The sequence below is a fragment of the Sparus aurata genome, unplaced genomic scaffold, assembly GCF_900880675.1.
Source record: "Sparus aurata unplaced genomic scaffold, fSpaAur1.1, whole genome shotgun sequence".
In the NCBI taxonomy this organism is placed as follows: Eukaryota; Metazoa; Chordata; class Actinopteri; order Spariformes; family Sparidae; genus Sparus; species Sparus aurata.
Window position 1 is genome coordinate 279,088 of NW_022045101.1, and position 72,089 is coordinate 351,176.

At 40.8% G+C, this 72,089-nt stretch overlaps 4 protein-coding genes and 1 long non-coding RNA gene across 5 annotated transcripts in view; all 5 read left to right on the forward strand.

Moving 5' to 3' along the window:
• Positions 1 to 450: 450 nt before the first annotated feature.
• LOC115577550 (major histocompatibility complex class I-related gene protein-like) lies at positions 451 to 13,436 on the forward strand. Its single transcript, XM_030410434.1, has 7 exons — positions 451 to 626; positions 10,485 to 10,745; positions 11,069 to 11,356; positions 11,684 to 11,986; positions 12,074 to 12,175; positions 12,388 to 12,405; positions 12,944 to 13,436. Exons 1-7 carry the CDS (start codon positions 578 to 580, stop codon positions 12,997 to 12,999), a joined length of 1,077 nt encoding a protein of 358 aa, XP_030266294.1. The 5' UTR covers positions 451 to 577; the 3' UTR covers positions 13,000 to 13,436.
• A 1,326-nt stretch (positions 13,437 to 14,762) lies between these two features.
• LOC115577552 (major histocompatibility complex class I-related gene protein-like) lies at positions 14,763 to 26,512 on the forward strand. Its single transcript, XM_030410436.1, has 5 exons — positions 14,763 to 14,963; positions 19,069 to 19,335; positions 19,732 to 20,010; positions 25,899 to 26,201; positions 26,289 to 26,512. Exons 1-5 carry the CDS (start codon positions 14,915 to 14,917, stop codon positions 26,423 to 26,425), a joined length of 1,035 nt encoding a protein of 344 aa, XP_030266296.1. The 5' UTR covers positions 14,763 to 14,914; the 3' UTR covers positions 26,426 to 26,512.
• Positions 20,250 to 22,600, forward strand: LOC115577557 (uncharacterized). Its single transcript, XR_003983194.1, has 4 exons — positions 20,250 to 20,350; positions 20,901 to 20,945; positions 21,219 to 21,287; positions 22,125 to 22,600. It is a non-coding gene; the product is annotated as an uncharacterized LOC115577557 (long non-coding RNA).
• Positions 26,513 to 32,957: 6,445 nt separating the features above from the next.
• Positions 32,958 to 48,111, forward strand: LOC115577554 (major histocompatibility complex class I-related gene protein-like; the record flags this gene model as incomplete). The annotated part of the gene is made up of 5 exons (XM_030410438.1): positions 32,958 to 32,982; positions 45,006 to 45,272; positions 45,632 to 45,910; positions 47,628 to 47,930; positions 48,017 to 48,111. Coding segments are annotated over exons 2-5 (933 nt in total), but the record flags the coding sequence as incomplete, so codon positions are not given.
• An 18,433-nt stretch (positions 48,112 to 66,544) lies between these two features.
• The window catches only part of LOC115577551 (major histocompatibility complex class I-related gene protein-like), a 16,455-nt gene continuing 10,910 nt past the window's right edge, over positions 66,545 to 72,089 (forward strand). Inside the window, exon 1 of the mRNA XM_030410435.1 lies at positions 66,545 to 66,707. Within this exon, the coding sequence (XP_030266295.1) occupies positions 66,659 to 66,707 (49 nt within the window). The 5' untranslated portion in view covers positions 66,545 to 66,658. The remainder of the gene's footprint in view (positions 66,708 to 72,089) is intronic.

The following is a 72,089-nucleotide window of genomic DNA, read 5'->3' on the forward strand; positions in this document are numbered from 1 at the left end:
TGGAGGAGCTTCACTTGACACGAGCTTCTCTAAAATGATTAGTGCGAAACTGAAGAGTCTCTAAAATATTGACAGTATAATGTTTTTCTGTATCTTCATCATCGTGGTTAATGTGTAAAATTAGACAGTTATTGATGTACGTTCATCAAGATACCAGCATGAATGCAAGTCTTACCATCAGGTGTCACTCACTTGAACTCAAAGACAGGCTCAGAAAAAAAAACCCTCTTCAGTCTGACCCAATCTCTGACTCAAAGCTGTTTTGACATGTTTGTTTCAAATCACCATAGTTATGTGAAAAGGGAAGGAAGTGAGGGAGTTCACTGGAAAAGCTTATCCCCCGGTTCTGTGGTCTGGTCTGCTTTAAGGTAAGCATGTTGCTGAACAAACTGTATTATTCACTGTTAACACTTTCCTATAAGTGAGGGGTGTTGGTGAGGACTGGATCACTTGGAGGCGATCTGGATTATTTTACTTCTCAGGACAGAAACTCTCCCTCCTCCCTCTGCCAGGATAAAAGAACAGTAAACAGCTGATCCAGCTCGATCCTTCACTCACTCGTCTTCATCAAATCAAGATGAGAACGTTATTGTTGTTGCTTCTCTTCTGTCACGTTTCATCACCAGGTAAGATCACATTTTAAATCTTTAAACTCTTTAAACTTCACAGTCCACTCGATTATTTACTCAAAGTTTAGTTTCCCTTCCAGTGGAGAAGCAGAAACTGTACTTTGGGTGGGTCAGTGCAAAGTTTGGTTGGCCATCTTTTCCCAGAACCAAAAAAAACTTACAAGTAGCAAAGAGGACAAACTGCAACAATTTAACTTTGCAACATTCTGCATCACAAAGACAATGAGAGCAAAACATTCCCTATAAATCATGATACAACCAAAAGAGCTCAGTTCTGAGCACAGTGTCATGGATGGAGCTCTTTTTGCACGTCCACAAACCTCCATGTCTGCTGCTTTCTCTCATAAAACTATTACATATTGTTTCAGAGTCACATGCACACCTCTATTTTTACCTGACATAACAGAGGCACCATCAAACCTAAAGCCAACGCACAGAGATGGGTCCAGTCACCTTGATTTTCCATTCTTGACAGTGTCTGTGCCACAGTCGAGTGTCCAGCTCCTCCCCCACAACATCACCAGCCCTTCTGATCAGTTTGTGTAGTCTGTTGTTATCTGTGACCTTCAGCCCACTGCCCCAGCATGTGACAGCAAAGAAGATCGCACTGGCCACAACAGACTCGTAGAACATCCTCAGCATTGTCCGGCAGATGTTAAAAGACCTCAGCCTCCTGAGGAAAAAGAGTCGACTTTGGCCTTTTTTATAGACCGCCTCGGTGTTTCTAGACCAGTCCAGCTTATTATTAATGTACACCCCCAGGTACTTGTACTCCTCAACAGTGTCCACAGGGACCCCATGGATGAAAACAGGGGTCACTGGTGTTTTCGCCCTCCTCAGATCCATTATGAGCTCCTTTGTCTTTGTCACGTTGAGCTGCAAATGATTCCGTTCACTCCAAGTGACAAAGTTACCCACAACAGTCCTGTATTCATTCTCATCACCCTTCTCGATGCAGCCAACTATTGCTGAATCATCAGAAAACTGAAGGTGGCAGGACTCAGTGCAATAGTTGAAGTCAGAGGTGAATAGTGTGAAGAGGAAGGGAGAGAGGACAGTCCCCTGGGGGGCCCCAGTGTTGCTGACCACTCTGTCAGACACACAGTTCTGTAGGCGTACGTACTGTGGTCTGCCCATCAGGTAATCCACAATCCAGGACACGATGGGGGCATCAAGCTGCATGGCAGCCATCTTCTCACCCAGTAGAGCTGGACGGATGGTGTTGAAAGCACTGGAGAAGTCAAAGAACATGACTCTCACAGTGCTCGCCGGCTTGTCCAGATGAGTGTAGACTCTGTTCAGCAAGTAGATGATGCCGTCCTCAACTCCCAGGCGGGGCTGGTAGGCGAATTGTAGTGGATCAGTGGAGGGCCTGACCATGGGCCTTAGCTGCTCCAGGACGAGCCTCTCCAGGGTCTTCATGATATGAGATGTCAGGGCCACCGATGAGTGTGTTACAGTTGAGGTTATAATTAAGGGCCCAACTGCAGACCATACACAGGAGGCAGAATGGGGGAAACAAAAGGCGAGCTTTAATTTACAAAAACAAGTACAAAAACAAAGGGAGCTTGACACAAAAACTAGTCAAAAGGGACAAAAAGCAAAGTAGCAACAAAAGCAAAGTACAAATCAACAGAAAAAAACAGAAGCCAAAATGAAATGTGAAACCGGAGGGACACTAGAGCAGAACATGAGACGAACGGAGGCTGACGGATGACGGTGGGTACAACACGGAGGACATCACAAAACAAACTGACGAAGACAAGAGGGAGGACCAGGCCTTTGAGGTTTTTGAAGGCGAGTCCTTCAGAGAGACCTTGTTAATCTCGTCAGCCGTTGTTAAATGGTACGGTCTAGCCTTTGTAGCATTTCCTGGTTGCATCACCAGATGTTTTACCCTTACGTCACGATTTCTGCCGGCCAGGCCCGCGAAAGTGATGATCTACGCCACGCGATGTCGCCATTTTCTCTCTCTCTTTCTTTCTTTTTGGGGCACTCAAAGAATCTTGGGATATGTGTGACCACGAAGGATAGTAGTGGTGCATCCTCAATAAAGAGGGAAAAGAAGGAGCATTTGTGGGCTGCCTGTGTGCTGACAATTGCTGATGTGATTGATTTCCACTGCCTTAGGATTACAAATATCCAGGGACGGAAGAGGGGACCAGTGGGAGGACCGGCGCTGCTACTGGTCCTGGTTTGTCCACATGGATAAGGTGTTACAGAGGCCTTTCATTGGCCCCCCTGTCCTAATTGCCTCTATCCCTGAGGACACACCAGGGCCAAGTGCCGCAGTGGATGACAGGGAGGAGGAAGAGGAAGAGGATGACGATGACGATTAGGAGGAGGAGAGCCAGCCAGGGCCGAGGAGAAAGAGGAGGAGGGAGGATGAACTCAGGGAGGACATGCAGCTGCAGAGAGAGGCTGAGGCGAGAAGGGAAAGAGAGAGCAGAGAATGCGTGGACAGGCTGTTGTCTCTCCTTGAGCGGATGTCTGACCGTTAAATTATTTTGTTTGTTATTTTGTGTACTGCTATATTATTTAGTTAACTTATGAGTTCTATTTATTCTAAATTATTAATTGTTCAGAAGATTTCATTTTGTTCATGAACAAAAATATTATTCAATTGTAACACATTGTCTGTTCAATGTAATATTTACAACTTAAATACATTTATGATAGGGTTAGCAAATGGCTTCAAGTGCTACTAGTCAGGGAATACAAGGGATTGAATTTTTGCTTTTTTTTTAATCAAAATTACACATGATGTACAATAACAGGCTGAGCAGGAGTCCCTGGCAATGTTTGGGGGTCCAGTCTCCTCTGTCCACCACATTGTCCATCTACTGGGTTTGCAGGGCTGAGTCGACAAAGGCTGCCATTTCACTATGAATTTTTTAAGAAAGAGGCAAGAATTATAATTTCATAATATTATTAGCATAATAATAAATCATAACAGACAGAGCTATCTACCAAACACTTTAATTAGGAATAATGCCTTTAAAATGATGTTACGTGCCGACTACAGATGGTCATGGTTTTGGTTAATCTTCAGGGCCGACACCATGGAGCACCACTGGCGGCCTCCAAGCTATACCCTCCCTCATCCTCCGGCTTGTCGTCCTGCAGCTCATCCTCTGGGAACATGATGTCACCTGCCCCCAGGCAGATGTTGTTCAGGATGGCACATGCTGTTATGACCTGAAATGAAAAACAGTAAATATTTATTAATTTTGATTTACTCTGCTTCAATACTCAAAAAAAAAAGAATACTGTTGAGTGATGACGTACCTGGGGCACAAAAGGTGTGATACACCTCCAGCGCTTTCAGGAAGATGGACTTGAACCTGGTCTTCATCATCCCAAAGGCACACTCAATGATAACGCGTGCCTTGGAATGATGGCCGTTGAAGCGCTGGGCTGCCACATCTTGCAGCGGCTGCTTGTAGGGAGTGATGAGGGGGAGTGGATGTTGGAGGCATGGGTACCCGCTGTCTACGAGGATGAAGTGCCCTGGAGGTGGGTAGATAGCCCGCATGTACAGTGGGCTGTGCCGGAGTAATCTGGAGTCGTGCACCGACCCTGGCCAAAAAAAAAGCTCTGTGTCCTGCCAGCCCTGCAAACCCACGAGTTACTGCCACCAGGTCTTCAGCGGTCTTTAGGACGTAGATGGCTATGTGGCAAATGGCCTCCACCTCCACAGTAACTCGGTGGACAATACAGTGGACAGTGGAGCGCGGCATCCAAAACACCCTTGACCACCCTGTATGCTGCCCCACTCGTCACCCATAAAAGGAACACCAAGGTCTCTATTGTGGCACCCCATCCATGTCTCCGATCCTGTCGGAGATGGTTCAGCAGTGACTCTCTGCTCAGCCTGAAATTCTGCCTGGTGTCTCCATCATTAAAAGAACCTGACCAGGACAGGGACGGCCATATTGTTGGTCATAAATATGGCAGACAATATGGCCATCCATGGCAATCGGATGCAAGAGGACGCCGGTGTGAATATCAACACTTCTCCATCCACAACAAAACTATTTTTTATGCTGAAATATGAAAGCCAAACTGTCTTTACAAGCTCTAGAGCTATGCTACAAACTTTGAAGACTGCACACCTGAACGTCTGGCTCTGGTGTACTCACCTTTCTCTGCTGGTCATCTTCTCCCCAAACTCCATAACTAGGATTCAATCTCTTGGTCTCCTTCGTCGCCCCCACTATATGCACAGGGCCTCCAGACGGAAGTTTATGACGGACAATGCTTTTCCCTGCAGCGCTGACAGCGGTGCTGCTATTCCCTCCATGCTGACTTACAGGCGCTCCATTGCACCAGCTCAACGTCATCTAAACCATCCACAGGTGTGCACACTAAGCTATCTGAGACCCTTGGCTTGTGTGAATGGTGCTGTTTCCTCCACATTCACTGCATCAGCATCTGTGAACAACACTAGCCGCTTTCATGCTGCTAAATCCACGTTCACTAAACAACAAAGGAATACTCATCCATGACATCATCACAGACAGGCAAATTGACCTTCTCTGCCTAACTGAGACATGGCAGCATCAACAGGACTTCTTTACTCTGAATCAAGCCCCGCTCTGAGGGCCGTGGTGGTGGGCCGGCAGTCATACATCGAGCCGACATCCTGGTTAAACAACTTCCAGTGCTGAATGTCACCTCATTTGAATGTGCAGCCTTCTCTCTGGCTGGGCATACACAGCTGCAGGTTGTCCTCATCTACCGCCCTCCAAAAGCCTCCTCCACCTTCCTGTCTGAGATGTCTGAACTACTCACCTCCATCTGCTCTATATCTACATCTACACTCCTGCTTGGTGATTTCAACACCCATGTGGACTCCACCAGCTGCCCCTTTGCCTCTGAATTCCTGTCACTCCTGGATTGTTTCAGCATCACTCAGCATGTTAAAGGTCCCACTCATGTCAAAGGCCACACACTGGATCTGGTGTGCTCCACTGGCACAGCTCCCTCCCATCTACAATGCCTGGACCTCGCCGTTTCTGACCACTATGCTGTCCTCTTCACTGTTCCTGTCCCTGTGCCCAAGCAGTGCATAAGTCGAAACATCACATACAGGAACATCCAGACAGTGAACACTCTGGCCTTGACCAACATCCTGGAAACCCACCTGGCCTATGATCCCCTCGACTCCTCACTGGATGGACATGTGGCCCACTATAATGCTTCTGTCTCCTGGGGTCTTGACTCCTTTGCCCCTCTTAAAACCCGGACTGTGTCTTTTACCCATTCTGCCCCCTGGTTCACAATTGAACTCCGCACCCTTAAGACTACTGGTCACCGCCTGGAGAGGCTCTATAAAAGATCTGGCCTCACCGTCCACCATGAAGCCTAAAACGACCACGTTAGGTCTTATAAAGAAGCTCTCTCCAAGGTTAAAACAAACTACTACACCACTCTCATTGGAGACCGGCAAAATAACCCCAGAATGTTATTCTCCACCATTAACCGGCTCCTTAGCCCTCTCTATGTCCCCCAGCTTTCTGGTGCCCCTGACCTCTGTTTGAAGTGCCTTGACTTCTTCCAGGAAAAGGTGGCTACCATTCACCAGCAACTCCTGGCATCTGCCACCACCCTACCATATACACCTCTGACACAGATAGCTGATCCTCCCACTGTTCGCCTGCCCCAGTGCTCTCTCTCCTCCTTCTCTCCTGTGGACTCTATTTCTGTAGCTAAGTTGGTCTCCCAGGCAAAAGTCTCCACCTGCTCTCTGAACCCCATGCCAACAACTCTGGTGAATACTTTACTGCCTGCCCTATGCCCCCTCATAATGGAAATTATCAACTCATCCCTAAAATCTGGCATTGTACCATCCACCTTTAATACAGCTTCAGTTACCCCCATCCTCAAGAAGCCAGGTCTGGACCCAAATGACTAACACAACTATCGGCCAATCTCCAACCTTCCTTTCCTTAGCAAAATCCTGGAAGAGCAGTTGCCTCCCAACTCCAGCAGAAGATGTCCAACCATGAGCTCTTTGAACCCCTTCAGTCTGGCTTCAGGGCGCGCCATAGCACAGAAACTACCCTCATCAAGCTCACCAACGACCTCCTCATTGCTGCAGATTCTGGCCACATCAGTATTCTGATCCTTCAACACAATCTCCCACACCATCCTCCTCACCTGCCTATCTGCCTACCTTGGCCTCACCAATACAGCACTCTCCTGGTTCCAGTCTTTTTTACCAAACAGTAAACAGTTTGTCACCATTGGAGACTCCAGTTCCATCCCGGCCCCAGTCAACCAGGGCGTGCCTCAAGGCTCTGTGTTTGGACCCCTCCTCTTCACGATCTACATGCTTCCCGTTGGTCATATAATTCGCAAAAATGGTCTCAACTTCCATTCTTATGCTGATGATACTCAATTATATCTCTACACCAAACCATCCACCCAGCTACCCCCACAGTCACTCGTCAACTGCCCAAATGATTTAAAACTCCAGATGACATCAAATCTACTTAAACTAAACACCAATAAAACAGAGCTCATGGTTGTGGCCTCCAGGGCCCTGCTCCAGAAGGTTGGAGATCTTCTCCTGGACGTGGACGGCTGCACTATGTCCCCACGGAAGTCCGCAACCTGGGTGTCATCCTTGATTCCACGATATCTTTCCAATCATAAAATCCATTTCAAAATCAGCTTTTTACCATCTCAAAAATGTCTCCAGACTCTGGCCCACTCTCTCTTAACCTGTACCTAAGACCCTTATCCATGCCTTCATCACCTCCTGCCTGGACTACTGCAATGGAGTCCTGTCCGGGCTCCCTTCCAAAACCCTGGATAGGCTCCAGTATGTGCAGAACTCTTCTGCCAGGGTCCTCACCTGCACCAAGCCCTGGCAAGACATCACCCCCACTCTCATCCGCCTTCACTGGCTCCCGGTTAAATCACGCATCACCTACAAATTCTCCTCCTGACCTATAAATCTCTCCATTCCCTCGCCCCCCAAAATCTGTCTGACCTCCTCCACCCCTACACCCAGTCCCGGATGCTGCGCTCATCAGGCACACACCAGCTCTCCATCCCTCACACCAAACTACAAACCTTTGGTGACAGAGCCTTCTGTGTGACAGCCCCCACTCTCTGGAACACTCTCCCAGCTGAAATCCGCAAACAGACTTCTCTGGAGACTTTCAAAAGAGACTTAAAAACCCATCTTTTTAATAAGGCCTATCAGCTCTAGATCCAGCCAAATCAATCAACTTTTCTATCTTTATCTTTTATGTATTTTTTGTTCATCCATTTATTCTTTGTTTTGTTTGTTCCATTTTGTTAAGTGTCCCTGGGTACCCTGAAAGGCACTATAAAAATTAAATGTATTATTATTATTGTATTATTATATTGATCCTGCAGTACATGGGTCTGGTCTGGATTGGGAAAGGAGGGGAAGAACAGGAGAAGAAGAATGGTTAATTAAACAATAGCTACTTAATTGTAGTTAATAAGATAATTTGAGTTCATTTTAGAGCTTTGATAGATGATGCTAGATATGTTTATCGATCCACTTATCAGTTTATCTAGGCTTCTCAATCTGGTTTGACTCATGGCTAAATATTTTAATGTTGAACTGAGGTCATGGTTCTTTAACTATTAATCAATTGCCAAGGTTATATGGCAGCCGATCAACTGTTTATATGTCTAGCATTAACGCCATGTATCGGTATGTTGATTACCCTTGACTGTTAGCTAGTTGATAATGATAAATGCTAACATTACTCTGGGTTCAAATAACAGGTTAACCTCTCCACTGTCCTCTCTTAATCGGAGATATAACAGTTGCCGGTGGGGCCGATGGAGCCGCTTCACCTCTTCCTCCAAAAAAAGAAAGTTTAAAAAGAAAATCAGGATTTTCTTTATGTCTGACATCATCACAAACTTACTTTTACTCTTCTTGTCACTTTCGCGGGACTGGCCTGCATCCACTGCCTTGCCAAAGTATTCATCCCTCTTGAAGTTTTCCACATTTTGTCACATTTTAACCACAAATGTAAATGTATTCTATTGGGATTTTATGTGATAGACCAACACAAAGTGGTGCATAATTAAGTGGAAGGAAAATGATACATGGTTTTAATTCTTTTTGTAAATAACAAACAGAAAAGTGTTTTGTAAGTATTCCCCCCCTTTACTTTGATACCCTTCAGTAAAATCCAGTGCAACCAGTTGCCTTTAGAATTCACCTAATTAGTAAATGGGGTCCACCTGTGTGTAATCTAATCTCAGTGTAAATACAGCTGTTCTGTTAAGGCCTCAGAGGTTTGCTAGAGAACATTAGTGAACAAACAGCATCATGAAGTCCAAGAACACACCAGACAGGTCAGATAAAGGTGTAGAGAAGTTAAAGCATGGTAAGGATATGGAAAAAATATCCCAAGCTTGTAACATCTCACAGAGCACAGTTCAATCCTCATCCGAAAATTTAAAGAGAATGGCACAACTGTAAACCTACCAAAACATGGCCGTCCACCTAAACTGACAGGCTTGGCAAGGAGAGCGTAGATCAGAGAAGCAGCCAAGAGGCCCATGATTACTCTGGAGGAGTACAAATCGGGCCTTTATGGAAGAGTGGCATGAAGAGAGCCATTGTTGAAACAAGGCCATGCAGTTTGCCACAAGCCATGTGGGGGGCACAACAAACATGTGGAGGAAGGTGCTCTGGTCAGATGAGACCAAAATTTAAGAGTTTGGCCTAAATGCAAAACACTATGTGTAGCAGAAAACAGTGGACATCACCCTGAACACACCATCCCCACCGTGAAACATGGTGGTGGCAGCATCATGCTGTGGGGATGCTTTTCTTCAGCAGGGACAGGGAAGCTGGTCTGAGTTGATGGGAAGATGGATGGAGCCAAAGGACAATGTTGGAAGTAAACCTGTTAGAGTCTGCAAAAGACTTGAGACTGGGGTGGAGGTTCACCTTCCAGCAGGACAACGAAGCTAAACATCCAGCCAGAGCTACAATTGAATGGTTTGGATCAAAGCATATTCATGTGTTAGAACGGCCCAGTCAAAATCCAGACCTAAATCAACTTGAGAACCTCTGGTAAGACTTGAAAGTGCTGTTCAGAGACACACTCCATCCAATCAGACTAAGTTTGACATATTTTGCAAAGAAGAATGGGCAAATATTTCAGTCTCTATATGTGCATCGCTGGTAGAGACTTACCCAAAAGACTTGCAGCTGTCATTGCAGCGGAAGGTGGTTCTTCAAAGTATTGACTCAGGGGGGTGAATACTTAAGCACACCACACTTTTCCATGTATCATTTTCATTCCACTTCACAATAATGCACCACTTTGTGTTGGTCTATCACATAAAATCCCAATACATCACATTTTGTGGTTTAAACGTGACAAAATGGAAAAGTTCAAGGGGGGTGTATACTTTTGCAAGGCACTGTAAATAGTGACATACAGGTAGGGGCGGAAACATCTGGTGTTGCAACCAGGAAATGCTCTGAAGGCTACACCATCCCATTTAACAACGGCTGATGCAGCCATCGCAGGACTCTCTGAAGGACTCTCCTTCAGCGACCGCAAAGGCCGGGTCCTTGAAGGGTGCAAACCCGGAATTGAGACACATCAACTGAAAAGACAGAAGACTATCAAAGGGGCATGGAGTCAAAATGAAACAAAAAAAAGACATTACAAAAAGACACTGAATCATAACAGAGTGTGTATTCATTCTGAATGGAGGCTGTTTATTCTGCACATTACATTTAACATTTTTGCATTTTGATCCTTTGCAGCAAACACACACACTTCATATCATATTCATGATAAGTGTTGTTTATAAGCTCCTTCGTTTGTCCTGCAGTGCTACACTCCATGAAGCATTTCATAACTGCATCAACTGGAATCCCAAACAGCCAAGAACTTGTGGCGACACTAGAAGTTGATGAACTTCTGATGGGGTTATGTGACAGCAACAAAGGGCTGGATGTAAAGGACGTTGCGAAATCATTCTTCACAAAGTATCCTGAGCGGTTGGAGTGGTACAAACAAGGATGTCTCAATGTGTTGCCAATCTTTAAACCCCGCATAAACCGTTTGATGCGTCTCTACAACCAAAGTGAAGGTACAGTATGTGACATGTTATAGCCTGTTTAACTTTTTACTGTTCTGCATCTTAGTTGTAAAGTGACCCAGGGCCTCAAGATACCAATCAGTTCAAACTCTAACATCATTTTACACATAACCTGAAATAGAGATTCATGTAAAGTAAACCATCATATCAGTTTGTCTTCAGTGGTCCAGCCACTACCTGTCATTCATCATGTCAACATTAATCAGCTGATAGTTAGACTTGTCGTCACACAATGTACAATATTTTTAAGATCATCTTTACTGAATGTTTCATCTGTGAATCAGTGTTAATTACAGTCTCTGTCTCTGTCTCAGGTGTCCATGTTTTACAAGAGGTGAATGGCTGTGAGTGGGATGATGAGACTGAAGAGGTCAAAGGTTTCGTTCAGTTTGGTTATGATGGAAAAGACTTCTTGGAATTGGATCTGAAAACATTTACATGGATGGCTCTAAGACCTGAGGCTGTCATCGCCAAACCGATATGGGATGCCAGTAAAGTAGGAGTAGGAGTAGTGGACTACTATAAGACTGCTTTTACTCTGATTTATCCAGAGTTGCTAAAGAAGTATGTGGAATACGGGAGGAGCTTTCTGCTGAGAACAGGTAGGATCACCTGACCTGATGTAGTTTATTAGACACAGTGATCTTCATATAGGCTGCTCAGACTGAACTGTCATTGTATTATTAATCCAACCTGTCTGACATCAGCTTTTTTGTAGTGGTTACATTTGTTTTAGTCCTGACCAATCACAGACATCTTTGGGTGACATCACTCACCATCAAAGCTCAGACTGTGATGTCACAGTTAGTTTAAGGAAAGTGATTTTACAGTTTCAGTGTTTCACGATAGAAATAGTTCCACTGAACATTGACACTGTGATTGACGACTGTGAATCATAAGAACAGAATATCTCTCTCTTTACTCTCCAGAGCTCCCCTCAGTGTCTCTCCTCCAGAAGACTCCCTCCTCTCCAGTCAGCTGCCTCGCTACAGGTTTCTACCCTCACAGAGCCTCACTCGTCTGGAGGAAAGATGGAGAGGAGCTTCATGAGGAGGTGGACCACGGAGAGATCCTCCCCAACCACGATGGAACCTTCCAGATGAGTGTTGACCTGAACCTTTCATCCGTCACACCTGAAGACTGGACGAGGTACGACTGTGTGTTTCAGCTCTATGGTGTGAACGAGGACATCATCACCAAACTGGAGAAAGATCGGATCAGAACCAACGAAGGTAAGAGTGAGATCAGAGGGTGCTGAAGGGGAGTGCATGGGAACAACAACAAAAACAGTAATAATAAACTATTATTGTGTTCAACAGTGAAGTCCAGTAACATGACCGTCCTCGTCACTGCTGCAGTGGTTGTTCTTGCTCTCATTCTCATCGGTGCTGCTGGATTCATCGTTTACAAAAAGAAGAAAGGTGAGAGAGAAAAAGGAAAGATTTCACTACTTTGATTTCAGTCTTTTAGTTGATTTCTTTTATTCAGGTTGCAAAATTAAAACAATCATCAGAGAAAGTAAATACAGTCAGCACTAAACAGACTGAGTGAGTAGAAGAGAGGAATAAAGTGACTAAAGATAATCTGGCATTTACAACTGTGACTGAAATTATTTGTATTGTTCTGATTTCAGCCATCAGCCCTCCATCTTGTAAGTAAAACTTACTTTGGTTCTATTTCAGCTGATCTGACTCACACTTCATGTTTTAGATTAAAACATGTTTCACATTATTGTGCAGCTCCTGACAACAACACAGAGCTCTCTGAGCAGCTGAATCCAGAGACCTGAATGACAAACACACTCAGTGACTCTCCTGGTGACACTTTATTTAGTTTTGATGAACTAAAAGACAGTAATGCTTCTTGCATTATAAGTAATATTTTATAAAATGACTGTTCTATGACTCTGATTGGTTGTTTTATTGATTGTTGTTTTCTGTCTAATTCATTCTCAAAACAATCAGGAGAGAGCGTGTGACCAGACTGTAGTTACAAACTTTCCTAACTCTAACTTTACAACTTTTACATTGATCAGTTTATATAAAACGTAAATATTAAATTTGCAGTAAGACATTAAGCGGTGGTGACGTTTAAGTCATGTGATCATGATGTCATCTGTTTACAGCCTAACATTTTACCAATCAAGATTTAATTTACACTTAAAAAATGGTGTGTTTTCATCTGTGAAGATTATCTTGATGAACAACCCTTAGACTTCTTGTGGAGGGAACCAGGGCGATGCTAACTTCAGGATCAGACTCCAAAAACATGTTATTGCTGCACCACTCTATAGATGGAGAATATGGAGTTTGGTCTGTCATGGAGCCAGTGTGTCTCTCAAATGAGCGGTGAGCAGAGTGGGAGATGTATATCAACAAATGTGTAATTATGAACTTATGAGACTAAACATGAAATTCCTTTACACTGATGAACATGAATGAATGTTAAACTCAAATGTGTTGTTCTTTGTTTTTGTGCTGATGTTTGTCTTTTCAATAAAATCCTCACATTTTAACAAGTTTGGTCCACATGCTCATTTGTGACGACACTTCAATATATTACCTGAACATTCAGTATTCTCACAGAGGATTTGAATGAGGAGATTGATATCAATGTGAACTCTGAGCAGAGTTAGCTCCCAGACAAGGTTAGCTTACCTTAGCATGAACACCGAAGTTAGAGATTAAACAGAGAGCCAGTATCTCTGTTAAAGGAGCCTTCTGACAACTAAACAGCTGACTGACTGACGTCCTGTAACGCTTCACCTGTGAGGAGGTCATAAGATACGTTTAGAAAGAAAGAGAAACAAACTGAGACTGAGAGACTCAGAGTGAGATACATGTTGAAACATGTTTATTCACAGTAGTGATCTGAGCTGATGGTTAACACAAATTAAATATACAAGCAAAATACAACAATAATATAAATAACTTAAACACAGAGGAACCCTGAGAGAAAATGATTAAATGTTACTATATAATACTCTAAATTATCAATATCACCTGTTTCTGTGTGATTCCTGACTGTTTGCTGCTCATCCTTCACTAACATCTACATGGTAATACTTAGAAATCTGTCAGCTTCATCTTAATCAATGCTTATTAATAATGCTTATTGATATTGTTAATTGATAGCAGCACATTATATGCTTGACAGCAACCAAGCAACCCAAAACCTGTAGCCTGTTCCTGATTGGTGCATATGTGATGTCACATGTTTTTTTCCCATTAGAGCTCTGCCCACTTCAAACATGCAGCACGTGATTCTGGAGAAACATAGTTGATTGTTGAGTCTCATTCCCAACTCATTGGATGTCTAGAGCATGATATAACAAACATTTCTTTCGGTAATGTAATGTTGTTTTATGATACGTAGAAATGTTTTCCAAAATGTAAATTTGTCTCAAGCTCCGTAAAAGTGTTTCACATTTTGTAATTTTGGTTTGCACCTCCCGGCCACCGTAGAATCATCCACCAACCTGCAGTCAGACAGACATCAAGTGTCGCACACTTGAACTCAGAGATAAAACAAATGCTTCAGTCAGATCCAGTATCTGACTCTGAATCTGTTTAGTCGTGTTTTTTGTTGTTGTTTTCTTTATCACCATAGTTATATGAAAAACGAAGTAACGGAGTTCACTGGAAAAGCTGATCCTGGCTCTGTGGTCTGTTTTAAGATAATGACTTTGCCGAACTAACTGTATTGTTCACTGTTAACACTTCTCTGTATGTGAGGGGTGTTGGTGAGGACTGGATCACTTGGAGGCGGTCTGAACTTTTTTTGTCCTTATAAAGGTTCGGACTTCATCAGTCATGTTGTCCACGAAACTTGGAACAGAAACTCTCTCTCCTCCCTCTGTCAGGATAAACAACAGTGAACATTTGAAAAAACAAAGTGAGTTCACTGGAGAAGCTGATCTTGGGCTCTGTGGTGTTTTTGAAGATAAGGCATTTTTTCACAGTTAGTATTTATTCCTTTCTAATACGTTACTGTACGTGAGGGGTGTTGGTGAGGACTGGATCACTTGGAGGTGGTCTGGACTATTCTTCTTCTCAGGACAGAAATACTTTCACTTCCCTTACCTTCCCTCTGTCAGGACAAACAACAGTGAACAGCTGATCCAGCTCGGTCCTTCACTCACTCGTCTTCATCAAATCAAGATGAGAACATTATTGTTGTTGCTTCTCTTCTGTCACGTTTCATCACCAGGTAAGATCACATTTTAAACCTTTAAACTCTTTAAACTTCACAGTCCACTCGACTCTTTCCTCTGAGTTTAGTTTCACTTTCAGTGGAGCAGCAGAAACTGGACTTTGTGTTGGTCAGTGCAGAATGATGTGGAACATCTTTTCCCAGAACAAAGAAGTACTTATAAAACATTGAAGTAGCAAAAAAGGACAAACAGAGACAATTTAACTTTGCAACATTCTGCATCATAATAAGAACAAAACATTGCCTGTACAACATGAAACAACCAGAAGAGCTCAGTCTATAAAGGCTGACACAACTAAAACCTGTCTGTTACATCCTGATTCAGACTAAAACATATTTGCACCCACAGAAAGAGCAGCACATCGTCTCTACAGCACACAACACTGTTCATTAACCACTTTACTGCACAAAGTGATGAAGACAAAACCAAACAGCAGAGAAGGTGTTAACATGCTGCATGACAGAGCAAACATCAGACAGAAGTCACACATGGAACACATCCCTTTGTAGTCATTACAGTTACTGTAGCTGGAGCAGTAAAATAAATCAAAGAATGAAAACAGCCAGCAGAGCAATGTTTGAAATAAGAGAGAACAACACTGTATTACTGCTATTAACCACATACTGTACAATCAACTCTAGATGAAACGTATTGATCAATCTGTACAGAGAACAACTTCCTCTGTCCTCAGACCCTCGAATCAAAAACCATAAAACCATAAACAGTGTGAATTTTATGTTTTTAATCTTCTTTCTGTCATTGTTGTTTTGTGATGAAATCACTAATGATAGTATTATTATATTGAACTATTTCCTGATTGTATTAATGTCTATTGATTATATATGGATGTTGTATTGATAATATTCCATCAGAATTGTCTAAAATAATTGTCAGCTGTCTTATACATAAAAAGTCGTCACACAAACAGCCTCTTCATACATCTGAGAAAAATATATTTAGTAAAACATAATTTATTTTTAACAAATTAACTGTTAATTCATTAGTGCTGAAGGATGCAGTTCTTCAGAGTGATGAATCATTATTTAATAACTATGATAGTCGTGTGTTTTCCTCACATTCAGGGCAATGCATTTATATTGATTCATATTTAAATCAATCAGTGTTTATGCATCATATAGCCTTCTATTGAGGCCAGTCCACATGAGGACACGCCCACCTCAGAGACTGACATTTAACCAGGAAATCAGTCAATTGTATGTTGTGTGAATCATTTATTTGCTAATAAATTCTGAATCTGAATCTGTAATCTGAACGACATGTCCCTGCCTCTCATGAAACTGTGCATATTGAATCTGTGTGATATCTGAAATATTTGTGTCCATATACCCGATTGTCTATTCCTTTATGTTCCCTGTGGGAACATATCTCACACTAACAGCTAAGAGTTCACGCTTAGACGCATCCTTATATCCGTCTGCCATCAGGGGAAAATAATAGCTGCCTGGTTCAAGGACTTCAGCTTTGATCTTGCACAACAGTAAACAGGCTGCTGATTCCAGCAGTTGATTTTGAACTTCGGAGCTCATCAAAGTTCTGTTTCTGGGCAGCTGCTCCAGATGATTTTGGGTCCTTGGATGATATTTGCACATCAACTGGAACCAGGGCTGTAAACTAGCGGTCGCCACTCACCAAATGCGACTAAAATATTCCCCTGGCGACTTAATTTTGGAGGGATAAGAGCCACGGTGCGGGTAAATGTTTGTCCCGATGGTCGTGCTCTTGCAATAAATTATGCATGATATAGCAAAGCATTGTAGTAGCTGTAAAGTGATAAATTATGACGGTAGCAAACGTTAGTGCTAAACCGGCTATTTGTTGTGTGTTGCACTGAAGTAGCTCCCCCGACGTCACCGCTGTAGAAAATAGTTGCCCTCAGAAGCAACGTAGCGTGCGCGTCACCGCTCTTTAAAAGTTTGGCGCAGAATGGCAAGCCGTTTTAAAATTTAATCAATCCACACTCCTATCTGTAATTACATTTTAGATAGCCATAATAGCATTTCTCCTAGTCAAAATTGTATTCTTACTAGTCAGAATGGTAATTAAAGATATTTTCGCAATAACATTCTTACTAGTAGAAATGTTAGTTAAATATATCTACAACTTTGATTGTACTAGTCAAAACTGAATTTAAGATATCTAAAAATCTTTAAAAAGTATAAGTGGCCGTTTTAACATTTAATAGCTAGACTGGATATGTATTGCAGATATCTGTAATTCAATTCTTCCTAGTCAGAAAGAACATTTCAGATATCCACAATGACATATTTCCTGTCCACAATTGTCATTTCAGCTATCCACAAAAACATTCTTCCTAGGACAAATGACGTCACTTCTGCCATTCATTTCAGATATCCACAATGACATATTTCCTGTCCACAATTGTCATTTCAGCTATCCACAAAAACATTCTTCCTAGGACAAATGACGTCACTTCTGCCATTCATTTCAGATATCCACAATGACATTCTGGATATCTAGAATGAACATTCTGGATATCTGCAATTGAATTCTTACTAGGAAAAACTGCCATTTCAGATATCTTCAATCCAATTGTTACTAGTCATAATTTTCATTTCAGATATCCAAAATGAAAAACTATGTTTTAGTAAAAATTCAATTGTGGACATCTGTATATATATTGTGGATATCCATAATGACATTTTTACTAGTCACAATGTATTTTTGGATATTTAAAATTACATTCTGGATATCTGGAATAGTTTTTCATTTTGGATATCTAAAATAAAAATTATGACTAGTAACAATTGGATTGAAGACATCTGAAATGGGAGTTTTTCCTAGTAAGAATTCAACTGCAGATATCCAGAATGTTCATTCTAGATATCCAGAATGTCATTGTGGATATCTGAAATTGAAAGCCCAATACACATGAATGGCAAAAGTGACGTCATTTGTCCTAGGAAGAATGTTATTGTGGATATCTGAAATGTTCTTTTTGATTAGGAAGAATTGAATTACAGATATCTGCAATACATATCCAGTCTAGCTATTAAATGTTAAAACGGCTTGCCATAGGCGCAGTGACTGTGATTCCAGCGCAGCAATGACGACAGCTCTAACTCATGAGCTGAGGGAAGTTGTACTTAAGTTGCGCATCATTTCTAAACGACTTCCTTCAGTTAGGTTTCAGTATGATAATCAAGTGGCTTGATATGAGAACAGTTGTCACGTCACAAAACGTGTGAAACCATGGGTCTATCAAATCCAGTTTAATGTTATTATGGTACAGTCGCCACTGACAAGTCTATTACAGAGCCTGATAGTTGATTAATGAGTGTTTCCTTTGTCAAAGTTTTGCACTGTTAAAATTTTCAATTTGCAATGTTATGACATTTAATTAATGATATTAAAATGTATTTCTAAATAATACTTTGGCCTCTTTTCTAAGCATGTATTGTTATATAATACTGTTATCTCCATGAAAAGTAATGAAACAGATGTATATGCAACAAAAAGAGGCAATTTATTATTTGGCCAGTAAAAAATTTACTTGGCCAGTAGATTCTTTCATCAACCGGTCCCCTTGGCAGGGAGCCAAAAAGTTAGTTTACAGCCCTGACTGGAACTGTTTGAGAAAGTCTCCTTTATTGAGAGCGTCTGCAATTCTCCTGTGTCTATGTAGGGGGAAGTCCTGCTTGGCCCAAAACAGTACAATATCCAAAAGAACTCTTAGATGGTCCTGATTCCTCTGGATAAATGAATAGTTGATGGCATCACGGTTCATTGTTGTGACACTAACGTTACATCAACTGTAAAGCCCTGTGTTTATTAAACTCATTTTTGTAATTTCAGTGACAAAATGTAATTTAACTGAACTTGGACCATTACTGACTACACACCTGCTTCAACTTGATCAGACTGTTTTAACTGAATCACACTGACTTCATATTTCTGTGTGTTCATACTGAATGGAGGCTGTTTGTTCTGCACATTACATTTAAAACCTTTACATTTTGATCCTTAGAAGCAAACTCACACACTTCATATCATATTTATATTTTCACCAAACATCATATTTATAATTTGTGTTATTAATAAGCTCCTTTGTTTGTCCTGCAGTGCTACACTCTCTGAAGTATTTCATAACTTCATCAACTGGAATCCCAAACATCCCAGAATTTGTGCTGACAGTAGAAGCTGATGAACTTCTGACGAAGTATTGTGACACCAACAAAATGCTGGAAGTGAAACATGACATTGCAAAATCGTTCTTCATAAAGTATCCTGAGTGGTTGGAATGGTACAGACAACAGTGTTTCCATTTTTTTCCAAACACCTTCAAAAACTTGACAAACAGTTTGATGAGTGTCTTCAACCAAAGTGGAGGTACAGTATGTAACATGTTATAGCCTGTTTAACTTTTTACTGTTCTGCATCTTAGTTGTAAAGTGACCCAGGGCCTCAAGATACCAATCAGTTCAAACTCTAACATCATTTTACACATAACCTGAAATAGAGATTCATGTAAAGTAAACCATCATATCAGTTTGTCTTCAGTGGTCCAGCCACTACCTGTCATTCATCATGTCAACATTAATCAGCTGCTGGTTAGACTTGTTGCTGAAGCTGTTAAACTCAAACTAATGATAATAATCTGATTCATGATCACACACAGCTAAAAACAGCAGTCATCACACAATGTACAATGTTTTTAAGATCATCTTTCCACTGAATGTTTCATCTGTGAATCAGTGTTAATTACAGTCTCTGTCTCTGTCTCAGGTGTTCATGTTTTACAAGAGACGGGAGGCTGTGAGTGGGATGATGAGACTGATGAGGTGAAAGGTTTTGCTCAGATTGGTTATGATGGAAAAGACTTCTTGGAATTGGATCCAAAAACATTTACATGGGTCGCTCTAAGACCTGAGGCTGTCATCGCCAAAATCAGATGGGATGCTGATGAAGTTTTGAGAAAATTCTATAAGGCTTCTTTGACTGAGTTCTATCCAGAAGACCTGAAGCAGTATGTGGACTATGCGGGGAGCTCTCTGCTGAGAACAGGTGCACTGTAAAATGTTACCAGAATTTAACAATATTTTACTGTAATATTTCACAATAATTTACTGTATTATCTGTGAAATCAAGTAAATTACTGTAAAAAAAAACTGATGCCAGGTTTTAACAACATTTTACTGTAATATTCCACAGTAAAATACTGTAGTCAAACCATCCTCTGTGATAACACAACAAATTATTGTAAAATTTGAATCGCGCTTGAACCGCACTGCATTGTGGGACCAAGAAGAGACGTCAGGTGGATAAGGGTGGATAAGATACTGTTCTCTTACATCCATGGTGGATAATGTTACGACCCGACACATACCGATAGAAGAGCTCGAAGGTAAGGTTAACATCATTACATTTTAGGCAGCTTGTCACAACTTTATATTAGTTGTGTGAGTTAATGTTAGTAAGTGAACGATCTTTGGATCAAGGTAACGTCACTTTATGCTCCACTTTTTTGGCTGTTAAGTCATTTCAAAGCCGTTTTTCTCCGCAAAGCTTTGCCTCATAGACAAGTAACTTATATCTTTGGAAAGTTCAAATTGTGTGTTTTCATCTATTTGTCTCCACATGTCGTTATGAGGCATACTGTGTGAGTTATTTGACCGAGAATACGCGATGTTTTCACCACGAATTAGCGAAAGTCAAAGCTAAAGTAAGCTAACGTTAGCCTCCAGCTGCAGCAACTAAGTTATTACAAAGCCGTTTTTCTCCACGAAGCTTTGCCTCACAGAGAAGTAACTTATATCTTTGGAAAGCTCAAATCATGTGCTTTCATTTGGTGGTCATATCGATGGGAGGGATATGCATGAGTATTTGATTGACTACTAATCTTTTCCAGCTTAAAGTATATGATCTGTCACTAATTGCTCTCCATTCTTTTTCAGAGGCAGTTTAAACAAGGACAGTGATCCCTGGAGCAGGATGTTGAGGTAAAAATAGCACATAAACTGTGTAAATAATCTGAGAAAATCAAGTGGTTCTCTTCTTGATATTGTACTTTGATCCACCACTGAATGTCTCATCAAACTAGCAAATGACATTTGGATCAAATTAAGCCTATAGTCAGTAATTTAATCGCATTCATTTATATGTTGACACATAACATTTGCTCTGATTAACCTCTAAATCATTAGAACCAGTGACACGTCTTTTATGCACCATGTTGAATACGCTACAATGCTATGTTATTTCTTATTTTACAGCCGTGCGCCACAGCCGCTGATGTGCAGAGGACAGTGATATTACCAAGCACCCCTGCTTGATTGTCCAAGGTACTGTTGATATCTGGATTTTATATTGATATTTCGAGCTGTATGTGGTTATTTTAAAAATGAACAAAAAAGTCACTACATGATCATTTCACATAACTTGTTTATTGGTCTCTTGACATGTTTCTCCCCCAATATTTTATATATAATATAATTTTTTTTTTTCTGAATCTGAGCTTAAGCAGTAGTGCACCAGTAGTTGGTATCTGACTAAAATTTGGTTTGGAACTGTATCACTAAGGAAGCCCCGATAGATAATCCATCAATCCAAATCATCCGATCTTCAGTATACAGTAAATATGAGATTGGTGAATTCTATTTGTTTTATAGTTGCCTATTACAAAATAATTGACACGATAGTCTTTTCTTAGCAGAGCATGCTGCGAACCACTTTTTCCACCCAGCTGACTTTAGCAAACGGACTGTCAACATAACATACATACACACTAACTTGCACATTGATGCTCACATCAATGGAAAGCTGCTTTTAATCAGAGATCTCTATATAGATTGATTGTATTTGTTAAATGTGTGTATCCCGACATGTCCAGTGTCATATTTTAGCAGGGTGTAAATTTAAGTTCACAATCTGGACTGTTTGCTAACATCAGCTGAGCTACTTGTTAACTGCTTATGTAAATTTGCACCGGGCAGCATTTTGAGTTTTTTAAAGGCTGAAGCTATACAAAAACTGTCATCGTGCTTGGCTTTCAATACTAATTTTTTTGGTGTAGGTCGGATTTAGTTAAAGAAGAAGGGGCACCACTGCATGTGCCTTGGATAAACAATGCAATATTAAATCTGTGAAACTGAAAGTTGTCTTTGCTTTATTGTTTACAGGTGCTTCTTGGGCATTAACCCTGAGATGGGCTCAAATTCAAAGAAGTGTGGAGGCATCAATCGACACGTGAGCACGCTCCAAAGTAAACTTGTTAACTTTGAGTGGTCAATGTAAATATGAAATTGTTACGTAGTAGGCGTAAGAATGTTCATATTGTATATGTTCATAAGTTGTAAATTGTTTATACTGTATTGTTTATACTGTATATGTTTAGAGTTGTAAATTGACGTGTGGGTTGAGTATGGTAACCAATTTCCTGCTATCTATTAATCACAATTTGATATTGATTCGATTTAATATTGATTGATTGATTCATAGATTCAGTTGGTGATACCAAAGTATGATTTTGATTTGTAACCTGATAACATAACTACCCCAGCCATGTAACACATCAATACTGGTATCAATATTGACATTAGACAGGGAATGAATCAGCACTTAATAGCTGAATCTGCTCTTTAAAAATTAAAATTCATGTTTATGTTCAGAGACAGCTCTTGTAAATTGTTGAATATGATAGTTTTATAATTATTAAAAAATTAAAATGAGTATTGTCTTTGTTTTCTTTGTTCTTGTTTTGACTTTTAATTTAGCAAATCCAAAGCATGTTTGTGTGGTAAAATCACAGGTAACAAGTCAAATTTGCAATATGTTACAGTATTATTTAAGCTCTAAATTTACAGTAAATTACTGGCTACTGGTTGCATTACTTTTACAGTAAAAATTTAAAAAATACAGGCAATTACTGTAATTTACATACAGCAAGATATTGTAATTCCACAGCTACATACTGCTATATCACAGTAATTCCATGGGCATGACTACTGTGAAGTTACAGTATACAGCTGTAGATGCATTGTATTTTACTGTGAAATATTTACAGTACATTATTGTGAAACATGTACAGTAAATTACTGTGAAATATTCACAATAAATTACTGTAAAATTACTGTGAAAGTAATGCAACTAGTAGCCAGTAATTTACTGTAAATTTACAGTGAAAAATTTTACAGTGTAGGATCACCTGACCTGATGTAGTTTATTAGACACAGTGATCTTCATATAGGCTGCTCAGACTGAACTGTCATTGTATTATTAATCCAACCTGTCTGACATCAGCTTTTTTTGTAGTGGCTACATTTGTTTTAGTCCTGACCAATCACCGGCATGCTTGCAGCTGAGCTCACCTGAACTAAGAAAGGAACGAATCAGTACATGAAGTGATTCCGTTCACTTCGTTCACTCAAAAGATTCATTCGTTCGAACAACATGTTCGCAACCGACACAACACTACGGTGTGGCAGAGTTGCTGCAGACAGCTGGACTGTAGTGATGGGAACGGCAGTTCTTTTTACTGTACTGAATCTCTAGAATCCGTTCATTAAAATTATTCGTTCAAAAGATTCGTTCACCGAATCGAAACTCCCTGAACTGATAAGCAGCCAAACGATCCGTCATTCGGTTCATGATTCAGCCCTGAGGTTCACCTTCACTTACTGAGAAACGGTGCGTTCAGCGACTATAGTACACAATCATTCATGGAAGACACAGCGTTGCTTTGAGTGGTACACATGCACTAAAATTATTACATGGTGAAAGTGTCCTCTGTGCACAGTAAAGTCACTTAACCTGATGCTACACAGATGTTAGCAACATAGCGCTAATTTTAGTACGGTTACTGAACGTGAATCAACTCCTCTGCCTGAGTGAGTGAGTGAGTGACACAGCACCACTTTCAGCACAGTACGTGAACGAGAATCACGTCCACAGCGACAGTTCTCTGTGTGCAGTAGGTTCGCGAATCATGAACGAATCACAGCGTGAACGTGAATGACGTCCTCACAGTTCTCTGTGTGAGTTGCAGCAGTTCCACTCCTGGCCGGCATGCTCGCGGCTGAGCTCAACTGAACTGAGAAAGGAACTAATCAGTTCTTGAAGTGATTCCGTTCACTTCGTTCACTCAAAAGATTTGTACGTTTGAACGACACGTAAATACACCAGGAAATCATGAAAGTAAATCCTCACATCAGTATTTCGTTTGATCTCAACATTCGACTGTGTTTTCTGCTTTGTAGATAGAAAATGCCACCAAAAAAGAAAAGAGACATCCGAAGCTATTTCGCCACCCAGAGCGTAAGAAGTAGCCTAGCTGCTAGGCTGTTGTTAGTTAGCTAACTACCCACACAACGCAAGTCTCCTAGCCTAACATTAACACTCATTCTACTATGGAAAAGTCTCATTAAGGTGTTCGTGTAGTGAACGTAGGCTAGTATTAAATTGAAACTCGCCAAAATGCAACCTAGGCTTTTTTGTGAATGTACCCGAGTCAAACCTTTGTATAAAAAAAATTATAATTATGACAAAAGAGGCACTTTTAAGATTTACAGTACTTTTGTTTTCGGGTCGAACTCATTTTCAATGGGAGTGCTAGAGGCATTCAAAATCACTGTTTTTATAACAGCAATAGTAAAAGCGACAGAACAAGCTACTGCTAACGTGTGTTGTCCAAAAACCTTCTTTTTAGTAAACTCTGTGTACACAAACAATGTTCTCAATGCTCGTGTTCATGTGTAGAGACCCTGGTGATACTGCGAGCAAAGTTTCATGTTGTGTCGAGACTTCTTACTGTTTTAAAAATAGAGATTTAGATGCTATCACTTCCATTGAAAACGAGTTGGACCTGAAAACAAAAATACGTTACATCTAAAAAGTGCCTCTTTTGTCATAAATATGCGTTCACACACAAAGGTTTGACTTGGGTACATTCACAAAAAAAGTCTAGGTTGCATTTTGTCGAGAGTTTTGCTTTAAACCTAAATGACTGTGTGTACTGTAATGTTTGCTGGTCGTTTTGAAGACAAGTGGATTCTGTCCCAGACAATTGTTAGCCTAGCGTAATATCACCAGTATTCTAAAGTGTAAAACATGACAGGTGTTAAGTATAAGTTTTGAGAGTAGTAATGAAGCCAACTGTGTCCTCTCTAGTCTTTCAACCAATGTTAGCAATTACGAGGGTTAAACTAGTGAGTAACTGGCCAGTAACTATGAATCACTGCACACAAGAAAAACAGCAGCATGAAGCTACAAATGTAGAGCAGGCTGATGATGAATCAGGACAGAGTTTCAGGTGAGCTGTTGACAGCTCACTTAGCAATTTTGTTTGGAATAAAGATGGCATGAGCATTGCAGGTCTTTGGATGCCTTGCAGTTGATTCTCATCATCATGTTGGTTATTTTGAAAGTAAATATTGGATTTGCATAATTAAAGGTATCAAGGTGTTGTTCTTCAAATGTTACACAAAAGTTTGATATTTGTAATGGATATACAGATGAAATTCTATTCATTGATGAATTATTTTGAAATACATTCAGGAAACTCAGAAATCGAGTACAGATATAGTGCAGGTTCAGGAAGCAACAGCTGGACTGTTAAATGGTTCTGTGATGAGACACTACCATGGCTTACTATAAATGTAAACATGTCTTCCTGTCTCGTGAATTGTTATGAACGGATGCAGGTGCAGACTGGTTTAAGTTTTCTTTGCTCTTTAGGACACAGTCGGGGTGAGTGGTTGCCGGGCAGTGTCCCTACCAAAGCTGAGACCAAATTTACGCCCTTGAGGAACAAATGCATGAAATATATTTGTTTGGAATTTGCATGAAAGCACTTTCACACCTTCTGTTATTTATTCCAAATGTAATTTCTTCAGCTTGATTTTACCTTGTTTCTTTTCCTCTCTCTCCTCTTTAATATCTCTCTCTTTCCTCTCCAGAGCTTCCCTCAGTGTCTCTCCTCCAGAAGACTCCCTCCTCTCCAGTCAGCTGCCTCGCTACAGGTTTCTACCCTCACAGAGCCTCACTCGTCTGGAGGAAAGATGGAGAGGAGCTTCATGAGGAGGTGGACCACGGAGAGATCCTCCCCAACCACGATGGAACCTTCCAGATGAGTGTTGACCTGAAACTTTCATCAGTCACACCTGAAGACTGGACGAGGTACGACTGTGTGTTTCAGCTCTCTGGTGTGAAGGAGGACATCATCACCAAACTGGAGAAAGATCGGATCAGAAACAACTTGGGTAAGAGTGAGATCAGAGGGTGCTGAAGGGGAGTGCATGGGAACAACAACAAAAACAGTAGTAATAAACTATTATTGTATTCAACAGTGAAGTCCAGTAACATGACCGTCCTCGTCACTGCTGCAGTGGTTGTTCTTGCTCTCATTCTCATCGGTGCTGCTGGATTCATCGTTTACAAAAAGAAGAAAGGTGAGAGAGAAAAAGGAAAGATTTCACTACTTTGATTTCAGTCTTTGAGTTGATTTCTTTTATTCAGGTTGCAGAATTAAAACAAGCATCAGAGAAAGTAAATACAGTCAGCACTAAACAGACTGAGTATACTCAGTCTGAGTGAGTAGAAGAGAGGAATAAAGTGACTAAAGATAATCTGGCATTTACAACTGTGACTGAAATTATTTGTCTTGTTCTGATTTCAGCCATCAGCCCTCCATCTTGTAAGTAAAACTTACTTTGGTTCTATTTCAGCTGATCTGACTCACACTTCTTGTTTTAGATTAAAACATGTTTCACATTATTGTGCAGATGAACCTTTTCAACACTGTTTCCTGTATTTATTGTTTATAAAAGTTCAATACAGGATGTTTGTTTCTGACCTGCAGCTCCTGACAACAGCACAGAGCTCTCTGAGCAGCTGAATCCAGAGACCTTAATGACAAACACACTCAGTGACTCTCCTGGTGACACTTTATTTAGCTTTGATGAACTAAAAGACAGAAATGCTTCTTGCATTATAAGTAATATTATATAAAAATGACTGTTCTATGACTCTGGTTGTTTTATTGATTGTTGTTTTCTGTCTAATTCATTCTCAAAACAATCAGGAGAGAGCGTGTGACCAGACTTTAGTTACAAACTTTCCTAACTAAAACTTTACAACATTTACATTGATCAGTTTATAGAAAACGTATATATTAAATTTGTAGTAAGACATTAAGCGGTGGTGACGTTTAAGTCATGTGATCGTGATGTCGTCTGTTTACAGCTGAACGTTAGCTTTTTACCTATCAAGATTTAATTTACACTTCAAAAACTGTGTTTTCATCTGTTAAGATTATCTTGATGAACAAAACATGTAAGAATCATAAACTTGTGTTTGTCAGGTCATTTTTGGCGATATTCTAAATTCCAATTAAAAAAGGGTTATTTATTATTATTAAAATAATTTAATAATTAATAATTAAATAATAATTAAAAAAAAAACCCTTAGACTTCTTGTGTAGGAACCAGGGTGATGCTACCTTCAGGGTTATTCTCCAAAAACATGTTATTGCTGCATCACTCTATAGATGGAGAATATGGAGTTTGGTCTGTCATGGAGCCAGTGCGTCTCTCGTATGAGCGGTGAGCAGAGTGGGAGATGTATATTGATAAATTTACAATTATGAACTTATGAGTCTAAACATGTAAATTCCTTTACACTGATGAACATGAATGAATGTTAAACTCAAATGTGTTGTTCTTTGTTTTTGTGCTGATGTTTGTCTTTTCAATAAAATCCTCACATTTTAACAAGTTTGGTCCACATGCTCATTTGTGACGACACTTCAATATATTACCTGAACATTCAGTATTCTCACAGAGGATTTGAATGAGGAGATTGATATCAATGTGAACTCTGAGCAGAGTTAGATTCCAGACAAGGTTAGCTTAGCTTAGCATGAACACTGAAGTTAGAGATTAAACCGAGAGCCAGTATCTCTGTTAAAGGAGCCTTCTGACAACTAAACAGCTGACTGACTGATGTCCTGTAACGCTTCACCTGTGAGGAGGTCATAAGATACGTTTAGAAAGAAAGAGAAACAAACTGAGACTGAGAGACTCAGAGTGAGATACATGTTGAAACATGTTTATTCACAGTAGTGATCTGAGCTGACAGACAAATTAAATATACATCCTGATTGTTTGCTGCTCATCCTTCACTAACATCTACATGGTAATACTTAGAAATCTGTCTGCTTCACCTTAATCAATGCTTATTAATAATGCTTATTGATATTGTTAATTAGTAGCAGCATGTTACATGATTGACAGCAACCAAGCAACCCAAAACCTGTAGCCTGTTCCTGATAGGTGCATGGAAATATGTGATGTCACATGTTTTTTACCCAACCAGGATGACTTTAAATGAGACGAAAAAACTATAAATTCTGTGACATGACCTATTCACACCTCCAGGTGAACAACACGGACATTATAAGATAGAGAGCCATATTGTTTCCAAATTAATTCCAGAACTTACAGAAAATCTTTGCAAAAGTTACTTTCTCACAGCAAAGTGAAGTAGCTTTGTGGTTAAGTCCTGAGAGATGTCACATGTTTCTCTGTAACAATCACAAGACATGGGGAAAAAAGAGGAAGTCAACATAAAAAAAAGTCATATGATCATGAGGAGTAATTCTTAAAAACTCATCTTAATCTTCATCAGGATTGTGTAGATGTGGTTTTATGAGAGATCGAGCAAGATAATCCTTTATTGATCAGCAGAGGAGAAATTCAGTTATTGCACAATAAAAAGACAATGTAGAAAGGTAAGCACAAATAATGACATAGTAAAAGAAACAATACATATAATCACATGTTTTTCCCCCATTAGAGCTCTGCCCACTTCAAACATGCAGCACGTGATTCTGGAGAAACATAGTTGATTGTTGAGTCTCATTCCCAGGTCATCAAATACCAGAGCTTTGGGTCGGGCAGCTGTGAAACTCTCAGCCTCTATTTCATACATGTCTTTGCTGCCATCTAACGGCTGTTTAGTGGTATTATATACAGTATTACAAACAGGGCTGTGACACTTGTATTGTGGAGCCTGATTCCCTTTCAAGTGTCTGATCTAGAATACGTTATAGGTGGTGATACAAATGTACATGGGGACACATATCCTTTGAGATCTTAACTATCCACTGAGACCAAGATCATGTAAATTCACCTGGTAGTTGTGTTTAAAAAATAAATACTTTTACACTTTACATTTTTAGAATAACTTCAATAATTTACAGAACATATTTTTTCCTCTCTGTTGACTTTTTGTAACATCTGATTGGATTAGGGAGAGAGTTGATCGTCCTAAAAAAAACAAGATGCTGTTCCGTAAAGAGCAGAAGAGGCACCATGTTCTTGCTCCATCTACAGGTGTAGTTGAAGGTGGAGTCGACACGGAGGAAGGGAATGGTTGGTGGCGGGGCCGGAAATTGTAAGATCAAGGATGGACGTTGCTTCTTGTTATTTATTTATGTTTTCTTTTACAGCGAATGCTTGTAGGTGAACTGCAGCAGACAGTGAAAACCTGTACAGAAACCCAGAGAACATGGTCGCTCCACTCAGGTGACAGTTATAACCACTGAGTCGTAGTTATCAGCTGCAACAGCATTAGTGTTGGAACATTCTAGAACATTCTAGAACATTCTCGAACATTTCAGAACATCAAAGAACACTCCATTCTAAAGTTTAAATCTAAATGTTTTTTTGAAACAGAAACAGATTTCGTTACAATACTGTTAATCCTGAAATCTGTCTTTTTACCTCATTTGAAGACTTTTTAAAGAATTGTTAACCCTCGCCATGAGCCTTGTAAAGTGTGCCAATAATCATCATCTCTGGATACTATTTGAATACCAACAGCAAATTAACAAATGTGCACATCATTTGGATAGAAGCGTTTCTTCATTAAGGTCGTACACTAAATTAAGTATGTATGGACGACATTCTATTCACCAGGCCAACGTCTGCAAGTCGTATATGTCCTGCATGCGTACAAATCAACTTAAAAATATCAACAAAGCAAAAACAAGTCAGAAAAATTGGTTGCATGTAAATTTAGTTAAAAAGGACTTGTTTGATTTTTGATTCTTTTAAATACAACATTGTGAGGCTGATAATTGTAGTGGAAATTCTCCTTGTGAGGTAGAGAGTTGGTAAGTCTCTGAAGAACTTCAGACTTCAGCATATGAATCAGATCTCTTTAACAACATGCAGCATGGAGAGAAGTCAAAGGCGTTCTCTCCCGAACTCTAAAATGTTACCACTTAAACACAGAAACAGAGAGGAGGTTACCTTCATTTACAACAGACATAAATCATTTTGTTTCCAGAACAATGACCCTTTGATGTTTGGGTTTATCCTGTCTTTCCCAGGAAAGGGACCCTTTGATGCTTAAGATGGGACAGTAAATGTCATCTTATCTACATATCTGTATCCTCCCATGACACCTCAAACAAAATGGCATTATCCCTTCTTCTTCTCACATCCTGCTCCTGCCTTTACAGCACATTGATCACTGACAGGAAAACTATGTAATTTCTTACATACTGTCAAAGCTCTGAGAACAGATGAAATGTACAAGCAACAATCAGAGAAATGACTTAAACACAGAGGTACACTGAGAGAAAATTATCAAATGTTACTATAATCATACTGTAAATCATCAATATCACCCCTTCCTGTGTGATTCCTGACTGCTGCTCATCCTTCACTAACATCATCATGGTAATTGCACCATATGGAGAAGAGCCAGTGTGTCTCTCGTATAAGCGGTGAGCAGAGTGGGAGATGTAAATCGACACATTTACAAATACGAACTTATGAGACTAAACATGTAAATTCCTTCACACTGATGAACATGAATGAATGTTGAACTCAAATGCGTTGTTCTTTCTTTTTGTGTCTTTGATGTTTTTCTTTTCAGGATTAAACACAGGGGTACTCTGAGAGAAAATGATGTAATGTTACTATATAATACTCAAAATAATCAATATCATCTGTTTCTCTTTGATTCCTGACTGTTTTATAAACTGTTTATATGGGTTTGTATGGGTTTTGAAGCTGATGTAGTCTTCTTATAACCTGTAAATGGGAAAGGTTAAGTGACGTTTGATCACAGATAATATGACTGAATAGTTACATTTTCATTCAACAAGCATCCATGTACTACCTGTGGTATCTCCCTGCAGCAGACATTCTCAGGCGCTGTAGGCATTGTTATGCATTTCTCACAAGTACACCTAAACCAGAGGAAAAAAGGGAAAATATATCAGTTATAGTTTTTTTTATTTGAATATGTTATTAGCAACAACGACTGGTCAGCTTGTGCAACGATGTAACGTTATTAATTGGAATGAGTGCATTATGTTGAAACGCAGTACAAACGGATAAACAGACATTACTATGGGGGATACGGAGCTGGCAAACAGTCGCCCCAGCCCCCACTACATCCCCCGTTTCACACCTTGGTTGAAAAATTAGCACACGAATGAAAAGTGTATGGCTGTGGACAGTAAGTTAGATGTCGGACAAAATAATGATGTAACAGTTAACGTTATTACGGCGTAGCTGAGAATAAAAAAACGAGTGCTAAATTCCCACTCGTAGCTGCTGAGAAAACATTGCGGACTCGTCAAATTTACTCGTGTAACGGGAATAGCATGCTACTTATGTTTACAAATCTAGATTTTTATAAGCAGTGAGTTACACAAAGAGCGGTCAGCGGTCGACCGTATTTACTCAGTGACCTTATTTACCGACGTACAAACATACACATTTTTGAGAAAAAAGTAAAATAAAGCTCATAACTCACCATTCAGAAACGTCTTGTTGCAGTCTACTTTGAACAACTTCTTCGCTAGCTCCTTCTTGTTCAGAGTCTGACTCTGGCTCAAACATGTAAGGTTGGACAGCAAAGTTTCCTCCTGCAGCCATGTTTCTCCCAGGGTTCACACTCAATTGTTGTCATGGTAGCATGAGCGTGCAGGTGTAGTCACACCTCCCGGAAGAAGTGGGTGGATTACCTGTGTCTCATTTGCATTTAAAGAGACAGGCACTCAAAACCGACCGTTCTGAACAGGGCTGTTTTGGCAGGGTTATTGAACAGTTATGAACTGCTATTGTGCTTCATCCTTATGGTATTTTGACCAAAGCATGTCACAGACATTTCATTAGGACACCAGGGAACTAGATTAACTTGTAGAAATAGGGTATAATATGACTCCTTTAAATTAAATTAGCTCAGCTGTTTGTTACAACATGCTGCTTTTCAGCTGTTTCTGAAGTCATGTTAAGTTACTGTTGTCTGTCAGATCACCAGCAGAGGGAGGACTTCAACCATACTGTTGTAAAAAAAAAAAAAGGGAGCCAATTCCTTCTTCCTTTCATCCCACAATAAAGTGATATTCCATACACTAATGTATATGATTACAATTATAATAATGCTGATTTCTCCTGGCAGGTCCAAATTCCTGGATGGTCCTCTGGTTCCGCCCATGACTGGGTCTGCAGGATGAACTGAATCAGAGCTCTTCACAGGGGAGAGAAAAAATGTGGGAATCATCCACCAACCTGCAGTCAGACAGACATCAAGTGTCGCTCACTTGAACTCAGAGATAAGATAAAAAACATTCTCCAGATAGATCAAGTCGCTTACGCTGAATCTGTCTAGTCCTGTTTTTATGTTTTTTATCACCATATTTATATGAAAAATGAAGTGAGGGAGTTCACTGCAGAAGCTGACCTTGGGCTCTGTGGTGTTTTTGAAGATAAGGGATTTTCCCAGTAAGTATTTATTCCTTGTTAATACGTTACTGTATGTGAGGGGTGTTGGTGAGGACTGGATCACTTGGAGGCGGTCTGGACCATGTTGTTCTCAGGACAGAAACTCTCTCTCATCCCCCTGCTAGGACAAACAACAGGAAACAGTTGATCCAGCTCGGTCCTTCACTCACTCGTCTTCATCAAATCAAGATGAGAAAGTTATTGTTGTTGCTTCTCTTCTGTCACGTTTCATCACCAGGTAAGATCACATTTTAAATCTTTAAACTCTTAAAACTTCACAGTCCGACACACTCGACTCTTTCCGAGTTTAGTTTCACTTTCAGTGGAGCAGCAGAAACTGTACTTTGTGTGGACAAACAGAAACAATTTGACTTTGTAACATTCTGCATCCCAAAGACAATGGCCCTCATTTATCTAATCTTGCCTGAAAACGGGCGCAGATCTGAGCGCAGAATTAGTCGTACGACAGGACACACGTGTGATTTATGAAACACGTTCGTATCTGACCAATCTCAGCGTACGAATGATCGGGTCTTGATTAGGGATGGGTACCGAATTCGGTACTTTTATTGGTACCGACCGAATTCCCTGTTAGGTTTAACACTGAATAAAACAATCACAAACAGACACGGACTCAGAGTTTGTCTTTCTTTGCAAAGGGGAAGCACGGAGGTCAGCACTGTGAGTATGACCATCAGCGTTCCAACGAGTTCTTCCCCATGCACATCTTTTATTGTCATACATTTGGGCGTGATCGCATATGATTGGTTCTTACAAGATGACAAGTTGTAGAGTGTTGCTATGCAAGATTCAGGCACATATACATTTCTGTGGTTAATGAGGTGTAACGTAACGCTCCCACCTTCTTTGTTTCAGGCATGTTCTGTGCTTTGCACGACATACATACATACATAGACAGTTGTTATTCACACATAAACAGTATACAGGGTTCGTACGGGTGCTTGAAATCCTTGAAAGTACTTGAATTTCAATGTTGTGTTTTCAAGGTCTGAAAAGTGCTTGGATTTTAGTTTAAGTGCTTGAAAGTGCTTGACATTATAACTCTGTGTCTTTCACAAATTGGGATCAGACTGGATAATTAATTTCTGAAGTTTTTGTTATTATGAAACATAATTTTTAATATTTACAGCATAATACAGTGTACATAAATGTGATAAAAAGTGAAGAAAAAATAATGAGTTTATATATTCCTGTAGATACGTATTTTACCCCAGCAATAAGGTGCTGGAAAATCTTAAAAATGACCCTTAAAAGTGCTTGAAAAGTGCTTGAATTTGACCTTGAAAAATGAGTACGAACCCTGAGTATAGCTTCACCCTGTGGTTGAACAGCAAGACGCTGTTCCTCATAGTATTTGTCCACTCAGGTGACCTTGTAGCTTTCTGCTGATAGAGCAAGAATGTTGATTAAATACAAAAGCTTATGCGAGAAACTGATAATATCTTGGTTACATTTTTCCAACATTTCCCTCCTGTTAATCAGTTTTGAACTAGCTTTTGTTTTCAGACATGTACTACCTGTTATTCACAGTTTCAGTCAGGTCATCATTGTGCTTTGGTTCAACCAACATTTTCAAACATTCCAACTTTAAAGTTTCATCCTTTAGTTGGTACAGGCTCATAGTTATGTGACAGTAATTGCATTTGCACAAAACTTCTTTCAATCATTTTTTCAAACATCGATCGAAGACATGGCAGTAGACATGATACAACCAGGCAAATTAATACAAGTACAATGATAACAGGGGCTAATGCTTTGAGTAAGACTTGCCACCAGGAGCCGGAAAACAGTCTGTCTAACCAGACAGCTGGAGGTGACGCCCCTGGGGTGTTGTCCAGTACATACCTCTGGAGGTCGGTGAGATTTTGTAATGCTCTATGAATGTCTCCTCCATCGCTGAGACCGTCCGGAATATATGTACAGCAGGTTTCTCCAATGATGGTGCACACTCCTCCTTGTGACGCCGTCAGTAGACCGAGGACGATGCGATTCTGCATCAGCATTTCACGGATGCTGCGTTGTTCTTTTGCCAGTGAGCGCCCTAGGGCTAGGGTGACGTTGGCCAGGGTGTCCTGCATTGTCTGAGCGTTTTCCTGACCTCCTAATAGAGCAGGGATCGGTTGGTGTCTTCACTGGGTTTGAGACACTTGGCTTCTATACGGCCAAGCCCCTTTGTAGCCCAGACTTCCCCACTACTCAGTTGAGGTAGGATGCGGCTGTAGTTTGCAGTGACTGAGATGAATCCACGTGGTTCTTTCTGCAACTTTCACAGCAGTGGGCGTCGTCAGTAGCACTTGGTAAGGCCCCTCCCACTGTGGGCTGGACCAGCACTTCCTCTTTATGACTTTTATGAACACCCAATCGCCTGGCACCACCTTCGGGATTACCTGGGGGAGGGGAGAGGAATCAGAGAGCAGTAAATTTGCATTTGACACTTGTTTTTCTGAGAACAGCTTCCTCATGTGTTCTGCTAATGTTGTTTCTTCATCTGCTTTCTCGATTTCTGAGGAGAAAGCTGGAAGTTTAAACGCCCTTCCGTGTACGATTTCAAATGGGGTTAACCCTTTGTCAGTGGGTGTGATTCGCATGTACAGTTTGACTAGATCTAGGCATTCAGGCCACGGTCTTTTTGTTTCTTCCATACATTTTCTCAGTCTCGACTTTACCGTGCCGTTTGTTCTTTCTACCAGACCTGCACTTTGAGGTTGATAAGCGCAGTGGTTTTTCAGTCGTATTTGTAAGTGTTTTGCCATCTGTTGTACCACTTCGTTTACAAAATGAGCGCCGTTATCGCTGTATAGTATTTCAGGAATACCATGTTGTGGGACTATGTTTTTACACAGCGCTTTGGCCACAGTTAGAGCATTGGCATGTTTAGATGGAATTATCTCAACCCATTTAGAGAAAGCATCTACAATAACTAACCAGTATTTGTAGGGTCCGCTTTGACTTAGTTCAATAAAATCCATGTGTAGGATCTGAAACGGGTGCTGTGGCTCTGGGAATTTACCTCGTTTTGGTCTTATATTTCCCTGTGGATTGTGTTTGATGCAGATGACACATGACCTACAAAAATTTTTTGAGAAGGTGTTAAATCCATATGTGACAAAATGTTTGTTTACTAGGTCTACCATCCCTCCTGTTGAGACATGGCAAGGCCCATGACTCAAAATAGCAGCGGCCTTAAAAAGGCTTTTAGGGAGGACGGTTTTACCATTGTCACTGTACAGGCCGCATTCGTCAACTTTGGCGCCATGTTTCACCCAGAACTGCTTTTCGGTGTCAGGTGCGGCCTTCTGCATGTCTATGATAACTTCACGGGTGATAAGGGAGTCATCAGGCTCAGAGATATAAGTATCTGATTTCCCGAAAGAGCCGACCGCAGCTGCTTTTGCAACTTCTGCAAGTTTGTTACCACGCGTGACGTCATCTGTGACCTTTTGGTGTGCGGCACATTTACAAACAGCTACTTTTTTAGGCAATTGTACTGCTTGGAGAAGGGAAGTCAGTAACTGCGCGTGTGAGACAGGCTTCCCTGTCGACGTGACCATCCCTCTGCGTTTCCACTGGGCGGCAAAGAAGAATAGAGTGGAGAACGCATATTGGCTGTCAGTATATATTGTGACAGTTTTGTCTTTAGCCAAAATGCATGTGCGAGTTAGCGCGATTAACTCTGCTGCTTGTGCGGAGTTTTTAGAGGGAATCTGTTTAGCCTCTATGACAGTATCAGGCAGTTCGACGACAGCGTAGCCTGACTGTGTTTCGCCTTTATCATTTTTAGAACATGAGCCGTCAACAAACCACACCATGCCTTCCTTTAGCGGTAGATCTGTAAGATCTTGTCTCGGCAGTTGGAGAGCTTCAGTGTCATCACAACTGTCAATACAACTGTGTGGTTCACCCTCCGTGGCTATTGGTAGCAGTGTTGCTGGGTTTAGGGTGGTGCATCATTTAATTGTCAAATGAGGCTGTGAAAGCAGCACAGCGGTGTAAGATAACTGTCTGGTGGGGGAGAGGAAGGTCATCTTGGCCTGCAGCAGTAACACATCAACTGAATGAGGAGCTAACAATGTTAGCTGGTGGAAAAGTACAACGTCGGCTGATAGTTGTACAGCCATTGCTGCTGCGCAAATTGCTTGTAAAAAGGGGGGTAAGGCTGCGGCTACGGCGTCCAGCCTTTTGAGTAAAATGCTTTTGGTTTCATCTTTCCCCCATGTTGTTGTAATAGCACAGATGTCATAAACCCATCTCGGCAATCTACTGTCTGAGTGAACGGTTTATCATAGTCAGGTAATGACAGTACTGTTGCTGACATTAGTTCCTTTTTTAAAGTCTCAAATGACTGTGAGGCTTCATCAGTCCACTGTATTTTGTCTGTCATTGACATTGGTTCTGCATAGATTAAGTTCAACAAAGGTTGTGTTTTTTCAGCGTACGAAACTATCCATGCCCTGCAGTAATTGCACAGCCCTAAAAAGGCCATCATCTGCTTCTTGTTGAGTGGTTTTGGGGCTTTAGCTATCGCTTGTTTACGAGTTTCTTGTATCTCTCGACCTTCAGCACTGACAGTGTGTCCTAGATACTGAACTCGTTCTTTGACCCACTGTAACTTCTGCTTTTTCACTTTGTTTCCTGTTTTTGAGAGGTGTTGTGGCAAGGCTAACAAATCTGTTCTACAACTTTCTCTATCTGGCGAGGCCACCAAAATGTCATCCACGTACACAATGGTTTGACTTCCTCTTGGTGGGTCGAAGGTGGATTGACAACTGTTTATGGCCTGTGTGAAAATGGTTGGACTGTCACAGTATCCTTGAGGTAATCTAGTGTAGGTGTAGGATTTACCAGCGTATGTGAACGCAAACCAAAATTGTGAATCAGGGTGGACAGGTATAGAGAAAAAGGCATTACTGAGGTCAGTGACGGTAAAGAATTAATTTTCTGGGCGCAGAGTGTTAAGTAAAGTGTGTGGATCTGGTACAAGAGGCGTGCGTGACTGTACTGCTTCATTTATTTGTCTCAAATCTTGTACCATTCGCCAGTTTGTACCGTCTGCCTTTCTCACAGGAAAGATGGGAGTGTTACAGGGGGAGTCTGGACATTCTCTGATAACACCGGCATGTAGGAGTTGTTTGATAACAGGCTGGATGCCTGCAAGGGCATCTGCTTTCAAAAGGTACTGTCTGACTCTTGGCCTCCAGTCTGATTTTGGTTCAATTTGTACTGGTGCAGCTGTAGTCATTAACCCCACATCTTCTGGACCTTTTGTCCATAATGAGGCGGGGAGACCTTTTAGTTCTGTCTCCTCTTCCTCGGTTAACATTACTTGTGAGAGTCAGTCATCTAGTCTTACAGCTTTCATTCCGCCGGGAGTGGGAATAACACCTATCTGTAACAGCTGCATCAGATCTCTGCCTAATAAATTTATAGGACAGTCGGGTGAGATAACTACGGGTGCTTTGGCCTGCTTTCCTGATTTGTTATCCTGTATGTATAGAGGTTTAGACATACGGTTCATAGTTATTGCACCGTTAGTTGATTTTACTCAGACGGACGCTTTAATTTATCTTTAGCCTGTAATTCTAGGTTTCCAGAACTGCTTGGTTCCGGAGCTTTTTCGTCAGTTACCCCTTCCTCCTGCAAATTCGGGTATAACGGTGTGGTTTTAGATCTAACAACGGCAGGTTGTGCAGAATTTTGTTCTGCTGCTGCTTCTGGGGCGGCGGCCCCAGGCTCGGCTGGAGGTTGATCAGTCCTCTACCTGCCCTTGGCCACCCCCTCGTTATCTTCTTTTCGCACAAACAGTACTTGGGTCTCTTCTTTCCTCTTTTGTTTGTTTTTTACTGTATTGGCTTTTCTTTTGCATGCTTGCTCTAACTTTCCCACTAGTTCTTTCAACTCCTCTACTCTCAATCTCCCTGTTACTCCGTACTTTTTCCTCCATTTAGGTAAGAATTTATTACAGCCTGGCCGTAACTCTGTCATAAATTTCTCATCTCCTTTTGCTTCCGAGCCTTCCGAGGCTCCGCATCTACTACAACAGTTTCCCATATTTACTTTGCTTTATTTTATTATTATTTTTTTTATTTTATTACTATTATTATTATTATTGTTATTATTATTATTATTATTATTATTTTTTTTTATTTATTTTTTTACTCTATCTTTCTTTCTACCATGTTGAGCGACTACGCTCACTTCTAAACGTGAGACCAGCTCTTTTAATTCTTCTACTCTAAGTCAACCTGTTATACCGTAGGTTTTTTTTTCTTCACTTTTTTAGATACTTTACACTGTGGGGATGGAGTTGCTGCATGAACCTCTCATCACCCGAGGCCTCTTGGTCCTTTTTGGACCTACAACTGTTATTACAGTTACCCATTTTTATTAGACGTCGTACTATTCCTTACAATATTGTTCCTAGGCCTTTTTACCTCATAGGCCACTGATTTACGTTGACACCGTTTAGGTTTCGGTCAGTGCTGCTGCTTCAACTCATGGGATACTACACATCACTATTTAGTTTTTAGCCTATTTTATTCCCTTGTGGTCCTTCAGCGCCACTTATTCTACTCGGGGTTATTTCAGCATAACCATGCGCAAGGGTTATTTCAGCATAACCATGCTCAGTATACTCACTTTATCTGCAGTCCGGTCTGGTATGTCTGTCCGGATCCCGTCAATCCAGCTTCAGTTGGAGGGGACGTCTTTACTACCGGCCGAGCGGAGAATTCACTCCCCCGGGCTTTCCTTCAGGCCACCTGTTGTGGTCCTGGCCGTCGACGGGCTTCGGTGTGTCGTCCTCCTTCTGGCAGAGCTGGGTATGTTGGGATCCGGGTCACGGCACCAAGAAATGTTAGGTTTAACACTGAATAAAACAATCACAAACGGACACGGACTCAGAGTTTGTCTTTCTTTGCAAAGAGGAAGCACGGAGGTCAGCACTGTGAGTATGACCATCAGCGTTCCAACAAGTTCTTCCCCATGCACATCTTTTATTGTCATACATTTGGGCGTGATCGCATGTGATTGGTTCTTACAAGATGACAAGTTGTAGAGTGTTGCTATGCAAGATTCAGGCACATATACATTTCTGTGGTTAATGAGGTGTAACGTAACGCTCCCACCTTCTTTGTTTCAGGCATGTTCTGTGCTTTGCACGACATACATACATACATAGACAGTTGTTATTCACAAATAAACAGTATAGCTTCACCCTGTGGTTGAACAGCAAGACGCTGTTCCTCATAGTATTTGTCCACTCAGGTGACCTTGTAGCTTTCTGCTGATAGAGCAAGAATGTTGATTAAATACAAAAGCTTATGCGTGAAACTGATAATATCTTGGTTACATTTTTCCAACATTCCCCCCGAAGTACAGAGTATCGATTCACGTGAAGTCAATCGGTGCCACATTTCCGTACCTGAACGCACCTTCACGGGCGTCAGTAAGAGCGGAAGTCGCAGCGTAAAGTACGTTGCATTCTCTGTCAGAAAGACAACAAATGTGTCTTCAAAATAAGAGCTTTACATAGCACCCCATTGGAGTTTAGAACTTGGTTCTTAGCGAAGGGCTTTTAATTTGAAAGTAGCGACCGGTAGTAGCTTGCTGCTACAACAAGAAGCGGACAACGAAGACAGCTACAGAGATCCAGGAGACGCTAGCATCTCCTGGATCTCTGCGGCTGTCCAGTTGCTCATCTTAACGTCCGCGGATGAAGTGATGGGCTGACTGCTGTGATCAGCCGTTTCCTGGTTTTAAAACTCCCCGGCTGTGGGTCGCACTATATACACATATATACATAGACGCCTCATTGAGCGCTGGGACCACAGCACGTCAACGTCGCCGCTATATTGGAGGAGGCAGCTCAGCTCCATAAACTAATACGAGTCAATGAAGTGAACTTTATAATGCTCACTTCTACAAAGTGCCATAAGTTAATGCTTTTTATTTACACATTCACACACGTACGGATATATTCAGGAAACAGATACGAACCAAAAACAACGTCTGCAACTTTCTCTGATGACTATGAGCATTAACTACTCCTTTTATGTTCAGTATACAGGTCTGCACCAAACCACAATATGTATTTTTATTATGTTTTTGCCACTTTTTATAGCTGCTAATGTATGTAATGCTGTTTCTGTGATATATATGACAGTTAAATATTTAATCTGTGTCTATAAAAACCAGATCCTGACATGTAAATGTGACATCTTTCTACCATTCTGTCAACTTGTTTAATTAAATTTAAGTTTAGATAACTGACTTCATATGAATCAGAAATACTTCATTGATGCCCTACGAGAAACTGCTCCCATTCAAAGTCAAGTATATGCAGAAAAATACTACTACTACTACAACTACTACTACTACTACTACTAATAATAATAATAATAGTAATAAAACTATATATGGTGCATATTTATAATAGTAGCCCACTGCAACTTTACTCTTTTTTTACAATAATTAAAATTTATTTTATACAATATCATATGTTATAATGTTCTTTCATGGATTATATCTCTATTCTGCTGAAAAAAAGAAAGCAGGTTCACTGCCGCTGCAGTTTCTTATCTTGATTTGCAGACTTTGTTAATTTTTTGTCGCCATGATTGTTATTATTAGTACTTAGATCATCAAAAATCAAGCATAATATGACCACGGATAGACACGTCAACAAATATTCAAAATTCAGAAGTTTTGACTAATTTTTTTTATATACAAAATAACTTGAATTACCACACAGATACGCAAAAAAGTACCGAAAACAGGTACCGATATATACCGGATTCGCAGGTGCCGAGTATTGGTACCGTATCGGTTCAAATGTGAAAGGTACCAATCCCTACTCTTGATAAATGCGGCGGCTGAATTCGATCATCATTAACATGTTACGCCCTTAAATATTCCTGGTTCGGAGGCCTCGCCCACTGAGGTGGAACATGGAGAGAAGAAACACAAGTAAGAAAAGAAACTTTTCCGCGATGGAGATCGGCATCCTGACATCTGAGGTGAAGCAAAACAAAGATGTGCTTTTTGGCAGTCTGAAAAATGGAATTAAAGGAGCTCATAAAAACGCTGTATGGAAGAGAATAACGGAGGCAGTCAACAGCGTTGCCAGAGGAACGGACTCCGGCTGAGGTGACGCAGACGCAGTCGCGTCAGAGCAGAATGGTAACTAACAACCCCCTTTTGCTTGCATTGTAAAATCTATCAAACTCTGACTGTTCACATTTCTTACAAATAATTAGGCTTACACATGTTACATGGGTATACATTTTGATTGTATTTTTAAATGTTTCACAGCCAGGCACCAGCATCATGTCGGCGAGGTCTCCTCCCCAGAGCGCGTGCCCTCTGGCCCCGGTGCTGCGCCCAGACCAAACATCATCACGGCAGAGGTCCTGGACAGACAAACAGAAATATGCAGTTTATTGGCCTCAGTTGTCGGCGCACTTAAGGCAATAAGTAACAAATTAAAAGAAATGAATGAAACTCTAAAAAAGCCTTAATAAAGTGTTAAAATGACTAAATGTTGTCCATTATCTGTGTTTAGTATGCCTTTAGCCAATTCCCTCAATACTTCACATTACTGATTAAATACTGCAGAGCGTTTGCAAGAGCAAAAGGCGATGAATGAGGTCCTGTCTCCTCCGTATAGCCCCCAGTAGAGGCTGTGCTGGCCACGGTTCCATTGGCTCATCTGGCTGCGCCGGCACATCAAAGGCTCCATTCACTAATGCGATGTTGTGCAAAACTGAACAGGGCAAAATAATATTGCACACTTTCTCTGGGGAATACAGCAGCGTTCCCCCTGCTGGTCTGAGCCACCTGCCCTTCAGCAACCCGAAGCAGCTCCACTGTGACCCATGTGCGTGTGTGCGCACTATTCCTGCTCTGTAGCAGGTTTGCCAGCGGGGTTATTAGGTATTCCGTTAATTAGTTGTCATGTTAGGCTATTAGCCTATCATATTTTATTTTACAAAAAAGTGGTATCAGTAAAAACGTGGGCTTTTTAAAAAAAAAACGTTTTTGTTTTATTTGTTTTAAGAATCCGTTTTGATCTGATCTAAATATGTGACTGCTTATGCTTAATGACAGCTGAGGTTTGTTATTTTCAGACTCAGCCACCGCAAATCCACAGACTCAGATTTGCGTACACGATCTCAGACCTGACGTGAGATTTGATCGTAGCTCCCGCTCACGTCCAAATTGATAAATGCCGAAGTTTGCGTGAAATGGTCATACGCACGTTTTTCTGCCGTACGTTCGTTTGATAAATGAGGGCCAATGAGAGCAAAACATTGCCTGTACAACATGATGCAACCAAAAGAGCTCATCACCACAGTGGTGTAAAGCCACGGTGGTGACACCGTGAGATTTCCAAGCTCACGGTGACGGTAATTAATTAATTATTTTAATATTATGCGGCGCTGCCGGCGCAACTCCACTTACACGAGTAGGGAACTCACAAATATAACATTTCGCTTCACGTTCACATTAAGATCAGTGGTGGTCAGTCATCACTCTTTCACATTATAATCTAATTTTACAGCTGCAGCAGTATATTGAACAATCGTTTCCTACCTGTGTGCTGCTCAAATGTAGGCCTATATTCCATTTAGTTCAGGGCAGGCTGCATGGTCAGTGTCTTTTTGTTGGTTCAGTGACAGTCCAATCAAAAAAGGTAGTTTTGGTAAACACACATGAGACCCACATGATCAAGGAAGCTAGAAAAAAGCATGGCATGATGATGGCAGACTCCCAACCAGAGGCAGATTTACCCTCGGGCCCGGTTGACCCGATGTCCCCTACTTCACCACCTCTTTATCCTCCAGCCAAGCGACTCCGTTCATTTGTTTGGGAGTTTTTTGGTTACCCAAAACAACCGGATGGATCCATAAAGGACGACGGAGAGCCGACTTGCAAACTATGCAACAGGAAAGTAGATGCAAGATCGGCGAATACATCTAACATGATGTCCCATCTCCGCAAGTGGCATAAAAAAGAATAAGCACAGCTTAAGTCCAAGCAGGTAAGATGAATCATTATAAATCCCACTGTAGCTGGTCTACTGGAGTATGGTTATTGTTGTTGTACGTTGTACGTCGCTTTCATTCACCGTGGAACGGCACGGTCTTGTTGTCTACAGAATATGCAGATCCACAAGGCATCACTACGTCGCTTTGCAACGCTTTGCAATGCTTTGTTCACTTGTAGATTAGTTGTTTGTTTGGCACATGGCAGTGACGTCATGCCAAAGAAAAAAAAAGACGAAAGAAAGAGAGAGAGAGAGAGAGAAATAATATACCGTCACCGGGAAATACTGCAGTATACTGTACTAACACCGTCACCGTACCGTACTGTAAAATCCCATACCATTACACCCCTATTATTATTATTGTATCAAAGAATGTGCTAACATGCTGAGAGACACCAAATTCAGTCTGTGAGAGTTACAGTGGACGTACACGGCTCAAGGAAAACATTGTTTCAGAATCACATGCACACCTCCCTTGTTTCCTGACACAACGGTGACACTGTCTAAACTAAAGCCAACGTACAGAGATGGGTCAAGTTGCAGTGGTTCAATCACCTGTAATATCTGCTCTGGGGGGGGGGTGCGGACGCTTGTCACCGTCAGTCCGGGGGGGCGGGAACGGTCGTCAACTCCTTGAGCCAGGGGACGGATGGACGCTCATCACCGTCAGCCGGGGGCTCCTCGCTATCAACCGGGGGACGGACGGACGGACGGGCGGGCGGGCGCTCCTTTTACGAAAAGACCGCGGCAGCCCACAAACACCCGCTATTAAGCAGCTGACATTGAAAATGAGTATAGTGGCGCAGCGCCGCTGTTCCACCGTGTGGAGAGAACCCTGGCTGCCTGGTTCAAGGACTTCAGCTTTGATCCTGAACAACAGCAAAGAGGCTGCTGACTCCAGCAGCTCATTTTGAACATCGGGGCTCATCAAAGTTCTGTTTCTGGGCAGCTGCTCTACATGATTTTGGGTCCTTGGATCATATTTGCACATGAACTTGATGAAGTTTCCTTTATTGAGAGTGTCTGCATTTTCCTTGTGTCCACATAGGGGGATGTGTGGTGATGATGAGTGTGTGTTCATACTGAATGGAGGCTCCTTCGCAGCAAACACCCACACTTGATAACATATTTATATTTTCACTGGGCATCATATTTATGATTAGTTTTATTTATAAGCTCCTTTGTTTGTCCTGCAGTGCTACACTCCATGAAGCATTTCATAACTGCATCAACTGGAATCCCAAACATCCCAGAATTTGTTGCAACACTAGAAGTTGATGAATTTCTGGTGGGGTACTGTGACGGCAACAAAAGGCTGGATGTGAAAGAGGGCTGGGCGAAGAAATTCTCAATAGATCATCCAGAGTGGTTGGAGTGGTATAGACAACAGTGTTTCCAGATTTTGCCAGACTTCTTCAAATCCTTCACTAACAGTTTGATGCATGACTTTAACCAAAGTGGAGGTACAGTATGTAACATGTTATAGCCTGTTTAACTTTTTACTGTTCTGCATCTTAGTTGTAAAGTGACCCAGGGCCTCAAGATACCAATCAGTTCAAACTCTAACATCATTTTACACATAACCTGAAATAGAGATTCATGTAAAGTAAACATCATATCAGTTTGTCTTCAGTGGTCCAGCCACTACCTGTCATTCATCATGTCAACATCAATCAGCTGCTAGTTAGACTAGTTAGACTCAATCAGCTGCTAGTTAAAAAACAGCAGTCGTCACACAATGTACAATGTTTTTAAGATCATCTTTCCACTGAATGTTTCATCTGTGAATCAGTGTTAATTACAGTCTCTATCTCTCTCTCAGGTGTCCATGTTTTACAGAGAGTGGATGGCTGTGAGTGGGATAATAAGACTGAAGAGGTCAAAGGTTTCGTTCAGTTTGGTTATGATGGAGAAGACTTCATGAAAGGGGATCAGAAAACATCTACATGGATCGCTCTAAGACCTGAGGCTGTCACCACCAAACAGATATGGGAAGCTGATAAAGATTTAAGAGAAACCTATAAGATTCATTTGACTCAGATTTATCCAGAGTTGCTGAAGACATATGTCAAGTATGGGGGGAGCTTTCTGTTGAGAACAGGTAGTCACCTAACCTGATGTAGTTTATTAGACAGTCCCTCCAGAAAAACGTGATTATGCCATCGCATAATTCAATGCATAATCAGCCAAAGTCCGCATATTTATGCGGGGGCGCATTTTTTCAAATACGCCGCACTTTTGCCGCAAAACTTGCCGATTTCCGCGCAAAATATGCGGGGCTTGCATGATTTCATAATCCCCGCATTTTCGTTACAAAAAAGTCACATATCTTAGCAGAAAGTTGAAAAATGTTGCGTTTGCTTCACCCAAGAGCAGCCATTTTCCCCTGTTGCCATGGGAACGTTATGAAGTGACGTAATTACGCGACGTGAACATCATCAAAAAGCTGCAAACCCCGCAATGAAGCCATGATGAAGCCCGCAAATCAGTCTCATTTGCCAACAAAAAAATCATACTAGTTTCAAAAACCTTACAGTTGTAAGTATATTAGTAGTATGTGAATGCATGTTACAGTAAGAGATTGCACGTTGTGCATTGGAAGCACTTATTTTAACAGAAGATGTCTGTTTTGTACAGCTGACTCTGTAAAACAAGAAACACACATTTTATTTTTTTATATTTTCTTTATTCATTTTTACAGAAGTTGCAGCATATTCCTTTTGTAAAGCTACAGAACTTGTTTGACTCATCAAAGTTTTGTAAGTTTGAGCCATTTGTTTATTAGGGTCTGAAATAAAACAAGAACTGAAATATTCCAGCACTTTCTGTGATGTAGTATGCTGCTTATCATAGGAAGTAATAAGAAAATTCTCTTTACATTATGGTAGTAGCCTTGTGAGAACAGGGTGTTGGGGGAATCACTTTTTTTTCTCTGTTTTTATTATCAAACCGCAATTTTTGCAAGTTCACGCAATTTCATCGCATAAAATTGCATAAATATCCCGCATATTCCATCGCATTTTTTAAGAAAACGTGCCGCATAATCAAGGATTTTTGCCCGCAACAATCACAAAAAAACTTTGTGTTTTTCTGGAAGGACTGATTAGACACAGTGATCTTCATATAGGCTGCTCAGACTGAACTGTCATTGTATTATTAATCCAACCTGTCTGACATCAGCTTTTTTGTAGTGGTTACATTTGTTTTAGTCCTGACCAATCACAGACATCTTTGGGTGACATCACTCACCATCAAAGCTCAGACTGTGATGTCACAGTTAGTTTAAGGAAAGTGATTTTACAGTTTCAGTGTTTCACAATAGAAATAGTTCCACTGAACATTGACACTGTGATTGACGACCTGACTGTGAATCATAAGAACAGACAGACATTGTTCTTCTCTGACTGTAGTGAGTGTCTTTAGTGGTGGTGTAGTTCCCTCCTCTGTCTGTATACAGATCATGTGGAGGCTGTGTAGCAGATGTGTTGTTATGTACCCTGTCATTATTACACTGTGGTCTGGATACATGGAGCACATTACTTGGCCACCATCAACACTGTCCTCCTGCTTTTTAAAAAATCTATATTTAGTCGACCGACACTATTACAAACTGTTACAAGCACATGACATGATTCACATCATGCTGCTGGTTTCACACTATTCCCCTGATCAACAGTTTGCAGCAGTGATGTGCCAACAAACATAGTATTGTAACAAAATAGTCACAAAAATCACTTTGACACCTTTGTTATTGATTCCAATATACCTTGTTTCTTTTCCTCTCTCTCCTCTTTAATATCTCTGTCTTTACTCTCCAGATCTTCCCTCAGTGTCTCTCCTCCAGAAGACTCCCTCCTCTCCAGTCAGCTGCCTCGCTACAGGTTTCTACCCTCACAGAGCCTCACTCGTCTGGAGGAAAGATGGAGAGGAGCTTCATGAGGAGGTGGACCACGGAGAGATCCTCCCCAACCACGATGGAACCTTCCAGATGAGTGTTGACCTGAACCTTTCATCAGTCACACCTGAAGACTGGACGAGGTACGACTGTGTGTTTCAGCTCTCTGGTGTGAAGGAGGACATCATCACCAAACTGGAGAAAGCAGTGATCAGAACCAACAAAGGTAAGAGTGAGATCAGAGGGTGCTGAAGGGGAGTGCATGGGAACAACAACAAAACATTAATAATAATCTATTATTGTCTTCAACAGTGAAGCCCAGTAACATGACCATCCTCGTCACTGCTGCAGTGGTTGTTCTTGCTCTCATTCTCATCGGTGCTGCTGGATTCATCGTTTACAAAAAGAAGAAAGGTGAGAGAGAAAAAGGAAAGATTTCAATACTTTAATTTCAGTCTTTGAGTTGATTTCGTTTATTTAGGTTTCTAAATTAAGGCGAAAGTATCAGAGAAAGTAAATACAGTCAGCACTAAACAGACTGAGTATAAACAGATACTCAGTCTGAGTGAGTAGAAGAGAGGAATAAAGTGACTAAAGATAATCTGGCATTTACAGCTGTGACTGAAATTATTATTATTAGGGGGGCAAGCCCTGTTTGATATCTCGGTCAAACTAAATGCTATTGACACCAAATTTGAGATCCTTGCTTGCCATGACACTGGGAAGGGATGAGCCAAATTTAGCGAATTTTGGCCACTAGGGGGCGCTAAAAATATGGGAAGTTTATATCTCTTGAACAGCTACACCGATGTTTACGAAATTTGGTCAGTATGATGTAAGGCCAATCCTGAGGCCATATCTTGAAGGTGGTCATGACTGCTCAATGTGGGCGTGGCTTAATACAAGATAAACAACAAACATTAATTTCAGCCAAACTATTATGCTGAGAGCTTTGAAATTTATATGGTACATATAGAATAGGACACAGTTCTTCCATACCAAAAATTGCACATGTACTCCACTAGGTGGCGCTATAATGGATGCCATCGCATTTTTGCCTTTAACTTCCACATTTTAAATTACACATTTGCAAACCTTATATACATATGTTCCCTGAATAGAGCTGGGTTTTCTGACATAGGACACGCCCACTTCTGCTGCATATCTCGTTCGCTAAATCATCACATATGCAAAACCTACTTTTCCGAACTCCTCCTTGGGATTTTGTCCGATCTGCGTGAAACTTAGCACGTACACTCTTCAGCTGGACCTGATGTAAAGTTATCAAAATAATTTTGCTCCGTCAAAAAATGCGCAAATTATTAACAAACACATTTCTGTAGCTAGCTATAAAAATGTAAACTGTTTGATATCTTCATCAAACTAAATGCTGTTAACACCAAATTTGTGATCCTTGTTAGCCATGAGACTGGGAAGGGATGAGCCCAATTTGGCGAATTTTGGCCACTAGGTGGCGCTAAAAATATGGGAAGTTTATATCTCCTGAACGGCTACACCAATTTTTACAAAATTTGGTCGGTATGATGTAAGGCCAATCCTGAGGCCATATCTTGAAGGTGGTCATGACTGGTCAATGTGGGGATGGCTTATTACAACAAATCCAAATAGGCACACATTCAGCCTTTTGCACTTCCAGTGCACTTCCCATTACAGCAAATACCACGGATCAGACGTGGGCCTGTGTCCTCACTTTTGCCCTGAGACCGGCATCCTTTGGAGCCAACTTCGGTGTGCTCTGCAGTGCGGGGGGTCCGAGTCGCGCAGGGGGGCTTGGCCCCCATTCATAACTGCTTGCAGTTCTAGTTTGTCTTGTTTTGATTTCAGCCATCAGCCCTCCATCTTGTAAGTTAAACTTACTTTGGTTCTATTTCAGCTGATCTGACTCACACTTCATGTTTGAGATTAAAACATGTTTCACATTATTGTGCAGATTAACCTTTTCAACACTGTTTCCTGTATTTATTGTTTATTTAAGTTCAATCCAGGATGTTTGTTTCTGACCTGCAGCTCCTGACAACAGCACAGAGCTCTCTGAGCAGCTGGTCTGCATGTCAAAGTGTCCCTGGGCAAGATACTGAACTGCTCCTGATGAGTTGGTCGGCACCTTGCATGGCAGCTACTGCCATCAGTATGTGAATGTATGTATGAATTACTGTAATTCGCTTTGGATACAAGTGTCTGATAAATGCCCTATATGTAAATGGATCCAGAGACCTGAATGATAAACTGAGTGACTCTATAAAGACAGTAACGCTTCTTGCTCTATAAGTTATGTTATATAAAAAGGACTGATTGAAAAGGTGGGACTGTTCTATGTTCTTTGGCTCTGATTGGTTGTTTTATTGATTGTTGTTTTCTGTCGTATTCATACTCAAAACAAAACGAGGTGTATATAGACAAATGTACAACTATGAATTTATGAGACTAAACATGTAAATTCCTTTACATTGATGAACATGAATGAATGTTAAACTCAAATGTGTTGTTCTTTCTTTTTGTGCTGATGTTTGTCTTTTCAATAAAATCCTCACATTTTAACAAGTTTGGTCCACATGCTCATTTGTGACGACACTTCAATATATTACCTGAACATTCAGTATTCTCACAGAGGATTTGAATGAGGAGATTGATATCACTGTGAACTCTGAGCAGAGTTAGCTCCCAGACAAGGTTAGCTTAGCTTAGCATAAAAACTGAAGTTAGAGATTAAACAGAGAGCCAGTATCTCTGTTAAAGGAGCCTTCTGACAACTAAACAGCTGACTGACTGATGTCCTGTAACGCTTCACCTGTGAGGAGGTCATAAGATACGTTTAGAAAGAAAGAGAAACAAACTGAGACTGAGAGACTCAGAGTGAGATACATGTTGAAACATGTTTATTCACAGTAGTGACAACAATAATAGAAATGACTTGTCAGTGCTGCACTGCAGGCTTGTTTTGTACGCAGGCAAATTAAAGATGACCATTCAAAGTTATTTTGTTTTTCTTGTTTAATTTTTCCAAAAAGCAAGCAAAGAACACATGTTTCACATTTTACAGTAACATTTATTTATCATTGTGTATAAACTGTTCACACATTCAGTGGCTTTAAAACATTTATTGAGTAGCTCTTTATTCAGAGATGAGCGGCTGTATTATCCACTGTTTGCTTAATTATTCCAGAGTTTTAGGAAACATCCTTTAAATTTATTCCACGGTATTTTGCAGCAAAGGGCATCTGGTAAAGGATGAAGAAGACACATTCAAATGTTTATTTCTCCAGAACTGAGTTTCGCTTATAAGAAAAAGAAGAGAAGGAACTATGGTATTGTCCTTCATGAAGTTTAATTGCCATCAAATCATGTTTAACACCTCTATCTACATCTATGTATACCAATATATCTGAAACTACATTATTTGAGAACAATAACTTACATTTATTTTGAGTTTAGCAAAGACCAAAGACCACAGGAAAACCTGAAGAACTTTTACTCCTGCCTAAACCTCTCATCCCCACTGGGGGAGCTAAAGACACAGTGATGGAAGGAAGGAGGCGTGTTATCCAAACAGAAAACACCTTTTTAAACTGGGTTTCACCAACAAACACTAATATAATCTAAGATAAGAATTAAGAATAGAAATAGATTAGAATTAAGCAGAGCTCTGTTGCACCATTACAATTCATCTTTGCTTAGTAAAGCAAAGTTTATTTCTGTAAACCATAGAGAGTTTAATTGATGTACTGCTACTTCCCAAATTTAAATAGATTAAAAAAATAATTAACTTGTGTACTGTTGGAATCTAGTAAGTAAAAAGGAGAGGAAAAGTTCAACTTCCAACCGCTCTATATTTAGTAATAAAATGTCACATTGTTCACTTGTTAGCTGAAAGAATGTGCTTGAAATACTTTAATTAAATTAGCTTTCCTTCATCTTTTCATACCACAATAAAGTGATATTTCATACACTAATGTATATGATTACAGTAATAATAATGCTGATTTCTCTTCTGGATCTTCTGGACGGCCCTCTGGTTCGCGCCCATGAATGGGTCTGCAGGATGTACTGAATCAGAGCTCTTTACAGGGGAGAGAAAACATGTGGGAATCATCCACCAACCTGCAGTCAGACAGACATCAAGTGTCGCTAACTAGAACTCAGAGATAAGACAAAACAAATTCTCCAGTCAGACCCAGTCTCTGACTCTGATTCTGTTCAGTCCTGTTTTTGTTTTTTGATCACCATATCTCTCTATAAAAGCAAGGAATCTCTGTATCTGTGTGTGTGTGTGTTTATCAAATATCTCTGCGGATCAGGATCAGACTGACCTGAGACTTTCAACATGGCTGCTGCGTGGTTCAAAGGTGTGCGACTTCGCATTTGTTTGGACTGCAATGACACTGTTAATAAATTATTTCATAAATGCTTTACAAATTCGCGAGCATTGTCCACCACAGCCACCACAGTCATGTGCGCACCAGAGCCAATCACTGCAGAGCCCAGCGCGACCCCCCCACCTTAAGAAACAAGTAGATTTATACCTGCAGCGGCGCGAGCTGGACCGGGATTTTGCTGGCGGTTCGGTCCCGTTCTGTTCTGTGCATCTAAACTGACTGTTGTGGGTTACTGAGACTAAACGAGTCCGGACCGAGTCTGTTCGGGTCTGAGGAGATCCGGAGACACGCGGACAACAAAGTGGAATCGGAATCTGTGGATGTTTGTGTGTAGCTAGCTACTAGCTGCTTGCCAAACTACACGGCCCACCTTCAGAGGTGACGGACCGGACCCACCGGCACGTCCAAAACCGGACTTAAGGTAAATCATGCGCGCCACGTTTTTTACGTGAACATTGCCGTCACGTTTGCTTTGTGTCTGGTGCAGAAGAAACGGTAAAAACAGGCTTTTGTCACGAAAGTGTCCAAGCAGCATGTTTGGTTGTTGAGGAACAGGAAGTTGTGGGAGGGACCTAGGCGGATGATTGACATGCAACGACGGTCGGTGTATAGACAACAATATTGAGAGTTGAGAGATTTGTGACATTTAGCGTGTTTTGAGTGTGTAGTTAGTGTGTTATGTAGTGTTTGGTGTAGTGTGTTTAGTGTGTAGTGGAGTCGATTTTTTGTTTAATGAGTCAGAATAATGAGGAGACTGCTGAATGTGGAGCAGGCAGTGCAGCTCTTCATTCAGCAGGAAGGAGCTCAGGCAGACCTGAGCATTGCCTGAATTTAAATGTAAATAGTTTCATATAACTTGGTAAATGTTTTAAATGTATGCACATATTTAGCAAACAACAATTTATATTTGCGTTGTAAGTAATAAAACATGGTTTTGTAAACATATTTGTGGTTTTCACCGTAAAAAAATCTAACTTTTTCTACTCGGATTTTATGTTTTTTTTGTGTGTGATTTTAGGTCCATTGTGTTAATACAGTATGTCAAAATAAAAAAATAACTGTACAGTCACACATGTGAGGTTGCGCTGAAAATAATGACACCAAGTAAATAGTTTTTAAGGTGAAATATAATGGCAAAATCAAAAATAGTCAAAAACGGCGAATTATACCCTGGAATATCAGATTTCACCACAAACCTAAATATCCCTGACGTCCCACCTTCAAACACAGCCTCATTTGGCCATCCATGAAAAAGCTCCTTAACCTCCCACTTTTCTATAGGAACACATATTACCTACGGGCAATGCACTAGTTTATATGAAAAACTAAGTGAGGAAGTTCACTGGAGAAGCTGACCTTGGGCTCTGTGGTCGGGTGTTTTTGAAGATAAGGGATTTTTCCAGTTGGTATTTATTTCTTGTTAATACGTTACGGTATGTGAGGGGTGTTGGTGAGGACTGGGTCACTTGGAGGCAGTCAGGACTATTTTTCTTCTCTGGACAGAAACTCTCCCTCCTCCCTCTGCCAGGACAAATAACAGGAAACAGCTGATCCAGCTCGGTCCTTCACTCCCTCGTCTTCATCAAATCAAGATGAGAACGTTATTGTTGTTGCTTCTCTTCTGTCACGTTTCATCACCAGGTAAGCTCACATTTTAAACCTTTAAAGTCTTTAAACTTCACAGTCCACTCGACTCTTTCCTCTGAGTTTAGTTTCACTTTCAGTGGAGCAGCAGAAACTCTACTTTGTGTTGGTCAGTGCAGAATGATGTGGGCCATCTTTTATTCAAAACAAAGAAGGACTTACAAAAACTAAGAAGTAGCAAAATGGACAAACAGCAACAATTTAACTTTGTAACATTCTGCATCACAAAGACAATGAGAGCAAAACATTGCCTGTACAACATGAAACAACCAGAAGAGCTCATCAGCACATCGCCTCTACAGCACACTCAGAAACTGATAATGTTGGGCTTTGTAAACCCTGTGTGTCAAAATCGATTCTGAAATAATTCCCCAAATGTGACAAGTAAAAATTTAAACTGTTTTGTTTGTAGTTGTTGCAGCAGGGACTGAACCTCAACCTTTGTTTGACCGCTGCTTTCAACACACTGCAAACACTTCTAATATTACATCGAGTAACGTCAGTATTTTGCTCACTGCTCCAGATTCAGAGCTCCAGCATGTATCCACAGTTTTCTCAAGTTCCAAGCACGGTGTCCTGGATGGAGCTCTTTTTGCACTTGCACAAACCTGCATGTCTGCTGCTGCCTCTCATGAAACTGTGCATATTGTTCACTGTATCAAAGAATGTGTTAATGTGCTGAGAGACGCCAAATTCAGTCTGTGAGAGTGACAGTGGACGTTCACAACTTGAGGAAAAGATTGTTTCAGAATCACATGCACACCTCCCTTGTTTCGTGACACAACGGAGACGCCGTCTAAACTAAATCCAACACACAGTGATGGATCAAGTTGCAGTGGTTCCATCACCTGTAATATCTGCTCTGAAATAATTGTATTCATAAACCCGATTGTCTGTTCTTTTATTTTCCCTGCATGAACATATCTCACACTAACAGCTATGAGTTCACGCTTTGACTCATCTTTATAAGACTAGCAGGAAGGGCCCTCAGATTTTGAGGTACCCGAGGTAGAACAAAACGCCACAATGTTTTTTTAAATCTTCCCATTCATGAAATGGATTGTTGTGAACTTTCATTTTGGGGCAAAAGGATGAAATCAATGAATAAAATGATGCATTTCATAAACTCAGAAAGAGCAGATTGAGATCTCCCCTGAGGGTGCAAGGGGCATGTAATGCTGTCTTACTTTTCAAGGGAAGCTCAGATCCTGCTCAGATTTCATATGTGAGTAGTCAGGTATCTATTGCATATGTATCAACAAAAGTTGTGTTTATAGTTAATTTAATTTGTGTGCTGTAAACCATAAAAACAGTGATACAATAGGCAGAAATCATGAAAATTTGTGAAATAACATTTAACTTTTTTATGTATTTAAAATTAAAGGGGTTTCAAGTAAAATTCCTTCTCAGTTAAGATTGTCTAGCCCTGCCTGAAAGAAATGTATTCATTCTTGAGTGTTTGTTGGGGGTATGGAGCCCACAGTAACCTCTGAAGGGCAATGTCGTAATGAGCAAAATAGATAACCATACTCAATTGCACTAAGAAATGTTTGGTTGTTTTTCCATGTGTCTCCCTCGACAATTTTGATGCTCACAAATGCCAAGCACATCTCTTCTAGAAGGTTGAGATGTGTATATTGCAGTACTTTCAACATTTTAAACCTGAGTATTATGAGTGGCAAGTTATAAGTTTTATCCAGGGAGAAGAGATTCTTTCTTCCGAACAGGGGAACAATGCAAAATAAATGCCAGTGTACATAGCTGAAATGAAGAGAAAAGCCAACCAGATTCCTACAAATTCATGAAAGATGGAGGGTTTGTGGTGAAACGTTCAGCCAAGAAAAACTTTAACTGCATAGCCACAGATCAAGCTCTTGAACAAACCATAAACAGGGAAGGAAAAAGTCAAGGGGGCATTGTTGGCTTCACTCTACGGGGAGCTTTGAAAAGGTGGCTCATGACAAGGCATGTCACCAGTGAGTACTTTGATGCTATGACAGAGCTCTGTGATGGAGCAGCACATGCACCAAAATCCCACAAAGAGCACGGAGCCCGAATGGACAGGGATGAAAGGGACATTGTACAGATAATGGAGTTTATGCAAGACAGACAGAACCCCTTCTATTTGGAGAAAGTTCCTGCTGAGTTAATCAATATTGCAAGAAGGACAAGTGGCATCACAACAGGTTACAAAGTATCTCTCAAGCTTTCTGGAAGATGGGAAAAAAAGAGAAGTGCAGTTTTCATTGATGAATGCCTAAGGAGTGAAACACCCAAAAGTTTCTGGGACCCCGAGAAAAGACCAAAAATGGCAACCTTTACAGATATGAAAGCAAGCATCGCAAGCAGTAAATCTAAACAGCTTCACATGGATTCAGATGTTCTCTTCAGGAGGCTCCTGGCTGTTTCAAAACAAAGAGATGTGTCATTGGAAAGTCTGATGTCTCATGAATTGGCTGTTGTCCCACCATCTCTCTTCTATGATGATGGGGCGATGAGAAAATCCACAAAAGCAGACCTTGCAAAGAAGCTGGAGTCCGTAGTAGAAGTGATGCAGGACCTGCCTGAAATTACAGAGAAATCTGCTTACATCATTGATGGCATGGCTATGCTACAAGGTCTCCACGATTCAGCCTTTGAGACTTTCAGTGACCTAGCAGACTGCATTCTGAAGAAGATATTGTCACTTCTAAATAGGAAACAAGAAGTAAAATGTGTGGTCATGGTATTTGACAGGTATGACAACCCACAGTCAATCAAAGACATGGAGAGGCAACGGAGAGGTGCAACTTATGGCAGACCTTCACATGTTATAACTGGGAATACTAAGGTTCCAAACTACAGGAATTACTTGAGAAGTAGTGGAAACAAGACTGCGCTGTGCATATTTGTGAGCAACTACATCATCACTGCAGCCTCACAGAGAATGCACTCTGATGACTCCATCATCTTGGCAGGTGGATTTGAGAAAGGTGAGGAGGTGAAAGCGTGTTTGCACAGCAGGTGTCAGCATTTTGACATCACTGGACAGTGATCAGGAGGCGGCTGACACAAGAATGGTGTTGCATGCCATACATCTTTCAGAATCATATTCTCGCATTATCGTTAGGTGTGATGACACGGATGTGGAAGTACTGCTGATTTACTATGCAAGCAAAGGAATGTTTGGCTTGTCCATAGTGTACATGCATGCAGGCCATGGAATGAGAGAGAGATATGTCCCCATCAACACCATATCTCAAAAACTTGGAAAAGACATGTCAAGGTGACTTCCGGCATGTCACGCACTCACTGGCTGTGACACAACAAGCAGTTTATACAGGATAGGAAAGAATACAGCGTTTACCAAGCTAAAGACACAAGAAAGAAAAAAGAAAATGGACGGATGTGCACTATCTTGGATGAACTGAAGTTCATACTTGCATCAACTACAGATGCAGCCTCTGCAAATCTGCCGCTAACAGAGGATGCATTTGAACAACATGTACAAAGAGCAATGTACCAGACAGCAATATGGTGCCACAGTCACATCCCTAAACCGCTGTTATGGAGTCCTATTGGCAAGGGATAGATCGTCAGCAATGGAGCCGTAAAACCAGTCCTGTTCACAAAACCCCCAGCGCCTACGGAGGTGAGAGACATTACCCATTTGTACTGCAAAGATCCCAACTGTGGAGAGAGTGGAAAGTGCCAGTGCCTCTCAGTTGGTCTTCCCTGTACAGAGCTCTGCACCTGCTGTGCAGAATGTCAAATGTGTCACCAAAAGTGTCTGATGAACCTGACATTTGACATACCAGTATTACCTTATCCATTCAGCACTTACATAAGCTGTATATGTCCACACACACACTTCTCTCAACTGTTTGACTGTTCACCTGTTCTTTGTTGTGCCTATGAAATTAAGTAAAAGCATTGTCAGTGGCACTATAAATATCAAATTAATTATTTTTACTGTTATTATTACACATTTAGACTTTTTCATTATACTTTTCCAGTCTTAAGCTTTTATTTACATTGAAGATACTGATTTAAATGTGTTATTGTTTCAATAAAATCGTTCTATTTAAAGCTTGTGTCTCTAGCGGCTTGTAATTTTAGATTTACTTGACTTCATGATGTTACACACATTCTGTCTACATGGTCATGTAGTACAATCACCAGTTTTTTTCTTCTCCAAGTATGATGACCATTAGAGTGACCATTCTTAACGTATAGGCTATTATAACACCCATCACTCACTCGGAATGACCTAATTTGGTTGTTTTTAGAGAAGTTTGTCTAAAGATATCTTATTTACGATAAAACTGTATTAGGTTTCTCCATACAACCACTGGGTATTGTTAAACAACATCTTAGGGAATGCAGTAATAGTGTATTTGAAAGGAATTTATGATTTTCTGTTAAATGAGAGAAAAGAGTCCCACTTTCCTATTACCGCAAAAATGCAATTTCCGCCTAAATTACAGCTATGTTTTCAGGTTCATTTTTCAGGATTTTTTTTAAGTGAATTAATTTCTGACTGACTGATGATGTAGGACAGACACCTGGGCCCGTGTTCGCAAAGCCTTTTATCTTAACGTTAGGAGTACCCCTAAATCGGACTAAAAGTTTTTGTCATGACTGTAGATTCTTGTTCGTTGTGTTCTTGTGTCTGGTTTTGTCTTGTGGTTTCTTGTATTTGATTTCCATGTCTTTGTTTCTTGTCTTGTGTCTTGTGTTTCCATGCCCTCATGTGTCCTTTAAGTTCTCCTGTGTATTTTCCTATGTTCCCTCTGGCTCCCTCTGTCTATTGCTTTGTTCCCTTCATGTTCTCATGTGCTCCTCCCCTTCGTTACCTCACCTGTTGGTCCACCTCACCTGTTCCTCGTCTTGTCATCAGTGTCTGTGTATTTAGTCTCTGTGTTCCCTTCACTCCTTGTCTGGTCGTTGTATTTGTCAGCTTCTGTCTTTGTCCATGCTCCTGTCTGTTCCTTGTTCCCCCACGGTATGTGTTTTTGGAGTTTTGCATTTTGCATTTTTGATTTGAACTTTGCCTTGCTGTTTTTGTTGCTACTTTGCCTTGCTTTCATTTGCCACTTTGTCTCTTGCACCCATTTTGTCTGCTTCTGTTTTTTGGATCCAGCTTTAAAATAAAGCTCGCCTTTTGTTTCCCCTAGCCTTGCCTCTCGTGTGTAACTGCATTTGGGTCCACCTTACCCTTTTCCATAGTCTTCCCTTTAACCCCCTGCGTGACAGTTTTTATGTAGGAGTCGTTTCTTAAAAGTAATTCACAAAGCCGCTGAGACCTAATTTTAGTTATGAAAACAGTGAACTCCTAAACTAGAAGTAACTCTCTGTTGCTATGGATTAGAGGTCGGAAACAAAATCGATATTGCAATATATTGTTGTTCTCTCTTTCGCAATAAATAATCGATACACTGACGGCAAATAACGATATTTTACACACATTATGGCTTTACCCTGTTGTCACCGTCAGTACTTAATCTCTCCTGTCCTGTTTGTGGCGGCGCGAATCCCGTAAATTAGGTTAAAGTAGGCGTAAGCAGCGGCTGGTGAAGAAGAGGAGTTAACAGAAGAAGAACAGATGCAAGAATGGCGGAAAATACGAATAACGAAAAACAAATCAAAGACCCACCCGCAAGTTTCCACTCTAAATGTGGACCCACTTCGGCGTCCGGCGTTATTGGATTGTTTCGGTTGATTGGGGACGTTATTGCGTCTCTCACAAACTCAACCACAACTTCAATCCCTTTGCGGTCCATCCGACATCGTTTGAATAATTCCCGCCATTTAGTGTCTCCAAAACATTCGGCTGTGACCAGGTCTAAGCGAGTTAGGAGTCCTCCGGACAACTTCTAAGGTCTCCCAGACTTAGGTGCTACTTTTAGGCCTAAAATGTTTTGTGAATAACTCTTTTTCTTTTGGGTCCTTGGATCATATTTGCACATTAACTTGAACTGTTTGAAAAGTTTCCCTTATTGAGAGCGTCTGCATTTTCCCTGTGTCCACGTAGGCGGATGAGTGATGATGAGTGTGTGTTCAGACTGAATGGAGGCTGTTTGTTCTGCACATTACATTTACAACTTTTGCATTTTGATCCTTCACAGCAAACACACACTTCATATCATGTTTATGTTTCCACTGAACATCATATTTATGATTTGTGTTATTTATCAGCTCTTTTGTTTGTCCTGCAGTGCTACACTCCCTGAAGCATTTCATGACTATATCAACTGGAATCCCAAACCTCCCAGAATTTGTGGCGACACTAGAAGTTGATGAACTTCTGATGGTGTCCTGTGACAACAACAAAAGGCTGGATGTGAAACAGGACTGGGCAAAGAAATTCTTCATAGATCATCCTGAGCGGTTGGAGCGGTACAGACAACAGTGTTTCCACTTTTTGCCAAACTTCTTCAAATCTGACACTCACAGTTTGATGAGTCTCTACAACCAAACTGGAGGTACAGTATGTAACATGTTATAGCCTGTTTAACTTTTTACTGTTCTGCATCTTAGTTGTAAAGTGACCCAGGGCCTCAAGATACCAATCAGTTCAAACTCTAACATCATTTTACACATAACCTGAAATAGAGATTCATGTAAAGTAAACCATCATATCAGTTTGTCTTCAGTGGTCCAGCCACTACCTGTCATTCATCATGTCAACATTAATCAGCTGCTAGTTAGACTTGTTGCTGAAGCTGTTAAACACAAACTAATGATAATAATCTGATTCATGATCGCATGAAATGTTTAATCTGTGAATCAGTGTTAATTACAGTCTCTGTCTCTGTCTCAGGTGTCCATGTTTTACAAGAGGTGAATGGCGTTGAGTGGGATGATGAGACTGAAGAGGTCAAAGGTTTCTCTCAGTTTGGTTATGATGGAGAAGATCTCCTGGAATTGGATCCAAAGACATCTACATGGATCGCTCTAAGACCTGAGGCTGTCATCGCCAAACCGATATGGGAAGATGATAAAGAATTAGGAAAAGAATTTAAGATTTTTTTGACTCAGATTTTTCCTGAACAACTGAAGCAGTATGTGAAGTATGGGAGGAGCTCTCTGCTGAGAACAGGTAGGATCACCTGACCTGATGTAGTTTATTAGACACAGTGATCTTCATATAGGCTGCTCAGACTGAACTGTCATTGTTTTATTAATCCAACCTGTCTGACATCAGCTTTTTTGTAGTGGTTACATTAGTTTTAGTCCTGACCAATCACAGACATCTTTGGGTGACATCACTCACCATCAAAGCTCAGACTGTGATGTCACAGTTAGTTTAAGGAAAGTGATTTTACAGTTTCAGTGTTTCACAATAGAAATAGTTCCACTGAACATTGACACTGTGATTGACGACCTGACTGTGAATCATAAGAACAGAATATCTCTCTCTTTCCTCTCCAGAGCTCCCCTCAGTGTCTCTCCTCCAGAAGACTCCCTCCTCTCCAGTCAGCTGCCTCGCTACAGGTTTCTACCCTCACAGAGCCTCACTCGTCTGGAGGAAAGATGGAGAGGAGCTTCATGAGGAGGTGGACCACGGAGAGATCCTCCCCAACCACGATGGAACCTTCCAGATGAGTGTTGACCTGAAACTTTCATCAGTCACACCTGAAGACTGGACGAGGTACGACTGTGTGTTTCAGCTCTCTGGTGTGAAGGAGGAAATCATCACCAAACTGGAGAAAGATCGGATCAGAACCAACGAAGGTAAGAGTGAGATCAGAGGGTGCTGAAGGGGAGTGCATGGGAACAACAACAAAAACAGTAGTAATAAACTATTATTGTATTCAACAGTGAAGCCCAGTAACATGACCGTCCTCGTCACTGCTGCAGTGGTTGTTCTTGCTCTCATTCTCATCGGTGCTGCTGGATTCATCGTTTACAAAAGGAAGAAAGGTGAGAGAGAAAAAGGAAAGATTTCACTCTTTGAGTTGATTTCGTTTATTTAGGTTCCTAAATTAAGGCTAAAATATCAGAGAAAGTAAATACAGTCAGCACTAAACAGACTGAGTATAAACAGATACTCAGTCTGAGTGAGTAGAAGAGAGGAATAAAGTGACTAAAGATAATCTGGCATTTACAACTGTGACTGAAATTATTTGTCTTGTTCTGATTTCAGCCATCAGCCCTCCATCTTGTAAGTAAAACTTACTTTGGTTCTATTTCAGCTGATCTGACTCACACTTCATGTTTTACATTAAAACATGTTTCACATTATTGTGCAAATGAACCATTTCAACACTGTTTCCTGTATTTATTGTTTATAAAAGTTCAATCCAGGATGTTTGTTTCTGACCTGCAGCTCCTGACAACAGCACAGAGCTCTCTGAGCAGCTGAATCCAGAGACCTGAATGACAAACACACTCAGTGACTCTCCTGGTGACACTTTATTTAGCTTTGATAAGTTAAAAGACACTAAAAAAGTAAAAGATGGCTTCTTGCATTGTAAGTAATGTTATATAAAGAGGACTGATTGAAAAGGTGGGACTGTTCTATGTTCTATGACTCTGATTGTTTTATTGATTTTTCTGTCGAATTCATACTCAAAACAATCAGGAGAGAGCGCGTGACCAGATTTTAGTTACAAACTATTCTAACTTTACAACTTGTACATTGATCAGTTTATAGAAAACATGTATAGTAATTTTGTAGAAGACAATAAGCGGTGGTGACGTTTAAAGGCCCCCACACACCGCCCAGACGTCCAACTGCCTTATCCGACCACTCCGTTGCCTCTTGTCTGACCCGTTCGGCAGAAAAGTTGCATTGAACACACCGCTTCGACGTGCTGCCTACTCCACAGTAGCGTGTACATTCTGCGCTTGCGCAAGATGCAATAAGCGGGTGGCGCTTGTGTTGTGAGTTGTAAACGAGAACCTTATGCACGCAACTGTCTTTACTTTCGATCAAAACGATTTCCGATAAAAAAACAACTGCATACTAAACATGCAGCGAGGCATTACCAGACGAACAAGAATTAATTCGTCCTGAACGGACATGACAACTAGTCTGGTGCCACTACTGCAAAACATGACAATGGGGAATGACGGAACGGAGTGCATAGAAAAACAAAGCGCACACAGCATTCCGTCCCTCCCACACACCGCGCTGATTCGCCAGCACACCGCCAATCAGAACGGCCATTCAGCTGGCACACAACCAATCAGAGGATCCAATGGCTCAGACGTCCGACGGCCCTCCTCCTCAGACTTCGCAAGCTCAGTCGGATCCGACAACGTCCGCGCGGCTCCGAAAGCTTCAGGCGCAGCTGAACACACCAAACATGTGTTCCCGACCTCGTCCGAGTCTCTCCAAACGCTTCAGACGTCCAACGGTTGGGCTGGTGTGTTCCTACCTTAAGTCATGTGACCGTGATATCGTCTGTTTACAGCCTAACATTAGATTTTCACTAATCGAGATTTAATTTACACTTCAAAAGTTGTGTGTTCATCTGTGAAGATTATATTGAAACATGTAAGAATGATAAACTTGTGTTTGTCACAGAGGTTATTTTCTGCGATATTCAGAGATCTAATTTAAAAAGTCTATGTTACGGCCTCCTCTGTTATCTATGTGTATGTGTGTCTGTGTTGTGCAGCTGTGTCATGCTAAGCAGGATGTGCGATCCCTTGCCGAGGATTGGCTGGCGTGAGACCTGCCAACTTCATGGTTCCGCCAGTGATCTGATTGGTGCGGCGTCTGGCAATCTTCTGCAATGGCGCATTCCAGGGTTTTAGATAGGAATGAAACAAGAGATATAGGTCTGTAGTTTTGGATGTCAGCTGAATGTAGGGTGAGTGAATTTACTGTAGCTGTCTTGAAAGGAGCTGGAATAAGGTCTGAAGTGAGGGAGGAGTTGATCAGGGTGGTGAGGAATGGCAAGATGTCTTGTGATGTCTTAGAGAAGGGAGGAGGGAGATGTATATCGACAAATGTATGACTATGAACTTATGAAACTAAACATGTAAATTCCTTTACACTTATGAACATGAATGAATGTTAAACTCAAATGTGGTGTTCTTTGTTTTTGTGCTGATGTTTGTCTTAATAAAATCCTCACATTTTAAAAAGTTTGGTCCACATGCTCATTTGTGACGTCACTTCAATATATTACCTGAACATTCAGAGGATTTGAATAAGGAGATTGATATCAATGTGAACTCTGAACAGAGTTAGCTCCAAGACAAGGTAAGCTTAGCTTAGCATGAACACATGAGCTGAGGTTTACACAAATTAAATGTACGAGCAACATACAACAATAATAGAAATTACATAAAAACAGAGGTACCCTGAGAGAAGATTATTAAATGTCCCTATATAACTGCACTGTCTTTCTATAGAAAGAGTCTCTTTGTAGTGCTAATTTGTTTATATGGGTTTATTACATTTACTTCAGTTGGTAAAGTGTTCTGATGTGGGCCTATAAATGTATTGCTGCTGTTAATATTTGTATGGTTAATGTGGCGAATGGCCCCAAAATGTCCTATGACTTGAAAGACCTTTGAACGCCTCATGTTTCTGTTCTTTGGATTCTCATTTGTTTGGGCAGGTGTCAATCATTTTGTCTGAGGATTAACCTGTCGGATTGTTAGAGGGGCGGGACTAGAGGGAAAGCCCGGGAAATGAGGAGAGAAAGAGCTGCAGAGAGAAGCGGAAAGACATTAAGTCCGAGAAAACTTTAAAATAACTTTATGGAAAAGTAGTATTCACCGTTATCAACCGGAAGTTTGTGCGAGTGTTTGATTATTTTGTTAAAAGTATAACCGAGCGTGTTTTAGAAGTGAGGGCTCATTACTGGCGCTAACTGAAGACAAGATGGGACTGTTGCTAACGGTTAGCATCGCTAACTGCTAATCAGGAGACGAGGTTGGACGTTGACACGGCTGCTGCAGAACGGAGGAGTTGGTGACGGACCGAGCCTCGGGACAGAACCGAACCTCAGAACGGGTCTCTGATCAAGTCGCTGCCGCTGGGAAGAGGTTTTGGAGGAAACTGCTGGATCTTTTTCCGTGGTTCGGGTGAGTATCCTGACATTCAGGATCAACGGTTATTTCTACATGAGCTCAGGCATGCGCACCATCACTGGTACCAACTGAACCAGTACAAAAACCCGGAGTATTACTATTGTGAAGGTTTCTAATGTGTGTGTATTTCTGTTATGAGGTGATTCAAAACAAAGGAGAAAGATATGAGCCACAAGGTTTAGACATTAAAACAGTTTATTATTGCTAAATCCTTGTTTGAAGGTGTTTTTCATGCTGATGATGTTTATATTGAATTAAAGCCAAAGTTACAGTTAACGTTAAAGTAAACTGCATGGGAAAATTAGCTAATGCTCAGTAACAGTATAGATACAATTAATAAACTAACCAGGCCTCTCTGCAATTTAGCCAGAGTCATTTTCAATGTGTGTTAATTATTGTAATACATCCCAAATTATACATTTTAGTAGCTCTGACCAATTGGCTCCCATGCAGTCTGATACATAAAAGAGGTATTCATGAAAATCATAAATCAGAGTTAAGTGAGAGGGCAACTTTAGAAAATGTCTTTATACAGTATAGAAATGTAGTTCTTTATGTGATTAAATGTGTTGCAAATAAAGAGAGAAAAACTTCTTGAACACACTTTTAAAAAAATAATCATCTCAGGTGTGTTTGGACTCTCTGAGACTGCTCCTCTTTATGAAATGCTCTCTAAACATAATACTATACTCAGGGTTCTCCCCAGAATTTTTGAGTGTAGCGGCGCACCGTCTGTCCGGGGGGGGCGCGAACACTCGTCAACGTCAGTCCGGGGGGGGGGAGACATGGACGGACGGACAGACGGTCATCAACGCCGTCAGCCGTCTCATCGCCGTCAACCGGGGGACCGACGGACTGACGCTCGCTCGCTCGCTCGTCACCGTCAGGCGCGGAGTATAGCGGCGCTGACCTAGCGGTATAACGGCACAGCGCCGCTGTTCCACCGTCTGCTGAGAACCCTGATACTAATATTACATCAATTGAAACAAAGGTAGTGAGTCGCTGTAGGTGTGTTATGCTATAAGACAAGAGCTGTGTTACAATAAGTTCAGGTGAGTTTCTCAAAGTGAAGTCCATCTGTGTTAGAATATAAGTTGATATATCCAATGTGAAGTTTTTCTGGACTTCACAGTGAAAAAGCCGTTTTTACAGTTTGACACTGGTCCACTGTTAAAGTCCTCCTCAGCCACTTAAACAGATACACATTGTGTTTTGATCCTGTACCTGTCAAAGACAAAGCCGGGCCAGTCCAAACCGGCACTGATGCTTCTCTGTTTCACTGTTCAGCTGTTTGATGTTATGAAACTCTGTCAGCATAAAGTGAAACATGGGACTGTTCACTGTGGAGTGAGGCAGGTTTTGAATGCATACAGGCAACGACATGTCAGATAATATAAAAAATAAGACGAACCATTATTTCTTTTACATTTTAAAGAAAAGCTTTTCTACCAGCCAATTTTCATTCTGAGCTTACTCAGTGAATTCAGTTAATCTCATGCTACAACTGAAGGGTGGCGTAATAAAGACAAAGATCAGACACACACGTGCATTAAATGTGTTAAGTTTAGTATCTATACTTATAAACACCTCTATTTATATCTATATGCACCTCTATATCTGAAACTGCATTATTTAAGTAGAAGAACTAAAGTTTCTTTTGAGTTTAACAAAGACCAAAGATCACAGGAAAACCTGTTGAAGAACTTTTACTCCTGTCTAAACCTCTCATCCCCACTGGAGAGAGCTAAAGACACAGTGAGGGAAGGAAGGAGGTGTGTTATCCAAACAGAAAACACCTCCTCCATTTATTCACACCATGAAGACTCAACTCCACTGACTCAACTCAGCTGTTACGTGGATTAAATTTACTTCTGATCAAAACATGAAGATCTTCATTTTCTTGCTTCTCTCGAGCCACTTTGCATTTTCAGGTAAGATAACTTTCCTTGAATTACTTCCTGAAAGCAGTTTATGAAACACAGAACAGTTCAGCAGTAAACTAGTGACCTGAAGATGGAGGCTGCCTGTCTTTATATTTCAGATCAACCAGTCTGTCCAGCTCACGGTTCAGATTATATGAAAATGAATTAGGATGTTGTTATATAGTTCCTAAATAACTTTGATTTGTGTTAAACTTTGGAACATGTGCAGATCAAAGTCTATTGTTAGGAACATACTGTATGTTGAAAATGTGGGGTGGGGTGAAACATAGGAGACAGAGGACTTCAGGTAGATGTGGGCTGACATTGTTCTAGACAGAGTTGTTCTTTGTTTTTTATTGAGTGCAGGAAGAAGAAAAGCGTCTTTATGATGAGGCAGTTATAGAAGATGATCAACTTTATTGCCCTGTCACAGGATCAGAACAACTGTCATAAACAGTAGAGGAATGAAAAACAACAGTCATTGAGTAACTTTATTGAAAGTTGTTGCACAATAGCAACAATAGTATAAAAGGACAAACCACAGTTCATTTTATAACTTTCAGACTCAGTGAGTGTCTTCTAACAAATCACTTCACCAACACATGTTGGTGGTGGACACTGGTTTGTGAACTCTGTGTGTCTCTCAAAGATGATAGTGCTGGGTGATATGACCTTAAAATAATGCCAAAATATTAGTAAGCTGTTTTACTACACAAAATATATATCTTGATATTATGAAAAAATGTCCTCGAAACTAGAGCCCGACCGATTTATCGGCAGGCCGATATTAGGCATTTTCCAAACTATCAGTATCGGCATTTCTAATGGCCGACAAATGAATATTTTAAGAATAAAATAAGAACAGACTTAACACCCTCCAACCATGTTATGATAGTTGGCGTCCACCAGAGGGCACTCTACAACAGGCAGAGTCTATGCCATCTGATTGACGTACAGGACGGCCAGTCAGGTCTCTTCTTGTTGGGTCACGCGTCACCATGCATGCGCAGACGCGATAGCTACTGCAAAACATAAGCGAGCTAAGTGACCTGAGGCCTGTACTGCGAAGGGGGCTCAACATAGCCAGGCTTTGTGCTCATGATGCAGCTCAACAAAGCCCCAAGTCCCCAAACAGAGTTAAACGGTACTGCGACGGTGGTTATCAACTTACTTAGTCAAGTCCGGTTCTCTGCTTTGTGCTCTGCGCGCGTACACATAAAAGGGGGCGTTTGACGTCATATTATTCTACTTCCGTGCGAAAATGGATCGATCCCGGGCCACATATTTTACTCAAGATGAGCAGATTGTTATTATGCAAGGCTATGAAGAATTCAAAGAAACCATCAAGGCAAAAAGTAACACTGTCGCCGCCAATAGAGCGAGGGAGGGCTGCTGGCAGAAACTTGCTGACGTAAATGCGCAAGTTAACAATGATTAATATTATGATCAATATTATATTAAGCCCTTAGTGTTTTAATTTCTGAAGCTCAACATTGTGCAACTTTTACATATTAACCCTCATCCATTTAAAAAATAAATAAACTGAAGCAAAAACTATCTTTTTTCATTTTTGTATATTTATATTGTTTTCACATTTTACTGAACTCAGTTATAGAATGCGCGTTTGTGTTTTATTGAAAGCGAGGCTGATTGTGAGTAGGCTATAAATGTTCAGTGTTTTTTTTTGTATTACTGTGTTGGGATGAACAAGCAAATGTAGCTACTGTCCCTGTACAATGACAATAAAGACCCTTTTGACAGTGAAAATCGCTCAAGCCTGTAAGATTTGTGTTTGGGCGTACACTGCTCTACAACGGGTGAAACATTGATCAGTTCATCAGTTTATTCATGGCCACATCAAAGAAATAATTAACTTTACCCATTATCTGTGACAAATAAATACTAGGTTGGCCTAATTAATATTTCATATTGCATTTTATTAAGATGTGGAAGCAGCAGTCGGACATGGCAGCAAGTTAGAGCCAAATACAAAAACATCATTCAAAGTGGTATGTAGCCAAGCTGCCCCATCATTTTGTCAGTGTGTGTTCTTGATCAGATTTTCTGCATCACCAACTGAATGTAAGTCGGTTCCCATGGCAAAAAAACGAAGAGCTACACAAACAGTTTGCCCGACAGTGAGCGCAGAGCTTCTTCAAGTGGCATTCCTGCTTGGCTCAATAAGTGAGCAAATGCACCGTATTCCCTTGGCTGAAAATCTATATCGCTCATAGAGAATTTCATCAGGGAATGCCAGCAGATCAGCGCCACTCACGTCGTAGTGCTGCCCGAATAATTCTTGCTCCCAGGTCCACCGGGTTCTCCGAATGAGTCACACAGTGAAACAGCGGCGCTTTCATAGCCGATTTTAAGCTGAAACTCTGAACATAACCTGGTCGGGACCAGGTTGTGAGCTAAGCATAAGTTACCATGGTGATCTAGCCGGGTTAAAAGAGAGCCACCTTTGTAGTACAGGGAAGCCTGGCTTTAGACTCAACATACCTCGCTAATCCACTAAACTGGCTTCGCAGTACACCCCTCTGGTTAGCGGCTTCAATTCATATCAACAAAAGAAGGGATACAATAAAATGATCAGCTGTTAGCCTAGCAAAGCTAATAGCTGTTAGCCTCGCTAAAAAGCTGTTAGCCTGGTTGATCAGCTGTTAGCCTAGCAACGCTAACTTTCAAACCGACTTAACGTACTCAATACTCTGTGGGCTGTCCATCGTTGCTCCTTTGGTCCTCCCTCCACCACCACCTTTGGGTTATTCACCGCCTGGCTCCTTTGTCGCTCTCCTCTGCTGCTGTGGGCTCTCCCGGCTCGCGGCGATGTTGGATGGTCCTCCAGCTATTCCCACCGTGCTGACTGACCGGCGCTCCATTTATGCTTTGTTTTGTTTGTTCCACTTTGTTAAGTGCTAATATAATAAAAGAGGCCTTCGTTGAGGAAGCTGACTCCTTGTTTCAGGATTTTAAAAACAAGCTACAAATATTATCATCAATCAAAGCTCTTCAGCTATCAAGAAGTACATTTACACAGCGCTGTGAAGTTGACACAGCAGCTTTGGAGAGACAATGCAGATTTTTTAAATATATATCGGCCTATATATCGGAATATCGGATTTTTAAATCACGAAATATTTGTATCGGTATCGGCCTTAAAAATCCTTTATCGATCGGGCTCTACTCAAAACACATTCATGCGAGGACTGGACAACAAAATGAAGTATCACATTATATTTACCTAAATACATACAAAATAACCACAATGAGATTTCTGATCAGTAATCACCAGTAATGTTGATATAATGATGATGTGGGGGAAGACAAGTATTATACATGTAGAACAGTCTGGTCAGTTCACAAAATGACATCAAGTAATGTCCTTTAAAACCAGGAAAAGACAACACTTATATCATGATATAACAATATCTACAATCTAAGATGACATATAGTCTCTCATCATAGTAACAGTAAAATATCAATATATTGCAGCCATAAAGGATGCTCATGTTCATATCAGAAGCGGGACACCAAACACTGAAATGCTTCTCAGTAGTTGGTTGGCCATACGCATGGGCTGAAATATGTGCCACTAGAAACTGAATTTGAATCATCAATATTTTAATTTGAATGGCTAAACTTGAATAATTGCATTAAAAAACTCAATTTGAATAACATAATTTGAATTTGTATTGTTTAATTTGGATCATTGCATTGAAAAACTGAATCTGAATATTATAATTTGAAATTGAATTTATTAGTTTGGAAAATTCAACTCTATATATTTTCATTTTCAGTTCTCACAATTCAAATTCAGTTCTTTCAATTCAATTTCAATTTACTGTGACAGACATCCGAGTAGTTGAGGTAGAGCAATTGAGCGCAGATAACCAGGACTTCTCTTCGGCCAATCAGCACCTACGTTTTCACCTACGTAATTTACCTTAACGCTGACTGGTTGCTGGCTGGTTGCCACCCGCCATGAAACAGAGGAAGAAGTGGCTCATCCATAGACTGGCTTGACCATGGATGAGGCTGGGACAAATACGGCAAAGGTATTTTACCATATATTTTAACGATCTTTTGTGTAACTGTTGTTAATGTTATAGCTATTTTGTAGAATCGTTTTGTTGGTTCAAAATGAAGGTTAGATGGTTAGAAATCTATGTCAATATCTCCCTGCAACTACAGGAATTTACAGTACGCCATATTGCTACCATGCAGTGAAAACTGCCTGAGAGCTGAGAATGGGATTTTGCCATCCCTTTTCCAGTCAATCCAATTTTGTATCCAATATTCCAATACTAAATATTACTTTACTGAAGTATTTTTAGTTTTTATACCATACCATATAGTGAGGACCATACATATTAATAATAAGTCGTTTTTATACCAAACACAGAAGTAGTGAACCACGGCAGAAGTATGGCCAATGCAGGCTGTATAGGGCAGCCTCAGAGGAACCATTCCACCGTCTATAAAACTGTGATATTCACGTTCAGTAAAAAAAACGTGTACCAACACAGCAGGGATGGAAATTAGCACCCGCCACCTGCCAAATGCGGGTTAATTTGTGTGCTGGCAGGTGAATTGAATCAGTTTTCCACTGTGGCGGGTTCAGTCCAGTCAGATCTGATCCAATTAATCTTAATTATCGATATCTTGGTTAAGGCATAACAGTGCGCTTTCCACAACCCTAGAGTTAGATCCAGTCAAATTATATGCTTCTGATTGGACCAAAGTGTCAGTTGGACTTCAGAAGGGCTGGAATTCCAACACTAGAATGGCATTTGGATTGCTAGATTTTAAACTCTATAATCTGTCATGTAAATACCCGATTGAGTGATGAATGCATTCATTGTGTCATGATATTTTTGTTAAAAAACTAAATAACATCAAAATGTACATTTTAACAAGTTTAATTATACATTCATCAATTCATATCATCGCACATAGTAAACCATAATTATTGCATATTTACACAAGATTTTAATAGAGAAAACTCAGAACAACAAAATTAACAATTAAAAGTAACTTATTTGATTATGAAACATTTTATTTTAACACTTACCGGTAATAATATATAATAAAAGAAAAAAAATAATCGAAAAAGCTGGAAACGAGCCGATCTAAAACAAAAACAAAAAAAGAGCTGTTGCGATCAATGGTCACAGTCTCCTTGTGCCGACTGCCGCGGCTACTTTCCCCTCCATGTATTCTGCCCTCAGCTCCTCTGCCAGCTGCTGCAGGACTTTCCTCCGGGCTCTCCTCTGCTGCTGGTGCACTCTTTGAATAAGATGTGGGCATTGATCCCAGCCAGGTTGAGGATGTTATAGAAGACTGCCACTGGCCATCTTCACATACCGCCTTTGACAGAGTACGCTCGCA

Bases quoted from the DNA above. Each gene is read 5' to 3' on its own strand.
- LOC115577550 (XM_030410434.1), top strand. From the start codon at position 578: ATGAGAACGTTATTGTTGTTGCTTCTCTTCTGTCACGTTTCATCACCA. The intron at 11,357-11,683 runs GTAGGATCACCT...TTTACTCTCCAG, and splicing joins GAGCTTTCTGCTGAGAACAG to AGCTCCCCTCAGTGTCTCTC. The intron at 11,987-12,073 runs GTAAGAGTGAGA...TGTGTTCAACAG, and splicing joins TCGGATCAGAACCAACGAAG to TGAAGTCCAGTAACATGACC.
- LOC115577552 (XM_030410436.1), top strand. From the start codon at position 14,915: ATGAGAACATTATTGTTGTTGCTTCTCTTCTGTCACGTTTCATCACCA. The intron at 14,964-19,068 runs GTAAGATCACAT...TTTGTCCTGCAG, and splicing joins CTGTCACGTTTCATCACCAG to TGCTACACTCTCTGAAGTAT. The intron at 19,336-19,731 runs GTACAGTATGTA...TCTCTGTCTCAG, and splicing joins TGTCTTCAACCAAAGTGGAG to GTGTTCATGTTTTACAAGAG.